Source organism: Suncus etruscus, chromosome 13, assembly GCF_024139225.1.
Source record: "Suncus etruscus isolate mSunEtr1 chromosome 13, mSunEtr1.pri.cur, whole genome shotgun sequence".
Lineage (NCBI taxonomy): Eukaryota > Metazoa > Chordata > Mammalia > Eulipotyphla > Soricidae > Suncus > Suncus etruscus.
In genome coordinates, this window is record NC_064860.1 from 32,163,757 (window position 1) to 32,229,718 (window position 65,962).

The 65,962-nt window shown below is 40.4% G+C and overlaps 2 protein-coding genes and 1 pseudogene across 2 annotated transcripts in view; 1 reads left to right on the forward strand and 2 right to left on the reverse strand.

Moving 5' to 3' along the window:
• CD80 (CD80 molecule) overlaps positions 1–8,811 on the forward strand; it is a 27,064-nt gene extending 18,253 nt beyond the window's left edge. Inside the window, exon 3 of the mRNA XM_049785549.1 lies at positions 8,522–8,811. Coding sequence (XP_049641506.1) covers positions 8,522–8,811 — 290 coding nt within the window. The remainder of the gene's footprint in view (positions 1–8,521) is intronic.
• A 17,546-nt stretch (positions 8,812–26,357) lies between these two features.
• On the reverse strand, positions 26,358–59,755 carry TIMMDC1 (translocase of inner mitochondrial membrane domain containing 1). Its single transcript, XM_049785930.1, has 7 exons — positions 59,512–59,755; positions 55,122–55,287; positions 51,728–51,816; positions 50,685–50,752; positions 42,135–42,213; positions 37,486–37,596; positions 26,358–26,795 (listed from the first exon to the last, which is right to left on the reverse strand). Exons 1-7 carry the CDS (start codon positions 59,709–59,711, stop codon positions 26,645–26,647), a joined length of 864 nt encoding a protein of 287 aa, XP_049641887.1. The 5' UTR covers positions 59,712–59,755; the 3' UTR covers positions 26,358–26,644.
• LOC126026949 (uncharacterized) lies at positions 54,412–54,537 on the reverse strand (annotated as a pseudogene).
• Positions 59,756–65,962: the final 6,207 nt, after the last annotated feature.

The window sequence follows — 65,962 nt, forward strand, 5'->3', positions numbered from 1 at the left end:
TTGTTTGTTTTTTTGGGAGGCACACCTGGTGGTACTCAGGGATTACTTCTGGCTCTGCATTCAGAAATCTCTCCTGGCTTGGGGAAAACATATGAAATGTCGGGGATCGAACCCAGTCCCGTCCTGTGTCAGCTATGTGCAAGGCAAAAACCATACTACTGCACTATCTCTCCACCCTTAGTTTTACAGTGAACCCTAACCTTTTTCTCTAGATGTCTGGATATAGGTATATGTTTATTATTATTATTATTATTATTATTATTATTATGTTCCCCTTTTGTGGTGGGGAGTCACATCCAGCTATGCTCAAAAATTACTTCTGGCTCTGTGCTCAGAAATTATTCCTGGTAATATTCAGGGGATATGGAATGCAGAGGATTAAACTTGGTTCAAGGTACTTACTTTACTGTTGTTCCAACTGAATATATATTTCTTGCACCTTGACAATTTAAGTTCATAACAATCATACTGGACACTGCAATGAATTGAAGTGTCTTCTCCATCATAAGAAAACACATTTGATTTGATTTTTTTTTAATTTTTACTTTTGGGTCACACCCAGCAGTACTCAGGGGTTACTCCTTTTTCTGCACTCAGAAATTGCTCCTGGTAGGTTCAGGAGACCATATGGGATGTTGGAAATCAAACCAGGGTCCATCCTGTGTTGGTCTTAGGTCAGGCAAATGCCCTACCACTGTTATTGCTCCAGCACCTTGATTTGAATTAATTATATGATTTGTTTAAACACCTTGATTACATACATGATTGTGTTTGGGTTTCAGTCATAAAAGGAACACCACCCATCACCAGTGCAACATTCCCATCACCCAAGTCCCAAATCACCCTCCTCCCCACCCAACCCCCGCCTGTACCCTAAACAGGCTCTACATTTCCCTCATACATTCTCAATATTAGGACAGTTCAAAATGTAGTTATTTCTCTAACTAAACTCATCACTCTTTGTGGTGAGCTTCCTGAGGTGAGCTGGAACTTCCAGCTCTTTTCTCTTTTGTGTCTGAAAATTATTATTACAAGGGTGTCTTTCATTTTTCTTAAAACCCATAGATGAGTGAGACCATTCTGCGTTTTTCTCTCTCTCTCTGACTTATTTCACTCAGCATAATAGATTCCATGTACATCCATGTATAGGAAAATTTCATGACTTCATCTCTCCTGACAGCTGCATAATATTCCATTGTGTATATGTACCACAGTTTCTTTAGCCATTCATCTGTTGAAGGGCATCTTGGTTGTTTCCAGAGTCTTGCTATGGTAAATAGAGCTGCAATGAATATAGGTGTAAGGAAGGGGTTTTTGTATTGTATTTTTGTGTTCCTAGGGTATATTCCTAGGAGTGGTATAGCTGGATCGTATGGGAGCTCGATTTCCAGTTTTTGGAGGAATCTCCATATCGCTTTCCATAAAGGTTGAACTAGACAGCATTCCCACCAGCAGTGGATAAGAGTTCCTTTCTCTCCACATCCCCGCCAACACTGTTTATTCTCATTCTTTGTGATGTGTGCCATTCTCTGGGGTGTGAGGTGGTATCTCATCGTTGTTTTGATTTGCATCTCCCTGATGATTAGTGATGTGGAACATTTTTTCATGTGTCTTTTGGCCATGCGTATTTCTTCTTTGTCAAAGTGTCTGTTCATTTCTTCTCCCCATTTTTTGATGGGGTTAGATGTTTTTTTCTTGTAAAGTTCTGTCAGTGCCTTGTATATTTTGGAGATTAGCCCCTTATCTGATGGGTATTGGGTGAATAGTTTCTCCCACTCAGTGGGTGGCTCTTGTATCCTGGGCACTATTTCCTTTGAGGTGCAGAAGCTTCTCAGCTTAATATATTCCCATCTGTTAATCTCTGCTTTCACTTGCTTGGAGAGTGCAGTTTCCTCCTTGAAGATGCCTGTAATGTCCTGGAGTGTTTTGCCTATGTGCTGTTCTATATATCTTATGGTTTTGGGGCTGATATCGAGGTCTTTAATCCATTTGGATTTTACCTTTGTACATGATGTTAGCTGGGGGTCTAAGTTTAATTTTTTGCAAGTGGCTATCCAATTGTGCCAACACCACTTGTTGAAGAGGCTTTCCCTGCTCCATTTAGGATTTCCTGCTCCTTTATCAAAAATTAGATGGTTGTATCTCTGGGGAACATTTTCTGAGTATTCAAGCCTATTCCACTGATCTGAGGACCTATCCTTATTCCAATACCATGCTGTTTTGATAACTGTTGCTTTGTAGTACAGTTTAAAGTTGGGAAAAGTAATTCCTCCCATATTCTTTTTCCCAATGATTGCTTTAGCTATTCGAGGGTGTTTATTGTTCCAAATGAATTTCAAAAGTGTCTGATCCACTTCTTTGAAGAATGTCATGGGTATCTTTAGAGGGATGGCATTAAATCTGTATAATGCCTTGGGGAGTATTGACATTTTGATGATGTTAATCCTGCCAATCCATGAGCAGGGTATGTGTTTCCATTTCCGTGTGTCCTCTCTTATTTCTTGGAGCAGAGGTTTTATAGTTTTCTTTGTATAGGTCCTTCACATATTTAGTCAAGTTGATTCCAAGATATTTGAGTTTGTGTGGTACTATTGTGAATGGGGTTGTTTTCTTAATGTCCATTTCTTCTTTATTACTGTTGGTGTATAGAAAGGCCATTGATTTTTGTGTGTTAATTTTGTAGCCTGCCACCTTGCTATATGAGTCTATTGTTTCTAGAAGCTTTTTGATAGAGTCTTTAGGGTTTTCTAAGTAGAGTATCATGTCATCTGCAAACAGTGAGAGCTTGACTTCTTCCTTTCCTATCTGGATTCCCTTGATATCCTTTTCTTGCCTAATCGCTATAGCAAGTACTTCCAGTGCTATGTTGAATAGGAGTGGTGAGAGAGGACAGCCTTGTCTTGTGCCAGAATTTAGAGGGAAGGCTTTCAGTTTTTCTCCATTGAGGATAATATTTGCCACTGGCTTGTGGTAGATGGCCTTCACTATATTGAGAAAGGTTCCCTCCATTCCCATCTTGCTGAGAGTTTTGATCAAGAATGGGTGTTGGACCCCTATCAAATGCTTTCTCTGCATCTATTGATATGATCATGTGGTTTTTATTTTTCTTGTTATTGATGTTGTGTATTATGTTGATAGATTTACGGATGTTAAACCAGCCTTGCATTCCTGGGATGAAACCTACTTGATCGTAGTGGATGATCTTCTTAATGAGGCATTGAATCCTATTTGCCAGGATTTTGTTGAGGATCTTTGCATCTGCATTCATCAGTGATATTGGTCTGTAATTTTCTTTTTTGGTAGCGTCTCTGTCTGGTTTAGGTATCAAGGTGATGTTGGCTTCATAAAAGCTATTTGGAAGTGTTTCTGTTTGTTCAATTTCATGAAAGAGTCTTGCCAAGATTGGCAGTAGTTCCTCTTGGAAAGTTTGATAGAATTCATTAGTGAATCCATCTGGACCTGGGCTTTTGTTTTTCGGCAGACATTTGATTACTGTTTTAATTTCATCAATGGTGATGGGGGTGTTTTTGATATGCTACATCCTCTTCCTTCAACCGTGGAAGATTATAAGAGTCCAAGAATTTATCCATTTCTTCCAGGTTCTCATTTTTAGTGGCGTAGAGTTTTTCAAAGTAGTTTCTGATTACCCTTTGAATCTCTGTCATATCAGTAGTGATCTCTCCTTTTTCATTCCTGATACGAGTTATCAAGTTTCTCTCTCTCTCTTTCTTTGTTAGGTTTGCCAGTGGTCTATCAATCTTGTTTATTTTTTCAAAGAACCAACTTCTGCTTTCGTTGATCTTTCGGATTGTTTTTTGAGTTTCCACTTCGTTGATTTCTGCTCTCAGCTTTGTTATTTCCTTCTGTCTTCCTGTTCTTGGGTCCTTTTGTTGAGCATTTTCTAGTTCTATTAGCTGTGTCATTAAGCTACTCAGGTAAGCTCCTTCTTCCTTCCTGATGTGTGCTTGCAAAGCTATAAATTTTCCTCTCAGTACTGCTTTTGCTGTGTCCCATAAGTTCTGAGAGTTTGTGTCTTTATTGTCATTTGTTTCCAGGAACCTTTTTATTTCCTCCTTGATTTCATCTCGGACCCACTGGTTATTGAGCATGAGGCTGTTTAACTTCCAGGTGTTAAAGTGTTTCTTCTGAGTCCCTTTGGAGTTCACAAATAATTTCAGAGCCTTGTGGTCAGCGAAGGTAGTCTGCAAAATTTCTATCCTCTTGATCTTATGGAGGTATGTTTTATGTGCCAGCATGTAGTCTATCCTGGAGAATGTCCCATGTACATTGGAGAAGAATGTGTATCCAGGTTTCTGGGGATGGAGTGTCCTATATATATCCACTAGGCCTCTTTCTTCCATTTCTCTCCTCAGGTCTAGTATATTCTTGTTGGGTTTCAGTCTTGTTGACCTGTCCAGTGTTGACAAAGCCGTGTTAAGGTCCCCCACAATTATTGTGTTGTTGTTGATATTATTTTTCAGATTTGTCAGCAGTTGTATTAAATATTTTGCTGGCCCCTCATTCGGTGCATATATGTTTAGGAGAGTGAATTCTTCCTGCTCTACGTACCCCTTGATTAATATAAAATGTCCGTCTTTGTCCCTTACAACCTTCCTGAGTATAAAGTTTGCATTATCTGATATTAGTATGGCCACTCCAGCTTTTTTATGGGTGTTGTTTGCTTGGATAACTTTTCTCCAGCCTTTTATTTTGAGTCTATGTTTGTTCTGACTATTCAGGTGCGTTTCTTGTAGGCAGCAGAAGGTTGGATTGAGTTTTTTTGATCCATTTAGCCACTCTGTGTCTCTTAACTGGTGCATTTAGTCCATTGACGTTGAGAGAAAGAATTGTCCTGGGATTTAACGCCATCTTTATTTCAAAATTTGGTGTGTCTTTTGGGTAGTCTTGTCTTAGATTAGGTCTTTCAGTTTTTCTCTTAAGACTGGTTTTGTGTCTGTGAAGTTTCTGAGCTGTTTTTTGTCTGTGAAACCATGTATTCTTCCATCAAACCGGAAAGTGAGTTTTGCTGGGTATAGTATTCTGGGTGAAGCATTCATTTCATTCAGGTCTTGTCACAATATCCCACCACTGCTTTCTGGCATTGAGCGTTTCTGGTGACAGGTCTGCTGTAAATCTAAAGGATGCTCCCTTGAATGTAATTTCCCTTTTTGATCTTCCTGCTTTCAGAATTCTGTCTCTATCTGTGGGATTCGTCATTGTGACTAGAATGTGTCTTGGGGTATTTTTTCTGTGGTCTCTTTTGGTTGGTACTCTTTGAGCATGCAGGATTTGATCACATATATTCTTTAGCTCTGGAAGTTTCTCTAATGATGTTCTTTTTTTTTTTTTTTTTTGGTTTTTAGGCCACACCCGGTGGTGCAGGGGTTACTCTTGGCTGTCTGCTCAGAAATAGCTCCTGGCAGGCACGGGGGACCTTATGGGACACCAGGATTCGAACCAACCACCTTAGGTCCTGGATCTGCTGCTTGCAAGGCAAACACTGCTGTACTATCTCTCCAGGCCCTTTAATGATGTTCTTGACCATTGATTCTTCCTGGAAATTTTCTTCCTGGGTCTCTGGGACTCCAATGATTCTTAAGTTGTTTTTGTTGAGCTTATCATAGACTTCTGTTTTCATCTGTTAACATTCGTTTACTAAATTTTTCATTTTCTGTTCATTTGCTTTAAGTTTTGTTTTTCAATCTCTCCCGCTGTATGGAGTTGTTATTTATCTCATCTTCCACAGCACCAATTCTATTCTCTGCTTTTGTTAACCTGTTGGAGAGCTTATCCATTTTGTCATTCAATTCATTTACTGAGTTTTTCAGGCCTGTTATTTGACCTGTTATTTCAGTTTGGAGTTTTGTGATTTCTCTCTTCATAATTTCTTGGTTCTTATTAGTGTTCTGTTCAACTTGACCCATGGTTTCTTTAAGTTCTTTGAGCATCTTCCATATTTCTTGTCTAAACTCCTTATCTGAGTGATTGATTAGTTGGTTGGCCATTTTCATTAGAATTGTCATCTTTGTTCTTTATGTCTGATGCTGGCCTGCGTTGTTTCCCCATTGTCACACTTGTATTGTGAGTTTTTCTATGTGTTGTGGTGGTATTCATAGTTTCCCCATTGTCACACTTGTATTGTGGGTTTTTCTACGTGTTGTGGTGGTATTCATTGGCTAAATGATGTACAGGGCCACGCTCCTCTGGCTCCACCCTTTCTGGGTGGGTCGACTTGCCTCCAAGGAAGGGGAGTCCTCCATGGATGAAGCCTCACACAGGATCAAATCTTAGGCTCAAACACGCAGCAGAGAAGACAGTCCGGGGAGAAATGCTGTGCTTCAGTGATCCAGCACAGTTCTTAGTGTGATTTTTTCTTCTTGCTGCAGTGGCATTCTTTCCTTAGAAAGCGTACATGGCATCATAGCGAAGTGGACTAACTGCTCTTCTGGAGCCTCTGGGAGAGTGAATTTTCTGAGCGCTTTTTGGCCCACTCCCAAGAGGTTCAGGAGACAGGACAGGAGACAAACACACACAGACAGTACTCACAGTTTCTCACAGTCGGGCCCCACTGGGCAGGCATAGGTTCGTAGATTTTCCCAGCCTGACATCACAAACAGGGGACCTGCCTTCTACGAAGTACTGCTTATAGCCAGTTTTCTCGTTTGGAAGCAGTTCCTTGGCGTTCCGGCCCTCAACGAACCCCTGGGAGAGAGAATTTTCTGGGCCCTTTTCAGCCCACTCCCAAGAGGTTCAGGAGACAGGACAGGAGACAAACACACAGGCAGCACTCACAGTTTCTCACAATCAGGCCCCACTGGGCGGACGTAGATTCGTAGATTTTCCTTGATTTGATATTTTAAGTATAAAACTTAACCTTGTTATTATTGTTAAACTTGTTATTATATTAACAGCTGCTTTTTTGTTTGTTTGTTTGTTTATTTTTGGGTCACACTTGTCAGTGCTCAGGGGTTACTTCTGGCTGCTTGCAAGGCAAACTCAGAAGTCACTCCTGGCAGGCTTGGGGGACCATATGGAATGCTGGGAATCAAACCTGGGTCTTTCCTGGTGCTGGCATGCAAGGCAAATGCCCTATTGCTGTGCTATCTTCCGGTCAACAGCTGCACTATTAGCAATACTTTTCCATTGTTGTATTCTCATGAAAGTGTATTGAATGCTATCAGGAGAATGTAAGTATATTTTGCAAACAGTATTTGAAGAGCTATTATTATTGTGTTTATATATATTATGAATGCCATATATTCAAAATATTCATTTTTATATTGCATTTGAAACATTTGTATAATAGGCATTTCTTTTTCTTAACTTTATTATTGATTGATTGATTGACTTTTGGGCCACACTCCCCCGGTGGTGCTCAGTGGCCACTCCTTGCTCTACCCTCAGAAATCACTCCTGGCAGGGTGGGGAACCATATGGGATGCTGAGAATCAAACCAGATCCCTCCAGGGTTGCTGCATGCAAGGCAAATTCCTTGCCACTGTGCTATCTCTTCGGCCCCTATAATAGGCATTTCTTTTTTCTTTTTTTTTTGGGGGGGGGGCGGTTTGGGGCCACATCCAGTGACAGTCAGGGATTACTCCTGGCTATGCACTCAGAAATCACTCCTAGCTTGGGGGGACCGTATGGGACCATATGAGATACTGGGAGATCAAACCATGGTCTGTCCTACAGCTGCTTGCAAGGCAAACACCCTACCATTGCGCCACTGCTCTGACTCTTATAATAGGCATTTATTAAAGTTCAATACAAGAAATATGGATATGTAATTTGGCCTTCCAAAAGGAAGAAAATTAATTTGTGAATCATAGTTCTGTTTTATTCTTGGTTGGGTTTTTGTTTGTTTGGGGTAGGGGTTGAGGCAACATGTTTAAAGAAAAAGAGAAAGGAGCAAAGATACTACCACAAGTTCATATAATGGGGGTACAAGAGGAATGCTACCTACTTATACCCTGGAGGGAGATTATTTTTCATTGTAGGTAGGGAGAAACATTGTTCTAAATACAATGGGATCATGAATAGAAGATACTGAAGTAGCTTAAACTTTTATAGAAAAATTATACGCCTGGGTCATTCCCTCATACTTGAACTTCAATCACATATTTATTTCCTAACTATTTCAGATTTTAGTGGCAGCAAAACCTTATTTTATTCATTTCCTTTTCTAGTAACTTTTTTTAAAAAAAAAAATTAAGGAATCTATCAAAAGTAGAAATACGGAGTGCTCAGGCCTGAGAAATACTATGGGAATAAAGTGCCTGCCTTGCATGCAGCTGATTCTAGTTTCATTCCAATACCCCCAGAAATGACTCTGAATACAGTTTGGTATGGAAAAAAAAGTAGAGAATTGATATAATCAACTCAGACCAAAATTAGTTTTTGGATGATAGCCCGTAATAGTCATATTATAGTCATAATAATTACTATATATAATAACTAGTGACAAATGCACATATACCCATAAATGTGTAATGTTAGTACCATATTTGTGTTCTTTCCTTAGCCTATTTTCCTGTCCCCAGCATAACTGACCTTGGAAATTCATTTCCGAATATCAGAAGGATATATTGCTCAACCTCTGGAGGCTTTCCAGAACCTCAACTCTTCTGGCTGGAAAATGGAAAAGAGTTAAATGCTACCAACATTACAGTTTCTCAAGACCCTGAAACTAAGCTCTACACTATTGGGGGTGAATTGGATTTTAATGTGACAAAAAATCACAACTTTCTTTGTCTTGTCAAATATGGAGACTTGAAAGTGTCACAGACTTTCATCTGGGAAAAAAGTGAGTGACCGTTTTTCTGGAGTGAGGGTTGCTACTGTGAAGACTCTAAAGTGAACAATCAGATACATGTAGAACTGTGTGGATCAATTTTGATAGTATTATTATGGCATTTTTGTATTTATGAAAAATTGTAATAGTGTTATTGTGACTTATTAGGATTAGTGAACTCATTTTATTTTCTTTTAAAAACATAACATTTAGACATCCAAATAAATGTCCAATGAGCTTCACAAGCAGATGTTCTCACTTAACCATGCACTTGGGATTCTGGGTCTAGTTTTGGTCCCATTCTCAGGTTCCTAAGAGATCTCATGACAGAGCTGTCACATTTCCTAAATTGAGTGAGGCATAAGGATGGATAGGGAATGGCCTCTTAGAGGAAGCAAGGAGTGAATCAGAACTTGTGAAACTTCTAGACTCCTAGGATAAATAAATAAAGTCTTCTCTGTTAGTTTGTGTTTCCTTCTCATCTGTAGGGATCAGCACATCTCTTCACCTTCCCTGCCCCCCCTCCACCTCATAGATTCATCTATGTAATCTTGCACTTGTTAGAAAACAAAAAGTTTTTTCTAGTCTACCACCTGGTAGTAGTATACTATGATTAAATGTCCATTTAAAAATAGTTACAGGGGCTGGAGCTATACCACAGCGGTAAAACGTTTGCCTTACATGCAACCAACACAGGACAGACCTTGATTCGAATCCCACCATCCCATATGGTCCCCTGAAGCTGCCAGGAGTGACTTCTGAGCTCAGAGCCAGGAGTAACTCCTGAGTGCAGCTGGGTATGACCCCAAAACCAAAAACCAAAAAAAAAAAAAAGGTTATAGTGGCCAAATGTCTATAAATTTAGAGTCTCTCCATTAGAGGGCAGAAGCCAATAGAAAATTTTAAATTAAGATAGTTTCTTCAAGATATGTGGGAAAAGTGCTGGAGAGATGGCACAGAGATGCTTTCCTTATATATCGTTAACATGCATATGGTCCTCCAAGAACTTCTATGAGTAGTCCCTGAGCACCATCAGTTGTGGTCTCCTCTCCCCCCCTAAAAAGGGGAAAAGATTTGGGGAAAAGGAATCAACCGTAAGAAAAATTCTAAATATAAACTAACAAGTATATGAGCAACTAAGGCAATGAGTACAAAGACAAGCTTTTGCACTTTTACTTGAATAACAAACGTGTATCTCTTTAAGGAAATACAAACTGTAGACATTCAGTGGGAAAATAGAGTGAGCTCCCTTTCTGGCATCCAATCAGCAAGTCTAAAGCAGAAAACACTAACCTGGAAATTCAAAATGAAATATACAGATTGAGAAATCTGGTGGCATGGCTTAAATGGGGATGTGATTGCTGCACTGGAGGATCATCAGGGCTAGTCAGAGGAGAAGAAGATGCAATTGTACCAAAGGCATGTTTCTATGGAAAGAACAAGAAAAGAAAGAAGAGAGTTTAAAGAAAATGGAGTCACAACAAATAGAAATCATAGAATATGGCATGTTAGAAGCCCAAAGAGTAGGTTTTGGGAAAGTTAATGAAAAGTTCAAGAAGAGATAGTATGGGACCGGAGAGATGGCATGGAGGTAGTACATTTGCTTTGCTTTGCATGCAGAAGGACAGTGGTTCAAATCCTAGCATCCCATATGGTCACCTGAGCCTGCCAGAAGCAATTTCTGAGTGTAGAGCCAGGAGTAACACCTGAGCGTTGCTGGGTATAACCCAAAAAAGCAAACAAACAAAAAGAAGAAGAAGAAGAAGAAGAAGAAGAAGAAGAAGAAGAAGAAGAAGAAGAAGAAGAAGAAGAAGAAGAAGAAGAAGAAGAAGAAGAAGAAGAAGAAGAAGAAGAAGAAGAAGAAGAAGAAGAAGAAGAAGAAAAGAAGAAGAAGAAGAAAGAAGAAGAAGAAAGAAAGAAGAAGAAGAAGAAAGAAGAAGAAGAAGAAGAAGAAGAAGAAGAAGAAGAAGAAGAAGAAGAAGAAGAGAAGAAGAAGAAGAAAGAAGAAGAAAGAAGAAGAAGAAGAAGAAGAAAGAAGAAGAAGAAGAGAAGAAGAAGAAGAAGAAGAAGAAGAAGAAGAAGAAGAAGAAGAAGAAGAAGAAGAAGAAGAAGAAGAAGAAATAGTACAGTGGATAAGGTGCCTTGCATGGGGTGGGTTAATCCTCTACATCTCATATGGTTCCCAGAACACCACCAGGAGTAATTTTAGAGTGCAGAGTGAGTAAGCCCCAAGCACCATTGGGTGTGTCTTAATGACAAAGACAGCAGGAGAGGAGGAGGAGGAAGCAGAGGAGGAGGAGGAAGAGAAAGGAGGCCCAAATTTATTCACAAAGCTTGAAAACCAAAAAAAGAAAAAAAAAAGAAAAATATAGTAATGTTTCCCTTTTATTTAAGACATTTCAGAGAAACCAGGAAAGGGTGAACTGCTGTCATTCCTATTACACTGTGTGTTCCTGACCCATCACTGTATCATGTGTCTAACCAATTCTTGGAGAGTAAGGCTGCTGCTCCTGATAAGGAGGGAGCAATACCACCAATACCAGCAATACTCAGCAATACCATGACCTTTTCTCCCCATGCCGCATCCTTCCTTGTGCCCCTTACCCCCAACCCCCACCATCTGAGATAGTTCCACAGAATTCAAGTAACATCTGATCTCAATGAATGCAGAGAAGCTTTAGGCAATTATTGTGTTGAGTGCATGTATGTGTGCACACATGATTCTGTGTGTGTTTAGAAAATATACTGAATGTACCATCAGCTGATTACTACTAGCAAAAGAGTAATAGAAATTACAAATGGGACATAAGGGGGAAGGGAAGTATCTCAAGGGGCAGTGGTGTGCTTTATTTGCTGAAAGCCTGGATTCAACTCCTAGCACCATATGGCCCTCTCAAGAACCAATCTAAGAGTAGTCCCCAAGAACAGTCAGGTGTGGCCCCAGAAAACCAATCCAAAATGTCAAAATATGGAAAATGAAGGGCCTTTATTTTGTTTTGATGGCCATATTCAGAGGTGCTCAGTGGCTACATATAGCTTTGAGCTCAAGGGCTCACTCCTGGCAGTGCTCAGGGTACCATTGGTGCTGAGGATCAAACCTAAACCTCCTGTTTGCAAACTATGTCCCCAATCCTTTGAACTATCTCTCCAAGCCCCCACAAGATGGCTCTTAAAATTTCTGGGGCCGGAGATACAGCATGGAGGTAAGGTGTTTGCCTTTCATACAGAAGGTCATCAGTTTGAATCCTGGCATCCCATATGGTCTCCCGAGCCTGCCAGGAGCGATTTCTGAGCGTGAAGTCAGGAGTAACCCCTGAGCGCTGCCGGGTATGACCCAAAAACCAAAAATAAAAAAAAAAAGAAGAAGAAGAAAATTTCTCCTTAGGAGGTGGTGGGAATATCCCTCATTCATGGTCACTATTGTCTTAAATATTAATGCGAAAGATTTCTAATTCACTTTCACCACAATAAAAATGTAAAAAAAAAGATAAATATTACCACACTGAATGTTAATACCATCCCCCTGGGATTTAAAAAAAATATATTTCAAAGACTAAAAATAAAAATTTATCCTTAGGATCATTCTTATGTGAACTTTGCTCAGTAAATGTTTAAGTTCAAAATTTTTTTCACATTTGGTATCTGACATGTGGATATTAGTTAGCTTCAAATGTATGTTTGAGTGAAGGGTTATGCAGGAAAAAGTGATATCAGCTGAGCAAAGGAGAGCTTATCAGGCAAAAAGTAAAACCCACTCTCCACATGCTGTCAGTATGAGACATAGAATTGGCATCAAGCTGTTTGAAACATTAGAGCTGAAGCTCTTTTCTTTTTCTCCACAGTCATATCAGACTCTCAGTCCTGGGACACTACCTTATATACTTTTCTGGGTCTGTTTTTCACCATGTTGCTTATAATCATGGGAGGATACATGACTTACAGTAAGTACTTTTATGTTATTATGATCTTGGATCCTGAAAGCTCAAATTCTATGAGCTTAGTTTAATCTCTCTCCAATGTTTTACTTTATCTTATTCTCTTCTCATTTTTGAAGCAAGTCTATGGAAACCATGTCTCCTTAATTTTCTCAGTATAAGTTCGATTTATTTGCTGGGTGGACATTTCTTGTACAAGTGCTGCATAGCTGAGATAAGGAGCCTCTGTCATTGTGAAGAAAGAAACACCATCCTCTTGACACATTCTAATTTCTAATTTAGTTTTCATGTTTCCCCCTAACTTCAGGTTTTTGTTTGTTGTTTTTGTTTTGTGGGAGAAGGACAAAGAGTTGGACAACACCCAGCATTGCAGTCAGGATTCACTTCTAATGGTTTTAGAGGACCATATAGGGTGCTGGGGATCAAAACCAGGTCAGCTGCATACAAGGCAAGTGCCTTATGTGCTGTACTCTCCCTTTGTCCCTAACTTCACATTTTAATTCATTTTATTTTGGTTGGTAGCGTGCCTAGTGGTGCTTAGTGGCTATTCCAAACTCAGTGCTCAGGTCACTCTTAGAGATGCTTAGAAGACCATGCAATGCTGAGAATCGAACCCCAATAAACTGCATTGAAAGGCATATACTCCATCTGGTCCCCAAACTTTTTTTTGTATTTTCTTAGATATGTTGTTGCTTGCTAATTAGAAAACTTTTCTAATGCAAAGTGACATTCTAATTTTTGTAACTGAAGGAAAATCAGAATGAGAAGATTTGGGGGCTAGAATCTTTTCTTGGAGGAGATAGAAGTCACCAATTGAGAAACTCCATGGCCACAGATGATGTTATAAGGTTTTAATTTTCCAGGATACATTTTGGGATTGGATCAGTAGTGATTGTGTAAAGAAGAGATATCTTTGACTCTTTTTCAGTGAATTTAAGTTTAACAGCCTTGCATATATGATAACTTTTATTTCTGTAATTATATGAAGAACTCTTCGGCCAGAACTGGAGACATAGTCACCAAGAAGGAGTCTACTACATTTCTTGTAGTAGAAATCATGTACATTAAATAAATTTAAAAAATTGTTTGAGGTCTCTGGGTTAGGGGCCACACCCAAGATTGCTCAAAAGCTATTCCTGGCTCTGCATTCCAGAGTGATTTCTGAGGGTGCTCAAGGGACTACATATGATTCCAGAGATTAAACTATGGTTGGTTGCATGCAAGGCAAGAACTTTACTCACTGTACTCTCTGGCTCTAAGAAAAAAAAAAACAACAACAACAAAGAAGAAAAACAAAACAAAACCCAGAAAAATTCACTTCCCAAGACTGGTGAATTCTAGGCATTGGGTTTTGTTTTGGTTGGTTTGGTTTGGTTTTGCTTTTGCTTTTGGAGCTAAATCTAGCAGTGTTCAGGGCTTACTCCTGGCTCTGTATTCAGAAATTACATCTGGTGGTGCTCAGTGGACATATTTGGTGTTGGGAATTGATTGGAATAGATCATGGTCAAGGAAAGAACCTTACTCACTGTACAGCTTTATTGAGGACATTTCTAGTTCTTATTCTGTCCTATTTGCATTTGGGGGCAGCTGTCTCTTTGCTTTAGAGTGCTGTTCTGTGCATTTAGATTATCTGGCACCTTGTCTAGCCTCTGTTCCATAATCCAGTGTGCATAACTTTAGTTATAAAAAAAAAAAAGAAAAGAGAGAGAGAGGGGTAAAATACAATGACTGCCCCTGAGGCAGGAGGATGAGGGTAAGAGGGAGGGAAAAGAGCCTCGGGGATGATGAGAGGGAAACTGTTGACATTAGTGGGGGTAAATGTGCACAGGTGAAGGCATACATTGTATGACTGAAATTCAATAATGAAAAAAACTGTAATATGAACAACCTTGTAACCATAGTGTTTAATTTTAAAAAAAGCATTGCAAATGTTATCTGCATGTATGTGTGTATGAAGTAGGCAGATGGTGTTAGAAACTGAAATTCTGAAAACTTGTTGAATTATTTGGGCACAATGTAAGGAATACTGCCTATAAAATTCTTTATTGTTTGTGCTTGTCTCTAAGGATATGCTGCAAGAAGAAAAGAAAGAATGAGGAATATGGAGAATGTGGAAATGGACAGGCTCAGCCCTATCAACACAGGACCTGCAAATCATCAAATTTAATCTAGAGGTATCTACCTTTAGTATCTTCTTTTTTTGTTTTGTTTTGTTTTGTTTTGTTTTGTTTTTGGGTCACACCTGGCAGTGCTCAGGGGTTACTCCTGGGTCTACGCTCAGAAATTGCTCCTGGCAGGCATGGGGGACCATATGGGATGCTGGGATAAGAACCACCATTCTTCCGCATGAAAACACCTTACCTCCATGCTATCTCTCCGGCCCCCTTTAGTATCTTCTTGTCCACACCATGTGCATGTGCATCATGAGGCCAAAAGTTTTCCTCCTCTCTCAATTCCAAATTAAATACTTTTCCTACATGCCCACCTTCTCAGAGACTTCTTAAGATACTTACCATACTTTGTAAGATACTTAAGATACGCAACAGATGATTGGCATTGTTTTTCTTCCCTATATGAACAATTTGCTTATTGTAACCTCTAGTGGTGCTTGGTGCTAGTGATGATTGGGTTGGTGCTTAAAGAACACCAGAGCCACACCCAGCAGTACTCAGGGATCTACCACTTGAACTATTTCCCTGGAAAAATTCAGATACCTTGATATTTCCCCTCTCCTTTTCTATCAGACATTCAGAATCTAATTCTCTGTGAAACACAACATATATTTCATTTTGAAGTAATGCTCCTGGGCTAATTCCTTATTTTGGTCATTTCTTTTTTCCTGATTCAACCGATGAACACAGATAAGTATCACTCAGCTAAGTCGCATTGTCATTTCTCTCTATGCATTTAATCAGCAGAGTCAACCTATTAACCTAATTAAAGAAAAATTTTATAAAGAATTACCTGTCTAGGGCCCGGAGTGGTGGTGCGAAGCAGTAAGGCATTTGTCTTGCTGGCACTAGCCTAGGACGGATTGTGGTTTGACCCCCCTGCGTCCCATATGGTCCTCCAAGCCAGGAGTGATTTCTGAGCACAAGGCAGGAGTAACCCCTGAGTGTCACCAGATGTGGTACCCCCCCCCAAAAAAAAAACACAAAAGAATTACCTGTCTGTATTTTCACTTTATTTACTCATCTGTGCATAGAGTTCACTTCTGGCTGCTTAGAGATCACTCCCTATGGACTTCAGGAAACCATGGATGGTCCCAGAGATTAAACTCAGGGTGGCTGTGTGTAAGACAAATACATTACCTAAACCACTGTCCCTCTGTCCCATCTTTTTGCTTTTTATGGGGAGAAGCATATCCAGCAATTTTCAGGGGTTACTCCTGGTTCTGCACTCAAAAATTACTCCTAATGCTGCTTGGGGGGAACATAAGGGATTCTGAGAATTGAACTCAAATCCATGTTGGCTACATACAAAGCAATTGCCCTACCCATTTTACTATAAGCCCCCCCATCTTTTCACTTTAAAACTCAGAAGAGGCCGGGCGGTGGCGCTAGAGGTAAGGTGCCTGCCTTGCCTGCGCTAGCCTAGGACGGACCTCGGTTCGATCCCCCGCGTCCCATATGGTCCCCCAAGCCAGGAGCGACTTCTGAGCGCATAGCCAGGAGTAACCCCTGAGCGTCACCGGGTGTGGCCCAAAAACCAAAAAAGAAAAAAAAAACCTCAGAAGAGACCCATGATACTTTAAACTTTCTGCATTCCAGTTGATGTCTTCAGTGGAACCATCCTCAGTTCTCTCCATAGTTCTTTACCTGGCAATTCCCTTAGCTTCATGTGAAACACACTAGACATCAATTAATAGACTCTAACATTTTAGGTTTGAGCTTATTCCACATACAAGAGACTCATTTATTCCTATCTAGAGTGTTCTTTCTGTAACACAGCATAGCTTTTTCAAGTCATACTATTTACAGAGTGATTTTACATATCTTGAAATTACCAGGTCTTTTCATGTAGAAGAAACATTGGAATCCAGTATGTTGATACCAGGTCCAGGGTAGTCATAGGCTTAATACATAGCTCAGTCTTGACTTGTTAAGTTAGGATTACATTACCAAAAGAAATGAGCCTGCTGAGTTGCCCTTAAAAGAAAGATAATAAGGGGCAATAGCGATAGTACAGTTTTAGGGCACTGTACTTGCTGAGTTCAATACCCAACAACACATATGGTTCGTGAAGTACTGCCAGGAGTAATCCCTGAACTGAGAGAGAGAGAGAGAGAGAGAGAGAGAGATGAGAGAGTGCGAAGTGACGAGAAGAGAGAGAGAGAAGTAATAAACAATGGGCACCTCTGAATGTGGCCCTAAAAAGAAAAAAATAGTCTTTAGAATTACATAGTAGACTACATTTTTACAATAACATTTATTTCATTGTAATTTTTTCTTTTTCTTTTTTTTTGGTTTTTGGGCCACACCCGGCAATGCACAGGGGTTACTCTGGCTATGTGCTCAGAAGTTGCTCCTGACTTGGGGGACCATATGGGGACCACACGGGGGATCGAACCACGGTCCGTCCAAGGCTAGCGCAGGCAAGGCAGGCACCTTACCTTTAGCGCCACTGCCCGGCCCCTTCATTGTAGTTTTTGTTGTTGCTTTTTGTTTGCTTGCTTTTTGGTTTGGGGGCCATACCTAGCAGCCTTAGACCTTACTCCTGAGTCTCCTTACTCCTTGCTTGTAGCAGTGAACAAGGGACCATATGAGGGTCGATCTCGAGTCAGCTCCATGTAAGGAAAGTGCCGTACCCACTGTACTATCATAGTTTGTAAACATTTGTATGAGCAAGATTTTTTTGTATCTCCTAGCTGAAATCATAATACAGCAGGTAGGGCATTTGTATTGCATGAAGCCAATGTGGCTTCTATACCCAGCATCCCATATGGCCTCCCAAGAACTGCCAGAAGTAATTCCTGAGTGCAGTCATGAGTAACCTCTGAGCATCTCTGAGTATAGCCCAGAAAAACAAACCCCCACCAATAGAAGATATTTCTCTCTCCATCTTATAAGCAAGAAACTTGAGTGTTCCAGACCTGGATATGTATACAGTCAGATAAGGGGCAAAATTGGGCCTCAACTGGAGAGCACCGTGAACAAGTTCCTTCCATAACACAGTTCCCCCACAGCAGTCTCAGTTTCCTAATCCATTTTCTATTTCAGTTTCTTGCTTACTCCTCAGAATGACCTTCCCAAGGGGGTTCCCTAAGCTCTAATGTTTCCTAGAATTTCCCTAACTTCCCTTCTATCTTAAGTCATCTGCTCCATTAGTCAGTGAATAGTTCATGATGAAGTTTTCAATCCAGTCCTACATAAAACCCTCTGTGACTTTCTTGTCCATTTCAAGTGGTCTGTCTCCAAACTGCAACAGCAATGTTATCTACAGCATACACACTTCTCTTTGGCTTATTTTCGTGGTTTTTTTTTTTTTTGGTTTGTTTTGTTTTTGGGTCACACTCGGCAGCGCTCAGGGGTTACTCCTGGCCCTCTGCTCAGAAATCTCTCCTGGCAGGCTCGGGGGACCATATGGGATGCTGGGATTTGAACCACCATCCTTCTGCATGCAAGGCGAACCCTACCTCCATGCTATCTCTCTGGCCCCTGGCTTATTTTCTTTTATTAGGCAATTTGGTAATAAGTGTTAATGTTTATGGTATTGCTGTACAAAATTATTGTATCCATTATTCAACGTGTCCAATAACTTTCAATACTGTCCTTGTCACCTACAGTCAACCTCTTCATTAACCCCTACTGACTTCTTGGTACTCTATTTTGTAATCCAAGGTTCCCTGGGCTTATTTTCATAGCCATGTTCTATTTTCTGACCATTCATTTATTGAGGGGCATCTAGGCTGTTTCCAAAGTCTGGCTATTGTAAACAACGCCGCAATGAATATAGGTGTGAGAAGGGGTTTTTTGGTATTTGGGCCACACTCAGTGATGCTCAGAGGTTGCTCCTGGCTATGCGCTCAGAAATTGGGGGACCATATGGGATCAAACCCAGGTCCATCTTGGGTCAGCCGCGTGCAAGGCAAATGCCCTACTGCTGCATTATTGCTCTGGCCACACATTTTGGATTTTTAATTACTTTTTAGTCATTGTCTATTCACAAATCTCTTACTGTTGGCAAATCTTTCATGTCCGCCCACATTTCAATGCTTGATCCATGACATAGTGTTATGAAAATTTAAAGTATCCTCTCTCCTCTCTTTACCATGCTTTTGTTTGTTTCCTCAGGTTCTTCATCCTCCTGAGACTGGATGTTCTCAAGATTTTATTTTGCATTCTGCACATCATGAATCTGTTCATTGAAAAGCTTCGTTTCAGTGTGTTTTAGAAAGTAACTAGAAAAATATGGTGGAGACAGAAACAGCTATAAGTAGTTTGTTATAAATTGGATGGCATGGAGGTGAGGCATTTGCCTTGCATGCAGGTCAGTGGTTTGAATCCCGGCATCCCATATGGTCCCCTGAGCCTGCCAGGAGCGATTTCTGAGTGTAGAGCCAGGAGTAGCCCATGAGCTCTGCTGGGTGTGACCCAAAAACAAAAACAAAAAAAATGAGGAATGGAAATATCATTGGTGTTGAGGCAGCTTTCCATTTTTCAGCATGATCTCCTTTGTTGCTATTCTCCTAACAGATTCAGGAGAAAGTAGAACTCTCCAATTTAACTGAAGAGAGACTTAGATTCATGTTCTACTAGTTCATATTGGACTGATAATATCCTTGTATTACTTAGTTTGTGGGGCACAACCAGCAATGCTCAGGAGTTACTCTTGGCTTTGCACATGGGAATCTCTCCTAACAGTGCTCGAGGAGCTATATGAGAAGCCAGGGACTGAACCTGGGTTGGTTGCATGCTTTATACTTAATGAGCTAAAACTCATTGTAAAATATTTGAGAGTACTCATTTAAAATGAGATGTTTTTATTGTAAATATTTACAAAGCTGTCTTTACAAAAAGACTGACATTCAGGAAATAGTATTTTCCTTAACTTTATTTAACACTGCGATATACAAATTTGTTCATAATAAAGTTGTTTGGGGCATTCAGTGTTCCAGCTATAATCCTACCACTAGTGTGTCCTCCTCTCCACCATTGTTGCCAATTTCTAAACTACAACCGGAGCCTGCACCCTTAGTAGGCACAAAGTAATTTATTTTATATTGTTTTGTTACAACAAAATGGTAAATGAAACTAGCAAAAATTAGTTCAGTAAAAGAAAATTCATGAAAGTTGTTATATCTCACAATTGTGAGAGAGAGAGAGAAGAAAAATTTCTTTCAGTCACGAGGCGGGAGGGAAGGGCGGCAAGGAAATTTGAAACATTGGTGGTAGAAAATGTACACTGGTGAAGGATATTAAACACTGTATGATTGAAACTCAATAATGAACAACTTTGTAACTCTGTAAAACAACTGTGTAAACATAGTATTTTAATAAAGTAATAAAAATTAAAACAAAAGTTTTTCTCTAACATGTAATATATACAGGTTTTGAGATGCTCAGAATTCATAATTCAATTTCAAATAATTTTATAAAACTTCTGAAATCACTTGTGAAGCTAAAGATAGGTGTAGAAATACTTATATACTTTTCTTTGTATATATTTGGAGGTTAAAAGATCAAAAAAAAAAAGAAAGAAAACAATACCAGAGGATAGTTAAGAATTATAAACAATTATAAAAATAGGAATTTCTGTATATACTGTTCATAATACTTAAATATGAATAAAAGTAAAAAAAACACTTTAGAAATAAGCAACAAGGGCCCGGAGAGATAGCACAGCAGTGTTTGCCTTGCAAGCAGCCAATCCAGGACCAAAGGTGGTTGGTTCGAATCCCGGTGTCCCATATGGTCCCCCGTGCCTGCCAGGAGCTATTTCTGAGCAGACAGCCAGGAGTAACCCCTGAGCACTGCCGGGTGTGGCCCAAAAACCAAAAAAAAAAAAAAAAAAAGAAAGAAGCAACAGTATAGCAGGTAAGGAACATGCTTTGCACAGAGCCAACCTATGTTGGCACCACATATGGTCTCTGTAAGCACCACCAGGAGTGATTCATTAGCATAGAGAAAAGAGTAAGCCCTGAATAGTACTGGTGTGGCCTCCCAAAACACCTCATAAAATATAAAACAAAAACATTGTAGCATTGATTATAAGCTAGGTCAAATTTAAGGTAGATAATTCATAGATAAGATATATTAAATAGTTCTTACATATGAGAAGTGTTAGCACTATTATTTCCCCCCAAAATTGTATTTTAGTTTTATTATTGATATCTTGTGATGTGAAGTTATTTTATTTTATTTATTTTATTTTTATTTTTATTTTTGGTTTGTGGGTCACAGCCAGCAGTGCTCACGGGTTACTCCTGGCTCTACACTCAGAAATCACTCCTGGCAGGCATGGTGGACCATATGGGATGCCAGGATTTGAACCATTGTTCATCCTGGATCAGCTGCTTGCAAGGCAAACACCCTACCAGTCTGCCATTTCTCCAGCTCTGAATAAAGTTATTTTAAAAGAAACCACTGAGCCTTATCATTTCTAGTTGAAAGATTTAGAAAGTTGTGGGTATGAATATAATAATTCACTAATTATTATTGTGTTCATTTTTTTTAGCAATTTATAGTTTTGCCTTTTTGTAATGCCACCTCAACCATACTCTATTATACACTCAGTAATAACATAAATAACATAGGTAAGAAAAACATACCTAAACCATACTGAAAAATAAGAAACTGGGAAGCATCTCACCAACTTGAAGCTGTTCTAAAAAGCCATAGTGATCAAAACAGTGTGGTACTGGAACATGGATGGAACTAGAAGGTATCATTAAATGAAATCAGAAGGATAAACACAGGATACTTTTATGAAGCATTTAGAATAGTTGCACAAAGAAATGCAATGGTTTAGGGGGAGGGAAAAAAAATAAATGCTATGGTTTATAGCGGATTGTCCGAAAAACTTTTGACCCCAGAGTATAATGAAGAGAATAAAAAAATAGAATGGAGGGAGAGAAAGACAGATATGAACAACAGATATGGTTAAGGGCAGAGGTCAAAGGGAATTCAGGTACCTGGTAATGTTAATGAAGGACAGATCTGAAATCATAGCACAAAGTTTAACAACCAAATTTTAAAAAGGTGCCTCTTGGGGCCGGAGAGATAGCATGGAGGTAAGGTGTTTGCCTTACATGCAGAAGGACGGCATCCCAGGCATCCCATATGGTCCCCTGAGCCTGCCAGGAGCGATTTCTGAGCATAGAGCCAGGAGGAACCCCTAAGTGCTGCCAGGTGTGACCCAAAAAACAAAACAAAACAAAACAAAAACAAAAACAAAAAAAAAACAAAAAAAGTGCCTGGAAGGGATTGATCTGGATGGACTCTGGAAACATTGGTGGAGGGAGGTTGACACTGCTGGTAGGATTGATGCTGAAACATTATATGCCTAAAATTCAACTATGAATAACTTTGTAAATCATGGTACTTTCCTGAAAGGAAATGGTGGCTTGAATACAAAGACAGCTCACAGAAATTATTCACCCAATACTCAACTGATAAAGAGTTAATATCTAAGATATATAAAGCACTGGTAGAGCTTAACAAGAAAAAACATTCAACTCCCATCAAAAAATGGGAAGAAGGGGCTGGAGTATGGCGCAAGGGGTAAGGCGTCTGCCTTGCCAGTGCTAGCCTAGGACAGACCCAGGTTCGGTTCCCCAGTGACCCATATGGTCTCCCAAGTCAGTAGCGATTTCTGAGCACACAGCCTGGAGTACCTGGTAATCCCTGAGCTCCACTGGGTGTGGCCTCAAAACCAAAAATAAATAAACAAATAAATAAATCTTTGTTTAAAAAAATGGGAATTGGGGCCGGAGAGATAGCATGGAAGTAAGGTATTTGCCTTTCATGGAGAGGGACGGTGGTTCGAATCCCGGCATCCCGTATGATCCCCTGTGCCTGCCAGGGGCAATTTCTGAGCATAGAGACAGGAGGAACCCCTGAGCACTGTGCTGGTGTGACCGAAAAACAAAAAGCAAACAAACAAACAAAATTTTTTTAAAAATGCGAATAGATGAACATAAACTTTTCAAAAAAGAAATATGGGCAGTCAAAATGTAAATGAAAACTGTTTCACATCATTAATCATCAGGTAGATGCAAATCAAAACAACATGATATCCCCTCACATCATAGAGACTGACACAGATCAAAAATAACAAGAACAAGAACAACAAAAAAGAATAACAAGAACAGGGGCCGGAGAAATAGCATGGAGTTAAGGTGTTTGCCTTGTATGCAGAAGGACTGTGGTTCAAATCCCGGCGTCCCATATGGTCCCCCGAGTCCTCCAGGAGCGATTTCTGAGCATAGAGCCAGTAGTAACCCCTGAGCGCTGCCGAATGTAACCCAAAAAACAAACAAACAAACAAAAGAATAACAAGAACAGGGGCCGAAGTGATAACACAAGGTAGGGTGTTTGCCTTGCACGCGGCCAACCTGGAACAGACCCAGGTCTGATCCCATATGGTCCCATGAACCTGCCAGGAATGACTTCTGAGCGAAGAGCCAGGAGTAACCCAAGCGCTGCTGGTGTGGCCCAAAAACAACAACAACAAAAAGAATAACAAGAACAACCAGTGCTGGCATAGATGCTGGGGTAAAGGCTCTCTCATTCCTTGCTGGTAGGAATGTCAACTGGTCTAGTTTTTTGGAAAGACAATATGGACTTTCCTCAAAAGACTAGAAATTGAGCTTCCATTCCACCCAGCAATACTGCTCCTGGAAATATATCCTAGGAGCCCCAAAACACAATGTACAAAAGCCCCTTTGCATCCCTATGTGCATTGCAGCACTATTCACAATAGGCAAATGCTATTGGAAAACAACCCAAATGCCCAAGAACAGATGAGTGATAAACTGTGGTACACCTACACAATGGAATACTATGGCAGCTGTTAGGATAAATAAAGTCATAAAATTTGCTTAAACATGGATAAATATGTAGAGTATTATGCTGAGCGAAATGAATCAGAGAGGGATAGACATAGAATGTTTGCACTCAGTTCTGGGATATTAAAAAAATAGATGGTATAATAATATGGTAATAATAGAGATGAGGCCAGGAAGTCTGGTCTATGGTAGGAGGCTTGCCACAAAGAGCACAGTAGTGCAGTTAGGGCAAAGAAGGAACAATGATAGTTGGACAAGAACTGGGTGCTGAAAGGAAGTAAATGGAATGCATGATACTCCTTCAGTAGCAATACTGCAAATAAGTGTCTAAAAACAAGCAAAAGAAAGAGAGAAATGTCTGTCATAGAGGCAGGCAGGTAGGAGGCAGAGAGGGAAACTGGGGACATTGGTGGTGACAAATGTACACTGGTCAAAGGATGGGTATTGAACATAGTATGACTGAAACTCAATCCTGAACATTCTTTAACTGTGTATTTCATGGTCATTCAATTATTATTTTTATTTTAGGGGCCAGAGTGAGAGCACGGTGGAAGGGCATTTATTTGCCTTGTGCACGGCTGACCCGGGACGGACCCAGGTTTGATCCCCGGCATGCCTTATGGTCCCATGAGACTGCCAGGAGCAATTCCTGAGCTGAAAGCCAGAAGTAACCTTTGAACACTGCCAGGTGAGGGCCCCCCCCCAAAAATTAAATTAATTAAACTATTTATTAAAACTTGTTAATTAAAATATTGATAATAGAAACGAATTAAAAAACTTTAAATAAGTTCAATATAAAAAATAAAACTAGGGGCCGGAGAGATAGCATGAAAGTAAGGCGTTTGCCTTTCATGCAGAAGGATGGTGGTTCGAATCCCGGCATCCCATATGGTCCCCTGTGCCTGCCAGGGGCAATTTCTGAGCTTAGAGCCAGGAGTTGCTCCTGAGCGCTGCCGGGTGTGACCCAAAAACCAAAAATAAATAAATAAATAAAACTAATTAAATATGAAAAAATAGAAAGACATGCCTTATAGAGAGTGTGGTAGTTTGTAAATCAGGGTGAAAAGAGCACTCATTCTTACTGGAGGGCATTATGTTAAGGTAGAAGGAGAATGAGAAATAGCTGTTGATCTTTTTCATTTATGGTGAAGAGAAAAACAAGATGAGCAATGGAAGTTATCAAATAATCAAAAAAGGATTACAGTATTGAGAAGCCAAGGAAGAAGGGGATGGGGGGTAGTGGGGCAGGATGAGATATACTGGATCTAACATAAGGATGTGGGTTTAGGGTGTTTGGCACTTTAGTGAAGGAATGCAGTAACTAACTCTATACCTTAAAGCCAATACATGAACACTATTTTAAACACATGGCCCATGTTTTATAGAAAGGAGGCCTGGGTTTGAGGGCTGAAGCGGTGGCGCAAGCGATAGGGCGTCTGTCTTGCATGTGCAAAACTAGGGCAGACTGTTGTTCGATCTTCTGGCATCCCATATGGTTCCCAAGCCAGGAGCAATTTCTGAGCGCAGAGCCAAAAGTAATCCCTGAGCATCACCAGGTGTGGCCCAAAAACCAAGACCCCACCCCCCAAGAAGAAAAAGGAGGCCTGGGTTTGATCTCAGACACTATATCGGTCCCTGAGATCCTGTCAAGAGTGACCCCAACACACCAACAGAAACAACAAAAAAAGAAAACTGAAACTTAAAGGGAAATGTCTGCTACATTTCATATGGCTGCAAAGCCATATGGCTGAGATTCCAAGTCATTTGGCCTGTCTGTAGAGCCTGTGGTTTCAGTCAGTGCACTATGCAATCTCACAAATTTTGTTCCTCTGTATGTGTGTGGCGGGGGGAACCCTGTATTTTCAGAGTAGGAACTAAAAGGCTTCCTAAATACAAAGTACTGCTTGTTGTTTTCCTCTTAGTACACTGGAGTTACTTCCTCCCTGCCCACTCGGTAAAAGGTATTCTCTGCAGAACAGCTGCTACAAGCTCCTGGAGTGTAGATGACTTCTATTCTAAGCAAATCTTGCTTACACCAGTAAATAGTTTGTCAGTACTGTGAAGGGGAAAAACAAGAGACTATCACTATCTCTTTAATAAGATGTGGCTACTTCATGTTTGTTAAATCTAAATTTTATTACAAAAGGTGTAGAATTATTTTTGATCTGTAGTAAAACTAAACCAAATACTACTGTACATTTAGCCCCACCCCATCCCATTACCCCCAGACTATTACCAGGATCAAAAAACAAATGTTGCAAAGACTATTTGTCTTATCTAATTCTTTCCTTTTTTCCTCTAGTTTTTCCTAAAATACCCTGTACAAGAATCTTTGTATCCTTGATATAGTTAGAACACAGGGCTGGAGAAATAGTACAATACCTAGGCATCACAAAGCCTTGTGAGCACCACTGGGTATAGCCCTACAGAACCCCCAGGATCATTGGGTGTGGTTGTGGAAGTCTTGAGCACGACCACCTGTCCCCAACACTACAAGGCTCAAGCAACATCTAATCTTCAGGCTCTAGCACTGAACTAGCTGCATCACTGGCAGCAGCACTTAAGCTGCCCTCAAGAAAGTTGCAAGGATTAAAAAAAATAAAAACAATCTGTAGAATTCTACTTTAATCTTTTAGGAAATTTTATATTTACTTTTGCAAAATTCAGGAAAAAGTACATTTATCCATCAGTATAGATATAAGAAACATAACAGACCAATACATGTAACTATGTATTTAAATGTATTAGAGTACAACAGTCCAAATCCTGGTGTGAAATCAAAATGAAAAAGAACATTTAAATCACTTCCCATCTAGGGCCAGCATTCAGATTTGTCATCCAGCAAGGATGTGGATATGGCAGCACAGTTCCTGAAACTCTCCCAAGAGCTTTCCAAGGCCCAGGACCCTTTTAGTCTTTGTCTTGTTTATCAGTTGATGAAGGATTTCTAGGAAGGTTTAGCAAGGCTTCAATTTTCTCAGCATCTTCTTTGGATTTATTTTTCTGTAAATCACTTTCGATTTCTCCAGGGAGGAGCTCTGTAAACTGTAATCTTGCTTTCCTGCAATCAAATGAGAAAAAGAATGTATCATGTACTACTCTTTTGCTTTAGTTTTTAAAGACATTTAAAAATATATATTATTTGTCTCCTTTCCTGCTGATCTTCTAATTCTTCCTGTCAATGTCACTTGTACTTTGAATTACAGTGACTTTCTTCTTTCTCCAAACCAGCTTCCACTCACAAGTCAACTAAAATACTCACATCACTAAAATGGACACTGCTCTGACGGCAGCTTCCACCTATAAAACAGTTAGTAGTATGTTATGTACAGAATCTGGAGCCCTTATTCCCCCACAATCAACTAAGAAGTGGACCTTACAATCTGGCTGCATCTTGCCCTCAGAAAAAGGTTGAGCCCCCCTGTAGATCTCTTTGCTTTTAGACTTTGAGGAACTGGACAAAGGTTGAAGCAAAGGTACTCTAGTTATGTTAAAATCAGATAGGACAGCACTATTGATGAATGTTGTAAAGAGATAAAATCAATTTTCAAATATATATCAATTCTAGAAAGATCAACTCTAGATAAAGTCGTTTTAGGGCCCGGAGAGATAGCACAGTGGCATTTGCCTTGCAAGCAGCCGATTCAGGACCTAAGGTGGTTGGTTCGAATCCTGGTGTCCCATATGGTCCCCCTGTGCCTGCCAGGAGCTATTTTTGAGCAGACAGCCAGGAGTAACCCCTGAGCATCACCAGGTGTGGCCCAAAAACCAAAAAAAAAAAAAAAAAAAGTCATTTTAGACTATTCCTTTAGATAATCAGAATCAACTATTAATGAATATAAACAACCTACACATTTTGACACTATTTTCTTTTGCCAAAGTATTATCTTTTGGGGGTGGAGGTGGGGTAAGGGAGGCCACACCTGGTGATTGCTGAAGTTACTACTGGCTCTGCAGTCAGAAATCACTCCTGGTTCTCAGAGGACCATACAGAATACTGGAAATTGAGCCCAGGTCAGCCACAAGCAAGGCTAGAGCTCTCTACCTGTTGTTTTATCACTCCACCACCTGTCAAAATATTATTTGGTACTATAACTCATCAACTGTTTTGACCCATTCTTGATGTTTTCTATCTTTAAATAACTGATCACTTAATTTTTTCTCATTTTATTTTTTCCAATATTCATTTAGTTCTCTATTGATTTTTAAATTTTCTATTAAATTTTTTTACTTAAAGCTTTATGATTTATCATAGTTCAGTTTTTAGACATACAATACTTCAGCATCAATCCCACCACCAATTCCAACATCCCTTTACCATTTCCTGAGTCTATCCCATACCTCCCCTTCTCCACCCTTTCTCCCTCACCCCCAAGCTGACCATCATAACAGGCACCTTTGTTTCTTGTTAAAATTTGGGTCTCGGGGCTGGAGAGATAGAATGAAGATAAGGTGTTTGCCTTGCATGCAGATCGGTAGTTTGAATCCCAACATCCCATATGGTCCCCTGAGCCTGCCAGGAGCTCTAAGCATAGAGCCAGGAGTAACCCCTGAGCACTGCCAGGTGTAACCCCAAAACAAAACAAAACAAAGCAAATTGGGGGTCTCATAATTTCAATGTTATTGACTCTGTGGTTTGTGATTTTTGGGGGGAGGGTTTGGGTCACACCCAGCAGTGCTCAGGGGTTACTTCTGGCTCTACACTCAGAAATCGCTACTGGCAGGCTCAGGGGATCATATGGGATGCTGGGATTCGAACCACCATCCTTCTGCATGCAAGGCAAATGTCCTACCTCTATGCTATTTCTTCAGCACTCTATTTTGTTTGTTTGTTTTTGTTTTTTGGGGCACACCCGGCAGCACTCAGGGGTTCCTCCTGGCTCTATGCTCAGAAATCGCTCCTGGCAGGCTCAGGGGATCATATGGGATGCCGGGTTTCGAACCACCATCCATCTGCATGCAAGGCAAACACACTACCTTCATGCTATCTCTCTGGCCCCCAGTTTTTTTTGGTTTTTGGGTTTGTGATATATTTTCAATACTGAGATATAAATATTTGTTCATATTTTTATAAATATTAATTCTTCCATAATTTCTATATAAGATTCAAGTCATCTTTACTTTCCACGCCCAACTTCTTAATATTTCCTTTGATTTTAAAGTATCTTAGGACTTCTAAGAGTAGAAATAATTTAGTGTTTCCATCCCTTTAATTCCCTGTAATATCAAATTTTATGTTGACATTCCAAATTTTAAGTGCATATCCTAGGACCCAATTAACTGCATATTCCATTGCCCTTTTACCATGAAGCAGAGGAAAGAATAAAACAAATAATGAGCGTTGTGGTTTATTTAAGAATAGTTAATAACATTGAGACTTGAAGTTAAAGACAATATCTAAGGTCATAGAACTAACAGTCTAACTGGAATTTAAATCTTATTTTCTACATTTCATAGGCTCCAAAATCAATGTTTTTTTGTCCTATCAAGTCACTGAACAAAAGCCTATAGATATCAATAATCTCTCTCTCTCTCTCTCTCTCTCTCTCTCTCTCTCTCTCTCTCTCTCTCTCTCATTTAATTACTAAAGCAGCAGCATTAGCAAAAACAAAAGCAAAAGATGTTAACTTTGGGGCCGGAGAGATAGCATGGAGGTAAGGCATTTGCCTTTCATGAAGGAGGTCATTGGTTTGAATCCCGGTGTCCCATATGGTCCCCCGTGCCTGCCTGGAGCCAGGAATAACCCCTGAGCACTGCTGGGTGTGACCCAAAAACCAAAAAAAAAAAAAAAAAAAAAAAAAAAGATGTTAACTTTGGTATCCAGAAAGCTGAATTCGTGTCCATTATGTTGATCTTACTAAGAATTAACACAAATTTTGCCATTATTTTGATTACTGTACTCTAGGAGATAACTAGATAAAAGAGGGGAAAAGTTACACTCTCCTGGCCAGCTTTGCTCCATGGCTGTGCACATCTCTAGTCAATGAACCCCAGCACAACATGTAAAAAATATCACATTATGGGGCCGGGCGGTGGCACTAGAGGTAAGGTGCCTGCCTTGCCTGCGCTAGCCTTGGATGGACCACAGTTCGATCCCCCGTTGTCCCATATGGTCCCCCAAGCCTGGAGCAACTTCTGAGCGCATAGCCAGGAGTAACCCCTGAGCGTTACTGGGTGTGGCCCAAAAACAAACAAACAAACAAAAAAAAACCATTATAAGCATGACAATGGGAAACAACTCAGGCCAACACCATGCATAGAGAATAAAGATGGCAGCTCTGATGAGCCGAACAGTGCTGACCACTTATTTAACCTCTCAAATAAGGAGTTTAGAGAAGCAATATGGAGGATTCTTAACTCAAAGAAAGCATGGAGTGAGCTGAGCGAACCACAAATAAGAATCAAGAGGATATGAAAATAGAAATGAAAAAAAACTCCAAACTGAAATAAGAAGACTGGAAGAGCCTAAAAAGGATTGGTAATAAGTCCTCTTGAAAGGTTTGAAAGAATTTATTAGAGAATCTATCTGGGTCTGGGCTTTTGTTTTGGAGAAGACTTTTGATTACCATTTTAATTTCCTTCAGAGGGATGGATCTGTCTAGATATGCAAAAATCCAAGAATTTATCCATTTCTTTCAGGCTCTCAATGTATAGTGGCATAGAGTTTCTCAAAGTAGTCTCTGATTATTTCAAGCGATCTCCTCCTTTTCATTTCTAATTAGGTTTATTATGTTTCTCTCTCTTTCTTTGTGAATTTGCTAGTAGTTTATTGATATTGTTTATTTTTTCAAGAACTAAGTTTTTCTTTTGATCTTTTGGATTTTTTTTGGATATACAGTTCATTAATTTATGCTCTCAGCTTTTGTTATATTCTTCTGCCTACCTATTTTTGGTTCATTTTGTTGATCACTTCCTAATTTTATAATCTGTGCCATTAAGTTCTTTATGTAGTCTCTTCTTACTTCTTTTTTTTAACTTTTTTTTATTTAAACATCTTGATTAAACATCTATGATTGTGATTAGGTTTCAGTCATGTAAAGAACACCTTCCTTCACCAGTGCAGCATTCCCACCACCAATGTCCCAAATCTCCCTCCATTCCACCCCACCCCACCTGTACTCCAGACAGGCTTTCCAGTTCCCTCATTCATTCACATGGTTATGGTAGTTCTCAATGTAGTTATTTCTATAACTGCACTCACCACTCTTCATGGTGAGCTTCATGAAGTGAGCTGGAAGTTCCAGCCCTCCTCTCATTGTCTCAGGATTGTTGCAAAAATGACTTTTATTTTTCTTAAAATCCATAGATGAGTAAGACTATTCTGCATCTATCTCTCTCCCTCTGACTTATTTCACTCAGCATGATAGATTCCATGTATATCCATGTATAGGAAAATTTCATGACTTCATCTCTCCTGATGGCTGCATAATATTCCATTGTGTATATGTACCACAGTTTCTTTAGCCATTCATCTGTTGAAGGACATCTTGGTTGTTTGGAGAGCCTAGTTATTGTGAATAGTGCTGCAATAAATATAGGGTGTGAGTAAGGGGTTTTTGTATTGTATTCTTGTGTTCCTAGGGTATATCCCCAGGAGTGGAATAGCTGGGTTGAATGGGAGCTCAATTTCCAGTTTTTGGATGAATCTCCATATCGCTTTCCATAGAAGTTGGACTGGATGAAATTCCCACCAGCAGTGGATAAGAGTTCCTTTCTCTCCACATCCCCGCCAGCACTGATTGTTCTCGTTTTTTGTAATGTGTACCAATGTCTGTGGTGTGAGATGGTATCTCATTGTTGTTTTGATTTGCATCTCCCTGATGATTAGTGATGAGGAGCATTTTTTCATGTGCCTTTTGGCCATTTGTATTTCTTCTTTGTCAAAGTGTCTGTTCATTTCTTCTCCCCATTTTTTGATAGGATTAGATGTTTTTTTCTTGTAAAGTTCTGTCAGTGCCCTGTATATTTTGGAGATTAGCCCCTTATCTGATGGGTATTAGGTAAATAGTTTCTCTCACTTGGTGGATGGCTCTTGTATCCTGGGCACTATTACTTTTGAGGTGCAGAAGCTTCTCAGCTTAATGTATTCCCATCTGTTTATCTTTGCTTCCACTTGATTGGGAAGTGCAGTTTCCTCCTTGAAGATGCCTTTACTCTCAATGTCATGGAGTGTTTTACCTATGTGTTGTTCTATACACCTTATGGTATCAGGTCTGATATCAAGGTCTTTAATCCATTTGGATTTTACCTTCGTACATGGTGTTAACTGGGGGTCTATGTTCACTTTTTTGCAAGTGGCTAACCAGTTCTGCCAGCACCACTTGTTGAAGAGGTTTTTCCCTGCTCCACTTAGGATTTCTTGCTCCTTTGTCAAAAATTAGGTAATTGTATGTCTGGGGGACAATGTCTGAGAACTCAAGCCTATTCCACTGATCTGAGGGTCTGACTTTATTCCAATACCATGCTGTTTTGATAACTATTGCTTTGTAGTACAGTTTAAAGTTGGGGAAAGTAATGCCTCCCATACTCCTTTTCCCTAGGAGTGCTTTAGATATTCGAGGGTGTTTATTGTTCCAGATGAACTTCACAAGTGTTTGATCCACTACTTTGAAGAATGTCATGGGTGTCTTTAGAGGGATCACATTAAATCTGTACAATGCTTTGGGGAGTATTGCCATTTTAATGATGTTAATCCTGCCAATCCATGAGCAGGGTATGTGTTTCCATTTCTGTGTGTCCTCTCTTATTTCTTGGAGCAGGGCTTTATAGTTTTCTTTGTATAGATCCTTCATGTTTTTGGTCAAGTTGACTCCAAGGTATTTGAGTTTGTGTGGCACTAATGTGAATGGGATTGCCTTCTTAACATCCATCTCTTCCCTGTCATCATTGGTGTATAAAAAGGCCATTGATTTCTGTGTGTTAATTTTGTAGCCTGCCACCTTGCCTATATGCATCTATTGTTTCTAGAAGCTTTTTGGTAGAGTCTTTAGGACTTTCTAAGTAGAGTATCATGTCATCTGCAAACAGTGAGAGCTTGACTTCTTCCTTTCCTATCTGGATTCCCTTGATATCTTTTTCTTGCCTGATCGCTATAGCAAGTACTTCCAGTACTATGTTGAAGAGGAGTGGTGAGAGCTGACAGCCTTGTCTTGTACCAGAATTTAGTGGAATGGCTTTTAGTTTTTCTCCATGGAGAATAATATTTGCCATTGGTACAACTAGATTGAGAAAGGTTCCTTTCATTCGATCTTGCTGAGAATTTTGATTAAGAATGGGTGTTGGACCTTATCAAATGCTTTCTCTGTGTCTATTGATATGATCATGTGATTTTTATTTTTCTTCTTGTTGATGTTGTGTATGATGTTGATAGATTTATAGATGTTAAACCATCCTTGCATTCCTGGGATGAAACCTACTTGGTCATAGTGTATGATCTTCTTGATGACGCATTGGATCCTATTTGCCAGGATTTTGTTGAAGATCTTTGCATCTGCATTCATCAGGGATATTGATCTGTAATTTTCTTTTTTGGCAGCATCTCTGTCTGGTTTTGGTATCAAGGTAATGTTGGCTTCATAAAAGCTGTTTGGGAATGTTCCCGGGTTTTTGTTTTTGTTTTTGTTTTCAATTTCATGGAAGAGCCTGGCTAGGATTGGTAGTAACTCCTCTTGAAAGGTTTGAAAGAATTCATTAGTAAATCCATCTGGGCCTGGGATTTTCTTTTTAGGCAGATGTTTGATTATAGTTTCAGTTTTCTCCATAGTGATGGGAATGTTTAGATATGCTACATCCTCCTTACTTAACCGTGGAAGGTTATAAGTGTCCAGAAATTTATCCATTTCTTCTAGGTTTTCATGTTTAGTAGCATAAAGTTTCTCAAAGTAGTCTCTGATTACCCTTTGGATCTCTGAAATATGTCGTGATCTACCCCTTTTCATTTCTAATATGGGTTATCAGGTTTCTCTCTCTCTCTCTCTCTCTCTCTCTCTTTCTTTCTTTGTGAATTTTGCCAATGGTCTATCAATCTTGTTTAATTTTTCAAAGAACCAACTTCTGCTTTTGTTGATCTTTCAGATTGTTTTTGGGTTTCCACTTCAGTTTTGTTATTTCCTCTCTCTATTTTTGGTTCCTTTTGTTGGTCATTTTCTAATTTTGTGAGCTGCGTCATTTAGTTATTCAGGTATGCCCCTTCTTCCTTCCTGATGCGTACTTGCAAAGCTATAAATTTTCCTCTCAGAACCGCTTTTGCTGTGTCCCATAGATTCTGGTAGTTTGTGTCTTCATTATCATTTGTTTCTAGGAAAGTTTTGATTTCCTTTTTGATTTCATCCCGGACCCACTAGTTGTTCAGTAGCAGGCTGTTTAATTTCCAATTGTTTTTTTTCTGTGTCCCTTTGTAGTTCACATCTAATTTCAGAGCCTTGTGGTCAACAAAGGTAGCCTGAAAGATTTCTATCCTCTTGATTTTATGAAGGTATGTTTTATGTGTCAGCACGTGGTCTATCCTGGAGAATGACCCATGTACACTGAAGAAGAATGTGTATCCAGGTTTTTTGGGGTGGAACATCCTATATATGTCTACTATTCCTTTTTCTTCCATTTCTCTTTTCAGGGCCAGTATGTTTTTGTTGGGTTTCAGTCTGGTTGACCTATCAAGTGTTGACAGGGCCGTGTTGAGGTTTCCCACAATTATTGTATTATTATTGATGTCTTCTTTGAGATTTGTCAATAATTGTATTAGATAATTTGCTGGTCTCTCTTTTAGTGCATATATGTTTAAAAGTCTGATTTCTTCCTGTTGCACATATCCCTTGATTAGTACAAAGTGTCCATCTTTGTCCCTTACCACTTTTCTGAGTATAAGGTTGGTGTCATCAGATATTAATATGGCCACCCCAGCTTTTTTAAAGGTGCTGTTTGCTTGGATGATTTTCCTCCAGCCTTTGATTTTGAGTCTATGTTTGTTATGATTATTTAGGTGTGTTTCTTGTAGGCAACAGAAGGTTGGATTCATCTTTTTGATCCATTTTGCCACTCTGTGTCTTTTAATTGGTGAATTTAGTCCATTGACATTGAGGGAGATGATTGTCATAGGATTTAATATCATCTTTGTAGATAAGTTTGCTGTGTTTGTTGGTCTCTCTTGTCTTAAAGTAAACCTTTCACTTTTTCTTTAAGGCTGGTTTTTAATCTGTGAGGTTTCTGAGCTGTTGTTTATCCATGAAGCTATGTATCCTTCCTTCAAACCTGAACGTGAGTCAGGCTGGGTGCAGTATTCTTGGCAAGGCATTCATTTCATTCAGTCTTGTCACAATATCCCACCGCTGTCTTCTGGCCTTGAGAGTTTCTTGTGACATGTCTGCTGTAAGTCTTAAGGATACTCCTTTGAATGTAATTTCCCTTTTTGATCTTGCTGCTTTCAGTATTCTATCTCTATCTGTGGGATTTGTCATTGTAAAGAGGATGTGTCTTGGGATGTTTTTCTTCAAGTCTCTTTTAGCTGGTACCCTTCGGGCATGCAGGATTTGATTGCATGTATTCTTTTTTTTTTTTTTTTTTTTTTTTTAGTGTTTGGGCCACACCCGGCATTGCTCAGGGGTTACTCCTGGCTGTCTGCTCAGAAATAGCTCCTGGCAGGCTCGGGGAACCGGATTTAAACCAACCACCGTTGGTCCTGGATCGGCTGCTTGCAAGGCAAACGTCGCTGTGCTATCTCTCTGGGCCCTGCATGTATTCTTTAACTCTGGGAGTATCTCTTTGATGATGTCTCTGACAGTTGATTCTTCCTGGGGATCTCCTACCTGGGCCTCTGGAACTCCAATGATTCTTATGTTGTTTCTGTTGAGTTTATCAAAGATTTCTATTTTCATCTGTTCACATTCCTTGAGTACTTTTTCCATTGCCTGATCTTTTGTCTTAAGGTTCTTTTCCAGTTTCTTCTGTTGTGTTGAGTTTTTCTGCAGCTCATCTTCTAGTACTCCGATTCTGTCCTCAGCTGCTCTTTCCCTCCTGACGAGGCCATCCATTGAGGTTTTCAGTTGAGCTACCGTGTTTTTCAGATCTGTTATTTCAGTTTGGAGTTTTCTGATTTCTATCTTTGTATTCTGTTCAGATCGATCTATGCTTTCTCTGAGTTCTACAAACATCTTCCATATTGCTATTTTAAGTTCCTTATCCAAGAAGCTAATCAGATGCTTGGAATTTTTTAGGTCATCCGAGCTATCATCTTCATTCTCTGTGTATGGTGTTTACCTGCAAGGTTTCCCCATTGTCATGCTTTAGTGTGATTTTTTTCTGCGTGTTGTGGTGGGGTTCATTGGTTAAAAAGAGTGTGTGACGGCAAAGCGGAGCGGCCGCGCTCTTCTGCAGCCTCTAGATGACAGTTTTTTTGGGTGGTGTGCTTCCTAGCCCTCTAAGGAGAGCTTCAAGTATTCAGGGAAGACAGACAAGCAAAGCAAAGAGTTCCCTTTAAGCCGGCAGGCTTCCAAGGCACAACAGGAGGGCAAAGCCAGCCAAGAACTCTCTGTAGTAGGCAGGTTCACTGGCAGGAACGCTGATGAAATCCAGTCTCAGGCGGCTGGAAACACCATGGCCCAAGATGGCTCCTGTGCCCTTCTGACTCCTGGCAGAAACCAGCAGGAATCAGTGTGTGTGTATGTCCCGACCCACCTCTGAAGCAGGCAGGATCCTCTTCTTACTTCTTAAGGTATGCTTGTAAAGCTATAAATTTTCCTCTTAGTACCACTTTTGCTGTGTCCCACAAATTCTGATAATTTGTGTCGTTTGCATTTATTTTCAGGAATCTTTTGATTTCAGCTTTGATATCACCTCTTCTCTGTCCCTGTGGGTTTTGGTGGGGGGTCATTTGTTTGTTTGGGGGCCATACCCAGCGGCACTCAGGTGTTAGTCCTGGTCCTGCACTCAGAAATTGTTCCTGGCAGGCTCAGGGGACCATATGAGATGCTGGGAACCAAAACCAGGTCTGACCAATGCCTTGCCACTATGCTATTGCTTAAGACCCAGTGTGTCCCTTTGTAGTTCACTTCTAATTTCAGTGCATTGTGACCTAAGAAACTGAAACCCAACTACAAACATTTTTGTGACCATGGTGCTTAAATAAAGATATTAATACAAAAAGTTACTCCTTCCTTAGTGATATCAAGTTCATGAACATTCATTTTATCTACCTAATTCTCCTATCTATATAAGAAAATTTGAATTTTAAATGTGAAGACTTAATATGCCCGATATTGTCCACCGATATATAAATGGGAATATGTCCTTTCATATGAAACCATGCAAAGTATACACATTACTATATATTCTCTTTAGATAATTTACTCTGTAGTCAAAGAAAGCAACAAGTGATATTCATTACAATTTAACAGAAAAAGTTTTCAAAAGGAAGGAAATCAAAGTAGTGTCTTTCATTTTCCTCTATTTTTAATTTAAAATATTAAAAGACCCAGCATGGTACAAGTTGAAGTACTCATTTAAAATAAAGCTTCGGCCGGAGCAATAGCACAGTAGTATGGCATTTGTGTTGCATGTGGCCAACCTGGGATGGACCTGGGTTCGATTCCTGGCATCCCCCATGGTCCCCCAAACCTGCCAGGAGCAATCTCTGAGCACAAAGCCACGAGTGCACAGAGTGCTGCTGGGTGTGGCCCCAAAACTAAAATAAATAAATAAATATTTAAAAATATCAACTATTCAGCAAATGCAGATACCCTAGCAGGCATCTGACTTACCACTCCTGCAACTTCAGCTCATGGAGTGCTTTTTGATCCTTCTGTTTTCTTTCCTGAACAGTCTCACCATAATACATTTGAAGAGCCATCAACAGGCTTCCAACTGGAGCGCTGAAAGGAAGCAGAGGAAAACTTTAGGCCATAAAGGGGAATCAGACCATGCAACATTCCATGGCTCGTGCAAAGATCTAAGTAATCACAACTAAGCAACTATTCACCGACAGCTACAGGAACATGTGATAACTAAAGAATCCTTTCTTTTTTTTTTTTTTGTTTTTGGGCCACACCCGGTAATGCTCAGGGGTTACTCCTGGCTATGTGCTCAGAAGTTGCTCCTGGCTTGGGGGACCATATGGGACACCGGGGGATCGAACCGCGGTCCGTCCAAGGCTAGTGCAGGCAAGGTAGGCACCTTACCTTTAGCGCCACCGCCCGGCCCCAAGAATCCTTTCTGAATAAAGAAAAATACATTTGTGTGAAGAGAGCTCAACAGGCTGAGTACATGCTTTGCATAAAGGTTTAATTCCTGGCACTGCATGGTGTCCTGAACATCACCAGGAGTGGTCCCTGAACAGAGAGCCAGAAGTAGCCTCTGAGCATTGTCAGATGTGGTCTAAATAAACATAAACAACTAGAAAAATACCAAGGAAATATATAAAGGCAATATAGTAATTACTGCAACTTCTTCAAAACTAATTAATATTTACAAAAATTAATTGGTACAGCAAGTTTATAAATTGGCTGAGTTTTTTTAATTACTATGAGTGAGAATTAAACTATGAGACAATATATTAAAGATAAATTTTAGTAGCTTGCTTTATACTTCAAAGTTCCTGAAAACTTACATGAATACTGTGAACAGTAGCAGATCCTAAAGGTTTTTGGTTAGACTATAAGTTATTTGGTCTACCGCCCCCTTCACAGGTTTAAAAAAAAATCAATCAGTTAGCCCGTGGAAACAGTAAGTACTTCCTCCCCACTCCTCAACAACACAGAAGGTTCTTCATACTCCTCATCAGAATGTCTACAGAGGGGTGATATCGCACACTCTAAAGAACACTAGATTAGAGGTAGGACACTATTGGCTTTGGGGCTGGTGGTTATCAAACAACCTAAAACTCAAGAATCTGGAGCAATCATCGCATCTATAAAGTCACTAGTTATCCATTGAGAAACTGATTTAGATAACAATCCTAAAGGTTAATAAATAGAAATTTATTCTCAAAGAGAGTGATTTTTTTTTAAAACTTGCATAAAAATTAATTCCGGCCACCAAGATAGCATGGAGGTAGGGCATTTGCCTTACATGCAGAAGTCATGAAATTTTTCTATACATGGATGTACATGGAATCTATTATGCTGAGTGAAATAAGTCAGAGAGAGAGAGAAAGACGCAGAATGGTCTCACTCATCTATGGGTTTTAAGAAAAATGAAAGACATTCTTGCAATAATAATTTTCAGACACAAAACAGAGAAGGGCTGGAAGTTACAGCTCACCTCATGAAGCTCACCACAAACAAGGATGAGTTTAGTTATAGAAATAACTACATTTCGAACTATCCTAATAATGAGAATGTATGAAGGAAATAGAAAGTCTGTCTAGAGTACAGGCAGGGGTTGGGTTGGGAGCAGGGAGACTTGGGACATTGGTGATGGGAATGTTGCACTGGTTATGTGTGGTGTTCTTTACATGACTGAAACCCAAACAACACAATCATGTATCTAATCAAGGTGTTTAAATAAAAAATATATTAAAAAAAACAAAGTAATAAAACCAACAACAAAACAAAACAAAAAAAATGATATTGAGGAGATCCAAATTAAGGATTATTCTATACTGAGGGATTATTCCAAATTTTAAATTGAGGATTTTATTTTGATGGTTTTATGGTAAAAAAGAAAGAAAAATATCATTTTTATGTGGATTAATACAAGTTATATTAATGGTATGTAAGGATAGTTCAGTTGTATGTGGGTGTGTGTGAGAAAGATACAAAAGTACTAATGAGAAAAATGAAGTTTTTCATTTGGGGACAAAATAAATTTTATTTAACCACCAAAAAAAAAAAAAAAAAAAAAAAAAAAAAAAAATTAATTCCGGCCACCAAGATAGCATGGAGGTAGGGCATTTGCCTTACATGCAGAAAGATGGTGGTTTGAATCCTGGCATCCCATATGGTCCCCTGAGCCTGCCAAGAGCAATTTCTGAAGTAGAGCCAGGAGTATACTCTGAGGCACAGCTGGGTGTGTCCCAAAAACCAAAAAAAAAAAAAAATTCAATTCCCTAGCCCACAACTTATTAAATAATCTCATTTGAAAAATAACTTTGTTAAATGGAAATTTCTATCATCAACTACTTAGACAACAATGAGGCAGATATAATAAATATAATGCAACTTTGAAAAAAATAGTACCTGCCATATGCAGTAAAATGGATAAACCTAACATGTACAAGGCTAAGCAAAATGAGAATTAATTGATTCCACTCATGAAAATATACTTAATACTAATAAATTGTACACTTAAAAATGGTTAAGATGGTCAAAAACTGTGTTTCTCATCACAATGAGAAATAGAAGCTGTTAACTTCAACAATTTCTCCCTGAAAACCAAAGTTTATTATCAAAATGACAAAATATATCAACAATGGACTATGTTAACATTTATACATTTTTTTCATTTAAAAAATAAATCCAGTACTGTACTTCCCTGAAAAGGGGCTGGGAAAAAAGAAACATTTAAGTGGACAAAAACTGAGCCAGCTGGGAAACAGCACTTCACACCAACAGTCACAAGGTTTTTGTCAGCAACTTAGATTCCTTCCCAGGGACTTACAGATAAAAACCAGCCTGGCCAAAATTTTGACTTTGCGAAAATCTGACAACAAATCCATCCTAGTCTTTCTGATCTTCCAGTGTATAGAACAGTGATATAATAAATGGTAAGTATTTTAAACACTGTAATAATTTTCACACAGCAATAAAAATAAAGAATATGCAATACTATAAAATATAAATAATAAAAATAAACATCACTTTCAATGGGTGGCATGTTCTTGAAGTGATGTGAGAAATACTATTCAATATGTTGTATTATTAACAAACACATTTAATATTAGTCCAATTTAAAATATTTAACTGGAGCTGGAGCGGTGGCACAGGGCATAAGGAGTAAGATGTAAGGCACTTTGCGCGCTCTAGCCTAAGATGGATCACGGTTCAATCCCCTGAACTGAGTGCCTAGCCTGGAGTAATCCCTGGGCGTCACCAGATGTGGCCGAAACACAAAAAAATAAAATATTTAACTAAAAAAATAAATTAAATATTTAACTATTGGCCAGAGCAATAGCACAGTGGACAGGGCATTTGCCTTGCATGTGGAAGACCTAGGTTTGCTGCCTGGCATCCCATATGGTCCCCCAAACCTGTCAGGGTTAGTTTCTGAGCACAGAGCCAAGAGTAACCCCTGAGTGCTTCCGATGAGGCCTAAACACTCCCCCACCCCACCCCACCCAAAAAAAAAAACCACAGCAGTAGGGAACTTGCCTTGCACATGGCAGAGCCAGGATAGACCTGGTTCGATCTTTGGCGTCCCATATGGTATCCCTAGCAGGAGCAATTTCTGAGCACATAGCCAGGAGTAACCCCTGAGTGTCACTGGGTGTGGCCCCAAAAACAACAAAATCCCAAACAAACAAACAAAAAAAAACACCATATTTTTTGCTCTATTGGATGCACCTGATGGGGCCGAAGTGATAGCATAGCAGGTAGGATGTTTGCCTTGCACGAGGCAGACCTGGATTCAATCCCCAGCATCCCATATAGTTCCCCAAACCTGCCAGGAGTGATTTCTGAACACAGAGCCAGGAGTAACCCATGAGAATATTTTGGGTGTGACCCAAAAACCAAAAAAATCAAATAATAATACATTTTAAAAAATATGTGTTTGCCAAAAAAAAAAAGGGGGGGGCCCGGAAAGATAGCACAGTGGCGATCCAGGACCAAAGGTGGTTGGTTCGAATCCCGGTGTCCCATATGGTCCCCCATGCCTGCCAGGAGCTATTTCTGAGCAGACAGCCAGGAGTAACCCCTGAGCAATGCCGGGTGTGGCCCAAAAACCAAAAACAAAAAAAAAACAAAAAACAAAAATATGTGTTTGTTTCTTTTCCATTTTTCATGATTCTTTATTTAAATTATGAATAGTTTCAGATTCTGGTGATATTTTTAGTTTTTAGCCAGTTAAAATGAAGTAAAATCAGTAACAGGGTCAGAATTCAAAATGGATAATTTAAGCCATTGCTAATACAGATTAGAAACACGTATGTAGACTAAGAGTTAAACTTATTCCTTAGGGAAAAATTAGAACTTTAGTAGGCAAGGCCTTAATGCATTTCAATGCTATGTTAATTTAGAACAGGGGTCTCAAACTCCCAGCCCGCGGCCGCAAACGGCCCTCCATACAACATTTTGTGGCCCTGCCCTAGAGGAATCTTTTTTTGTTTTGTTTTGTTTTAGTTGTTTGGGTCACACCCCCCAATGTTCAAGGCTTACTACTGACTTTGCACTCAAGGATCATTCCGACTTTGCCTCCTGCAGCCCCCAGATAAATTGAGTTTGAGACCCCTGAATCAAGCCATATTAATACTTACCCAAGCAATCCTCCAATTATACCACCAGCAACCAGGCCACGCAAGCCCAGGTTTATTCTGAAAAGGCTTCCTGTGACAGCTATTATAAACAAAGACACAAAACCAAGAATATTAAATTCTTTACCAATACTAGAATTACATCTTTAAAATTTCCTTCCACAGGAATAAGTTATGTAATCTTTTTCTTTAAAAACTAATTATAGGGCTTTGAGTGGTATTAGGGTCTCACATATGGAAGGCAAGTGTTCTACCTTAGCCCCAAATAAGCTGTTGTGATCATAACATTAATATACCAGAGACCAGAGAGCTAGTACAAGGATTAAGGTGTTCGACTTACACAATCAACCTATGTTTGATTCCTAGTACCGCCAAAAATGACCCCTGAGCATACAGCCATTAGTAAGACCTGAGCAGGTATGGACAACAAAACAAAAATTACATACACATATACACACACACACACACACACACACACACACACACACACACACACACACACACACACATCTAGCTTTTTTGAGTCTGTAAAGTTAGCAGCATTTCACCCATGCTAGTTTCAGAAGATTATGCTCCTTTTACAAACCAATTATTCAGTGTTTACTATGAAGACAAATTTTTCTCATTCAAAATGTTTCATTTTGGGCCCGGAGAGCTAGCACAGCGGCGTTTGCCTTGCAAGCAGCCGATCCAGGACCAAAGGTGGTTGGTTCGAATCCCGGTGTCCCATATGGTCCCCCGTGCCTGCCGGGACCTATTTCTGAGCAGGCAGCCAGGAGTAACCCCTGAGCACCGCCGGGTGTGGCCCAAAACCCCCCAAAAAAAGTTTCATTTTTTTTTACTAAAATGTTTCATTGTTTCATTTTTACACACACCTAAAATTCACCCCCCCACGCACGCGTGCGCGCATACACACACACACACACACACACACACACACACACACACATCTAGCTTTTTTGAGTCTGTAAGTTAGCAGCACTTCACCCATGCTAGTTTCAGAAGATTATGCTCCTTTTACAAACCAATTATTCAGTGTTTACTATGAAGACAATTTTTTCTCATTCAAAATGTTTCTTTTTCCTTTTTTTACTAAAATGTTTCATTTTTTTAGACACACACACACACATTACATAAAATTTCCACGATTTCTTAAGTGTTTCAAGTGTTCCTTTATTTATTCCCCCTTCCCTTTCTGCTATTTCTGCCTTGGGAAGGTGAGAGATAGAGACACACTGGCTGTTGTGCTTAGCTGTAGGGCTTACACTTAGGTGTAGTTCTGGTATACACTACATGTGCCTCAGAGATTACAAGTAGCAGTGCCCTGGGCTGGTGCTGGGAACAATGGACTCTGTCAACTGAGTCAACCCTGGGACCCGAGTTTCTTCCTTATTCAGGAAGAAATGAGAAAAAAAGGCATTTCTTCCTGAATGCCTTATTTTCCTGAATGCTTTATTATTCTTACAGTGCCACCTTGTGGTAAGTACCTGTCTCCTCATTTCTTATACCCAGATTTTTTTAATTGTTATATTTCTTTCTTTCTTCTTCCTTCCTCCCGTCCTTCCTCCTTCTCTCTTTATCTCTTTCTTTCTCCTTCCTTCCTTCTTTCTTTCTCTCTCTCTCCCTCTCTCCCTCCCTCCCTCCTTCTTTCCCTCTCTCCGCTTTCCCTCTCTCCCTCTTTCTCTTTCTCTCTCTCTTTTTCTTTCTTTCTTTCTTTTCTTTCTTTCTTTCTTTCTTTCTTTCTTTCTTCTTTCTTTCTTTCTTTCTTCTTCTTTCTTTCTTTCTTTCTTTCTTTCTTTCTTTCTTTCTTTCTTTCTTTCTTTCTTTCTTTCTTTTCTTTTCTTTTCTTTCTTGGCACTGTACTTTGTAACAGTTATCAGTTCTTTCAGCACCCAGTTCTTGTCCAGAATGACCACTTTCCCCTGTCATTGCATGGTAATCCCTTCCCTGTCCTAGTTCCATTCTCCCTACTACTAAAGACCAGTTCTCCTTTCTGCCCTTCATTTTTATTGTCTTTGGGTATCATTTTCCCATATTTTATTATATTCTGAAGATGAGTGCAAGCATTCTATGTCTGTCCCTCTCCTTACTCATTTTACTCAGCATGATAATTCTTTTTTGTTTTGTTTTGTTTGGGGGGCCACACCTGGTGGTGCTCAGGGCTTACTTCTGGCTCTGCACTCACAAATCGCTCCTGGCAGGCTCAGGGGACCATATGTGGTGGCGGGAATTGAACCCGGGTCCATCCTGGGTTGACCGCGTGCAAGGCATAGGCCCTACCACTGTGCTATTTCTCTGGTCCCTCAGCATGATATACTTCAGATCAATCTATGTATCAACAAATTTCATTACTTCATATTTTCTAAGGTCTATTTTTTCTTTCCCTCTGTACATACTGGCTATCTTAGGTGGTAACATTTTAAAAAGCACAGTATTTGTGGTTTATTTGATACTGAAGTATTACATATTCATAGTTTCAATTTCCTAAACATGAACCAAAAAAAAATCCACCTTTATTTCTAAGACCCAGAAACAATACTAGATTTGATATTATTTTTCTAGTTTTCTTTCTCAAACAAAACATTTTCAATACCTCTATTAGAACAAGGACTGGAAATGGGCCCAACTGTGGAGTTCATGCCTTGCAATGCATGAGGGTCTGAATCTGACCGCTGGCACAAGTACAAAACAAAAGCAAAATCTATTTAAAAAGCCTAATCCAGGTCACTAGACAATACCAAATTCTGGGATAGCTGCCACCATTTACTGTTTGTTGACCTGACCCTGCAGGAAAAGGAAAAGAATGCTCCACAGAATCAGTGACCTTTCTGATAGGTGAGACAGGTGAGAAAGACCATGCTGATATCAGAAACTGAGCTCTAGAAGGCACTGAATTTTCCGTGCTCTGCTCCCAAAAATAAGGCCTCCCAGCAAAACTGCTAGGGCTTCCACACTGCCCTAAAACTTTGTCTCATGGTTCTGGAGTTAGAGGTGCAAGTAGCCAGGTTGAAACATCATATGGTTCAATTGTTCTTACTGGAATTCAGCAGAAGTTTTTGTTTAGTTATTTTTGTTTGGGGACCACACCTGGCTGTGCTCAGGGCTTGCTTCCTGTACTCAGGGAATGCTCCTGGCAGGGCTTATGGGACCAAATATAGTGCCAAGAATCAAACCCAGGTGGGTCATGTGGAAGGTAAGCACCTGATCCTCAGTACTATCACTCCAGTCCCTCTACAGAAGTTCTTCAATTGTGCTAAGAGCCCTTGGTCAATTTCCAGCACCTTCAAGTGGTTGTAAGTATGCTGTTGAATTGCTGCGTCTAGTTTGCGGGCCCTTCTGTGTATGTTTTTTCTCTGTTTGTTTGTTTGTTTTGGGACCACTCCAGGAAATGCTCCTGGGTCTATGCTCAGAGGTTACTCCTTGCAGTGCTCAAGGTACCATATGTGGTGCCAGGGATCAAACCCAGTGCATAGTACAGTCTTATTTGCTGTACTACCACTCCAGTCCAGGGAAAATACTTTAATGGGTATTTTTTTTCTTTGTTTTATTTTGAATTTTGGATATTAATTTAATCACTTAAGCTTTGGCCCTTACCTTAATGTTTTAACTTCAATAAAGTTCAATATTGATAACTGGTTCAAACAAAAATTTGTATCACAGGCTGGAGCAATAGTACAGTGAGTAATTGTCTGCCTTGCATGAGTCCAACCTGGATTTCAGGCCCAGCATCTCATAAGTCTCCCAAATACCACCAAGAGTGATTCTTTTTTTTTTTTTTTTTTTTGGTTTTTGGGCCACACCCGTTTGACGCTCAGGGGTTACCCCTGGCTATGTGCTCAGAAATCGCCCCTGGCTTGGGGGGACCATATGGGACGCCAGGGGATCGAACCGCGGTCCGTTCCTTGGCTAGCGCTTGTAAGGCAGACACCTTACCTCTAGCGCCACCTTCCCGGCCCCACAGGAGTGATTCTTGAGTCATGAGCCAGGAGTAACCCCTGGCAACAGCGAGGTATGGCCCACAAAGAAACAAACAAATTATATATGATTTCCCAGGAGTAATTCCTGAGCACTGCAGGGTGTGGTCCCAAAACAAGACAAACAAGACAAACAACAACAAAACACAAGACATGAAGAGAGGAAAGGGCTAGAGCAATAGTACAATGGGTAGGGAATTTGCCTTGCATGTAGATGAACCAGGTTCGATCTCTGGCATCCCATGAGGCTCCTAAACCCCACCAGGAGTAAGCCCGAGTAATGCTTGGTTTGGTTCAAATAAATAAAATTAAAAAAATTTTAAAAAGAGGGCCCGGACTTGGGAGGTCTCTCTCCCTTCCCAGAGCAAGATTTTAGCCGGCATGGACGGCCAGCTGGCAGGCCCCTCATGGGCCAGCGGCCTTTAAGTCCAGCCCAGGGTCAGGGGGGCCCGCAATTGGGTCACAGACCTCCCTCTCCCCCATTCCTCCGGATCTCCAGGTGGGTTTCTGGGAGGAGCTGACGGGGCACCCTGGGTTTTCCCCACCCCCAGGCCGGGCCGGGACACTGACCTAGGGTTGGGCTTAGGGGGTGGAGCTGGATCTGGTGGGTGGCAGAGAGCGGCTCAGCTATACTCAGTTTGTCACTGGTAATCTCATACCAGTCTACATTTTGCAAACCGCGCGGGGGCTAGTGCCCCCGCGCGAACATTTGCTCCTTCCAACCTTCAGTACCCCCGATTTACCCTTCTTAACTTCAGTAACACATAGTTCTTATCTCTAACCTAAGACATACAGTATATCTAACAAATCCCAGAACTATTTAGAAGGACACAAATTGAACACATATCTTTTGAATATTTTATGGGTATTTTCTTTAACTGATGTAACTCGGTATATATTCTTCTACCATGATGTTTCTATTCACTTTTCATCTTATCTTTTCTTTGTAAGCTGTTAAGTAAGGATTGTTGGTGGAACTGTCCCTCAGTTTGATGCCTATGATTGAACTATGTCATGGAAATTTCTGGTCTTGTCCCTATTGCCTTCAGATGCACCAATAATGCCCCATGGCATTGATCCTTGTTTGCATAGACACATTAAAATGGGAAAACACCATACATACAGATAAGTTCTTATCTAATAAATCTCAGTACAATGTACCTTACACCCTGAACATTGATATAATGAACTGGCACAGGCTTCAGAAGAATGGGCATCCTCCATACACGCCGGAACCAGGCAAGCTATCTACGAAACATCCAAGGTCCTTTAGAGCAACAGCGGGAAGCAGTCCTCTACCAGGAAAGACACTACCAAGGGTCTGACATCGACCTCTTATAAAGAGACTTCCGTTTCCACCGAGAAGACTTGACAGCAACAATAACCTGCTCTACAGGACATGGTTCTCTCTAGTGCCCCTTAAGTGGGAGGTGAAACGAGAGGATGCTATGCACCATCCTGACTGCAATATGGGACATGCAGACTCCAGGATCTTTAATACAGAAGCATGATACCAACAACAGAGACTATGTGAGGAATGGAGGTGTATTGCCACTACAGAGGATGACTTGAATTGAACAAACTAATTTGCCTGGAGCCTAGAGTCAATCCTGTGCCAGGAAACTTCAGGGTTAGGGTCTCCTTGTATTTAGACCATAATTTGTCTTTCCATGTCCCTTATGTTTTGGTGGGCCTATGCAAACAAATGCCACTTGAATACCATTTTTTACTATGTTCCCTTGACTCCAACCCTTAAGAAAAACAAGCCACTAAAACTTTTGAGGTTAACTTAAACTAGTTAGTATGTACATGGAACTAGAGAAATGTACTTTGCCCTCAATGTTTAAGGAGCTACATAAGTATAATGTCTTTAGATTATATTGTGTGCTGCTAAGAAATAGTATGTACTACAACTGGGGATCTGAGGGACAAGTAATTGTACTGTACATGGGTTCAGTTTTGTTTTTCTAAATGCTCTTTGGCTGAAAGTTCAAGGCTGGGACATCATCGATGGGACTACCGAGAATTCTGTTTATGGGTGATTGGGCTTCCACTGTAACTTTACCCTGTCCTCTTCTTTACATCTTTGTTGTCATAATTAAAATAATAATAAAAATAAATAAATAAAAAAAAAATAAAAATAAAAAAAAAAGTATATATAAAAAAAAAAAAAAAAAAAAGAGGGCCCGGAGAGATAGCACAGCGGTGTTTGCCTTGCAAGCAGCCGATCCAGGACCAAAGGTGTTTGGTTCGAATCCCGGTGTCCCATATGGTCCCCCATGCCTGCCAGGAGCTATTTCTGAGCAGACAGCCAGGAGTAACCTCTGAGCACCGGGTGTGACCCAAAAACCAAAAAAAAAAAAAAAAAAAGAGACCAATAAATATAAAGAAGGAATACACTGCACTTGGGAAACAAGTAGATGCATAATTCTAAAACAAGCAGTGCATAAGAGCCATATCCACACAGGCATTATGGAAGGGATGAAAGAATCTGAAGCAGAAAGCAAGTATAATTATATATATATAGATAGATTATAGATATATATATTATTTTTGGTTTTGTTTTTTGGGCCATACCCAGTGACACTCAGATCTATACTCTCAGAAACCAGTCCTGGCTTGGGGGACCATATGGGTTACTGGAGATAGAACCGAGGTCCTTCATGGGTCAGCCACATGCAAGGAAAATGCCCTACTACTGCGCTATCACTCCGGCCCCTATATTTATATTTTTGTAAAGAAATGATGTAACAATGGAGCTGGAGCAAGCCATGATTAGAAGCAGGGAAAACCTGATAGTAGCAGTGGAAATAAAGTGATGAAAGTTCATGTATGCTTAAAGAATATAACTGATAGCATGGGAGGTTTAGAAAGAGGGGGATAAAGGATAGAACTTTACTATTACCTTATTTCAAGTTTATTGGTTTTGGGTTTTTTTTGTGGGGGCCCTATCCAGTGCTATTCAAAGGTTACTCCTTGCTTTGGGAGATGAGATGGGAGGGGGAGTTGGCCCTACCCAGTGCTATTCAAGGTTACTCCTGGTTTTGTGCTCAGAATCATGCCTGGCAGTGCTCAGGGGATTATAATGAAGTATCAGGGATGGAATTAGGGTCAGATACATGTAAGGCAAGTGTGTTAATACCTGTACTATATTTTTGGCTCTTTTTTTATTTTAATGGCATTAAAAAAAACACATAAGAGCAGGACCAAGTATGGAAGTGAGAAGAATTTCATTCAGTTATAGACATTTGAGACTACAGAATACTTTTGTAAAAAAAAAAAAAAAAGGTTTACAACAGGGGATCAGAGTGATAGCACGTGAATAGGGCATTTGCCTTGTGAGCAGTAAAAAATAAGCACAGTGCCAGGACTGGGTGTTGCCCCCAAAATCAAAATAAAAACTTATTTTTTTTTTTGTAGTTTTTGGGTCATATCCGGCAGTGCTCAGAGGTTACTCCTGGCTCCATGCTCAGAAATTGCTCCTGACAGGCACGGGGGACCATATGGGACGCTGGGATTCGAACCGATGACCTCCTGCATGAAAGGCAAATGCCTTACCTCCATGCTATCTCTCCAGCCCCCAAAATAAAAACTTTTACAAGATAAAATGGGCAAGTTCCAATTGCTCTGATGCTATTTATGCCTATTTTAAAATTTATAATTTTAATGTTTTAATTAAAATGTAAATTCAAATCATGCATATCTGTGCTTACCTTAGTGTGTGTATTCATATATAGATAGCTATACCCACAAAGGCACAAATGATGCAAAGTGGGCTGTTAGCAACACCTCCAGCCACAACTCCCCTCACCTAGTTGTAGCCCTAGTTCCCAACCTTTGAAGAATGTTCTAGCGGCCCAATGGTCCTCAAACTACAGCCCGTGGGCCACATATTGTATTTATTCCCATTTTGTTTCTTCACTTCTAAATAAGATATATGCAGTATGCATAGAAATTTATTCATAATTTGGCCCTCCAAATCTGAAGTCTGAAGGACAGTGAACTGGCCCCCTGTTTAAAAAGTTTGAGGACCCCTGTAACTAGCCTAAGACCCTTTACTCTGATATTCCCTGTCTAAACAATGTTGTTTCTTCTCATTCTTCAGGTATCAGCCTAAATGCCCCTCTCTCCGAAAGGCCTTCTTTGAACTCCTCTGATCACCATCATCAAAGTAGACTATTATTCCACAGGTCTGTTACTTGACCTCACAAATTATTTCTTCCCGTTTATATGCAACATAAAAATACTCCATGAAATTTGGGCTGGAATGACAGTAAGGCAGTCAGGGTGCTAGCCTTGCTTGCTTGCTTATGCCTGACCTGGGTTTGATCCCTGGCATTCTATATGGTCCCCTTCGTACCACCAGGAATGATTCCTAAGCAGAGAGCCAGCAATGAGCACTGAGCACCTCCAGTTGTGAGCAAAATAAATAATCTTTTCCATTTGTTCACCAATTGTAGCAAGATCCAACATAATGCTCTCCATATATTTTGAATGAATGTTGAGAAACCATCCAAAGATTTCTGTGGCCATTATGTATTTGAAAAGATTGAAACAAACAAGAACAAAAATAACTTACCTCCTGCAATGACAAAATGGCTTAGGGCATTTTTATTTCTGTATACAGTTAGACCAGTATTCACTGTACTGTGAAGAAAGGAAGTAAACATACATTAAAGCAAATTCCAGTCAGATGTGATACTTAAGTGCAGAGCCAGGAGTAAATCATGAGCACAGCTGGACATGTCCACCCCACCACACACACACACACACACACACACACACACACACACACACATTGTTTATCGAGGTACTGATTTATAAGATTATTCATTTTAGGGGAACAATTTCACATATCTTTAAAATCACACTACTATGCCCTCCATCATCCAAGTACCAACATATCTTTATTACATGCCTTCCCTACAGCTTAGATTCCCCATTATTCTCTACTTACCTCAGTTTCAGGTCTGAGTCCCAAGATTCATTTATTTGGCTTTTTCTGTTGCCTTACTTTAATCCTCTAAATCCTACAAATGACTGAGCTCACTAGACATTTTCCTTTTATGTTTGACTCATTTCATGAGTCCCACTACTGAGTTTCAGCAATGTTATCACAAAATACAAGAATGAATCTTTTCTTAAACCTGAGTAGTATTTCATGGCATATATGTGCCTAACACAATTTTATCCACTCATTTACTCAAAAGTTTATTGTGACATTAATTGGTAGAACTTCCTCTATGAAAACAAAGATAAAACTAAAACAGCCTATTACAAAGGGAGAAAAGTTGAAAAGTTCTTGAGGAAAAGGTACTACAGTCACTTTCTTTTTTTTTTTTTTTTTTTTGGTGGTTTTTAGGTCACACCCGGCAGTGCTCAGGGGTTACTTCTGGCTCTATGCTCAGAAATTGCTCCTGGCAGGCTCGGGGGACCATATGGGATGCCGAGATTCAAACCGATGACCTTCTGCATGAAAGGCAAACGCCTTACCTCCATGCTATCTCCCCGGCCCCCAGTCACTTTCTTATGAATGTCTAGTTCTTATAATCCCTCTTGTTTGAAAGGTAATGGTCTTAAAAAAAAGTCCAAAGTCTATGTGGTAATTTAGAGAGAACTTACTTGAAAACAGTGACAAACACAGTGGTTCTCCACCCCCAGCGCCAGCCATAGCGAATGAAGCCTCGTGTGGCAGCTCGATGTGCAGATTGCTAAAGTTAAGAAAAAAACTGTGAGGTTCCAAAACACCTTGATACTTCCATAATTATAAAATTCTGCTGGAAGAATGGCAGCTATGCATTCGGGAGGGTCACCAAAACAGAAAGCCTCTAGACACAGCACTGGTTCCATATTAAAGCTTAAGCAAAAGTGCCATTATCTATTCTACTAGGTGCTATAAAAAGAAACTAAGAATTCATCATATAACCATCAATTAAACACAAAGAGCTTATATTATGTACAAAAACCATGACAAGTATAACCTCTATATTAAAATTTTTTATACTTATAAAATTTGAGAGAAATGAACATAAGAATTAAGTGGTAAAGGATAAAGAGTAAGAGTTATACAGAAGAGTAAAAATTGTACATACATATAAAATATATTTTTATATATTTATATATAGTATATATATTTATATATATACACATAGAGAAAGAACTTTCTACTTGAAATTTACCTAACAAATTATCTCATTTGGGCTGGAGTGGTAGCACAGTGGTAGAGCGTTTGCCAAAAAGATAATACAGTGGGTAGGACACTTGCCTTGCTTACAACTAACCTAGGTTCAATCCTTGACATCTTATATGATCCCCCAAGCCCATCAGGTGTAATCACTGAGCACTGAGCCCCTGAGGACCAAAAGGTGTGGCCCAAAAACCAAAAAGTGAATTAAAAAAAAAATCAATGGATGTCTAAGACAGAATAATTGTTATCCTGATTAGAAGATCACTGAGCTATGATAGGCAAATTGAATACCAGATGCAGTATTACGTTTTGGACCAGAGACAAAAAGACTATGCTTATATACTTTAAAAATAATTAAGGGGCCAGAGTGGTGGCACAAGCAGTAGGCCGTTTGCCTTGCATGTGCTAACCTAGGACAGACCATGGTTTGATCCCCCGGCATCCCACATGGTGCCTCAAGCCATGAGCAATTTCTGAGTGCATAGCCAGGAATAACCCCTGAGCATCATTGGGTGTGGCCCAAAAACTAAAAATAAAATAAAATTAAAAAAATTAAGTTTTTAATTACTGAATAGCGGAAGAGCTAGCAAACTTACATCAAGTATACCATTGTGCTATGTCAGTGCTTATTTCCTCATCTAGATAATTAGTTTTCATACATGATTGTCCTTGCTTTTAAGACATGCATGTGAAAGTATTCATCACAGGAAATCACAAGGAAAGCATTATTCACAAGAAATTCACAAATAATAGCATGCATTAAACAGAGCAAAAATGATAAAGCAAGGGTGGTAGAATGTTAATCTTTGAAGAAGGTAGAAGAAGGATATACAAAAATTCTTTGTACAACTTTGTCGATTTTTCTTTAACTTGACAAAAAAACACTCTCAGTTGTTACTTCTTTACTAATACAACAGAATTGAAGAATAGATTTAAGATATAACAAATGAGTTAGCACCACATTATAAACTGTAATTTTACTTTTTGTTTTTGTTTTTGTTTTTTTTTTTTGTGGTTTTTGGGTCACACCCGGCAGCGCTCAGGGGTTATTCCTGGCTCCATGCTCAGAAATTGCTCCTGGCAGGCACGGGGGACCATATGGGACACCGGGATTCGAACTGATGACCTCCTGCATGAAAGGCAAACACCTTACCTCCATGCTATCTCTCCGGGCCCTTGTTTTTGTTTTTTGCGTCACATCTGGTGGTGCTCAGGGATTACTCCTGGCTCTGTGCTCTGAAATTATTCCGGGCAGATTCAGGGGACCATATGGGATGCCAGGGACCAAACCCACCCGGGTCAGTCACATACAAGGAAAATGTCCTAACCTCTCTGCTATCATTCCAGCCCTTACACTGTAATGTTATGTTACTTATTTGTTTTAATGTGAGCTATAATATTTCTAGGAAAGTTTTGTAAATGAGGTATAGATTCAACAGCTAAGGCTTGAATAGTTAGCAGAGCACTAAAACATACATTTCAGGTCTGGAGCGACAGCACAGCAGGTAGAGCGTTTGTCTTGCATATGGCTGACCCAGGTTCTATCCCTGGCATCCAATATGGTTCCCCAAGTTTGCCAGGAGTAATTTCTGAGTGCTAAGTAGAACATATGAGTGACTGCTTCACATGAGAGAGTCAGATTAAACAACCAGCACTGCATAGTACCTAAACATTGCTGGGTGTGGCCCCAAAACCAAACAACCAAAAAAAAAAAAAAAACTAATTTCAAAATGTAATCAATTTAGTGATTTTTGTTGATGTTTGTTTTTTGCTCCACAACCTTAGGTCTCACACTTAATAGTGCTGATAGTGCTCTGAGGATCATTTGTGGAGCCAAGATCAAACCAAGGTTGACTGTATGCAAAATATGACTTATCTCCTTGTACTATCTCTCTGCCCCTGCTGATGCTTCTTTTTTTTTTTTTTTTTTTTTTTTTTGGTTTTTGGGCCCCACCTGGTGATGTTCAGGGTTTACTCCTGTCTATGTGCTCAGAAATCGCTCCGTGCTTGGGGGAACATATGGGGGGATCGAACTGCAGTCCAACCTGGGTCAGCCACGTGTAAGGCAAACATCCTATCACTGCGGCATCGCTCTGGCCCCCAATGCTTCATTTTTTTTAAGTGTCTGGAAACAAATCCCTGAGGCCAGGTAAGGGGATGAAGGTCCCTCTGTCATATGTTGCTTTAGCAGCCTTTTGGGCTGTGTCTGTCATGGGTTGCTCAGATCTGAATTTGATTCACTGCAAATTGCTGATCTTTTCTGAAGTCAAGAAAAGTAGCTGAGATGCCATATATATGCACTTTGACTTTAGTACTTCCATTATTACTGTTTCTGAATTTCTTATTTTTGAGTCATACCTGGCAATGTTCAGAGCTTATACTTGGTTCTATGCTCTTGTGGAGCTCAGGGGACAGGATGTGGTGTCAGGATTCAAAGCCAGGTGGCTTTGAATGTGCTTTGTGCACAGCGATCATCTTACCCACTGTACTATCTCTCGCTTTAGTACTTCCCTTATTACTTTTTCTGGGGGGAGGATCACACACGGCAGTGCTCAGGGGTTCCTCCTGGATCTATGTTCAGAAATCGCTTCTGGCAGGCTCAGGGGATCAAATGGGATGCCGGGATTCGAACCACCGACCTTTTGCATGCAAGGCAAACACCTTATCTCCATGCTATCTCTCCGGCCCCAGTACTTCCATTATTAAATATAGATTTTTGTTTCTTTGCTCTAATCTCTTAAGCCCTCCCACCCAATCTAAACAAATGATGACATGTAAATGAATTACTAATTAAGATGCCCCAAAATGCTATTAAAACATAGTACATACCACAGCATCAAACCGGTTGTGATAAACTTCTGCTTGGCTCTGCTCAATGTAGCGCTGTTTCGCATGTATAAAAGCTGGTATTCCCCCATAAGCCCATCCAATGATGCCTGCTGAAACTGCTGCCCTATAAATATTCTCAAGTTCCTTTGACATTCTTTGCTGTTCACTAAAACATCAAAAAAAAAAAAAAAGACAAAGCTGTTTTGAATTAAAGATAACATTCTCCAAAGGACAGAATGATCTCAAATACCACCACATTTTTATTACGAGCAGAACTGAGTAAATCCTCTGATTAACTCAATCATGCAGTTAGTTATATTACATATGTTTAAAACCCAGTCAAAAGGAATATCCTGTGAGAAATTAGGCTAGTGATTACTCATAGGAAGACGTGTCTGGGAAGAACAGCAGGGGGGTAGTTCCTGGATGCTGGTAATAGTTTCTTTGTTTGTTTAAACACACAGCTACTTAATTTGCGAAAATTCACTGATGAGCACATTAACACACATTTTCCTGGGATACAGATTATACCACTAGTGGCTATCACAATTCTGAACATAGCACTCAATACATACTGTTGTTTTTTGTGTGTGTGAGTTAGATGCACAAATCAGTATACTAATTTTATTTTTATTTTAAGTATTTTGGTTTTTTTGGAGGAGTATGTTCTCAGGGTTTCCTCCTGAGTCTGTGTTCAATGGTCACTTCTGATAGTATAGGGGTGAAAAGGAGCAATCATATGAGTTGTAAGGGCTGGAGCAATAGCACAATGGTAAGGTGTTTGCCTTGCACGCAGCCAACACAGGATGGACCCTGGTTTGGATCCCAGCATCCCATATGGTCCCCCGAGCCTGCCAGGAGCGACTTCTGAGCGCAGAGCCAGGTGTAACCCCTGAGCGCTGCTGGGTGTGACCCAACAACAACAACAACAACAACAACAAAATCATATGAGGTGTAGAGGGACCCATGGAGGTGAACTATGCACAAGGCAAGCACGTTATCACCTGTACTATCTCTACGCTCACTTGAAATTTAAGTTTTCAGGTGAACAAGTTTATAAGATTTTAGGACAATATGCCCAATTCCTGCATATAAAGAAAAATCTAGGTGTCAGGATGGACCCCCTGTACCACATGATCTGCCCCCACCCCAAGCACTGCTCCTCCTAACCTCCCAAATTAAAGCTCTTTCTTAAAGCTTTTTCGGAGGGGAGGAGAACCACTCTGGTGTACTTGGGGACTATTCCTAACTTTGTACTCAGGGTCACTCCTGGCAGTGCTTGGGGACCATGAAGTTCTGGGGATCAAACCAGAGTCTTTTGCATACATCAGATTGTTGAATTGCCACTTCAGCCCCTATTTATTATTCTGGTAAGCCAGTGATGAAACCTCATACATGGGAAGCAAGTGCTCTACTACTGAGTTACATCTCTGGCTTCTGAATCAACATTTTTGTTTGTTTTGATTTGGGAGGGCTATACCCAGTGGCGCTCAGGAGACAACTCCATATAAGATGCTGGGAACTCAGGTTAGCCACATACAAGGAAAGCCTAATATAGTCTCTCTGGCCCTGATTCAACTTTTTTTTTTTTTTTGGTTTTTCAGGCTACGCCCGTTTGAGGCTCAGGGGTTACTCCTGGCAAGCGCTCAGAAATTGCCCCTGGCTTGGGGGGATCATATGGGACGCCAGGGGATCGAACCTCGGTCCTTCCTTGGCTAGTGCTTGCAAGGCAAACACCTTACCTCTAGCGCCACCTCGCCGGCCCCCTGATTCAACTTTTATGTCATACTGAGGTTGGCCTGAACTGTAGATAGCATCAAGTGAGAAATCTCACTACCCAAAGACTACTTACTAATAAAAACAAAAAGAGCGGGGGAGATAGTATAGGAAGTAAGGTACTTGCATCTCTTCTCCCTATCTCATTGAGATTCCTGGCACCACATATGGTCCCCTGAGCATTGCCAGGGTTTATTCCTAAGCACCACAGGGTATGGCCCAAATAAAAAACAAGGTACAGCTACTATCCCATTAAACGTATTATTCTCAAAAGGCACAAGAAACTGAATATCCTAATAGAGATTCCAAAGATGTTCTCTAAAAACTGGTCTTTTCTTTTGAGGGGAGAGGAACACCAGGTGGCATGGAGTGTTTCTGGCAGGGCTCAGGGACCATATTAAGTACCAGGGATAGAAAATGGAAGGCAAACACCTACACTTAGTATGATATTGCTCTGGCTCCTGGACATTGCTCTTGAAAGCTAAATTTCTAAGTATTGAGACTCTATAAAAAATGGACTGCCTAGAAAAATAAACAAGTAAATGTAAATTACATTACTAACTTGCTTTCTTCCAACAAAGTACAAGCATTATCTGAAATCAGAATCAATGAATGTTTCTAGTTTTTGCATGCACCAGAGAAGTGTCTAAATAAAAGCTCTTAGGAAACTAATTATTATGCTTACATCAATAAAAAAAATTGCTGTAATTTGAACTTTATATTTTTTCTAGTGATTAAGATCAAGTTACAATGTTAGAGACGGGCCCGGAGAGATAGCACAGCGGCGTTTGCCTCGCAAGCAGCCGATCTAGGACCAAAGGTGGTTGGTTCGAATCCCGGTGTCCCATATGGTCCCCCGTGCCTGCCAGGAGCTATTTCTGAGCAGACAGCCAGGAGTAACCCCTGAGCACCGCCGGGTGTGGCCCAAAAACCAAAAAAAAAAAAAAAAAAAATGTTAGAGACGTGGCTCAGTGGTAGAGCACACACCTCACATATGAGAGGCCCTAGATTTGATCCCTGGCAGGGATTTAAAAAAAAAAAAACAAAACCAAAAAAACCTTAAAAAGTGGCCAATCGGGGCCCGGAGAGATAGCACAGCGGCGTTTGCCTTGCAAGCAGCCAATCCAGAACCAAAGGTGGTTGGTTCGAATCCCGGTGTCCCATATGGTCCCCATGCCTGCCAGGAGCTATTTCTGAGCAGACAGCCAGGAGTAAACCCTGAGCACCACTGGGTGTGACCCAAAAACCAAAAAAAAAAAAAAAAAGTGGCCAATCAAGGCTGCAGCAATAATATGGGAAGTTTGCCTTACACACAACTGACCCGTGTTCAATCCCCAGCATCCTGCATGGTTCCACTGCCCGCATGAAATCCATGTTATTAACTAATGTTAAATTTAAACAATATATACAAAAACAACCCTGAACAAGCCAGTGAAACATGTTTTATTAATTTTTTTTAATCTTCTGAAAATTTCATTATGGGTGATATTTATTACCATTTTATCAGTAATGGACACAGAAGTTTAGAATTGACATGACTGGCCAGAAAGAAATGATGAAGAAACTGGTAGAGTGGTGGGATGCACATGGGAGGGATAACATGAGGTTCTGGTTCTAATTCTGTCGTTCACTGAGAGAACCTGTAGCCCAGAACCAATCTCTTGAAAGTTTGGGCTTTCTCATTCACTTTAAAAATGGGTACAAGAAAATCATACTCAATTATCTTCCACTTTTCTTTCAGCTACAACATCTATAGTTTATCCGAACAGCCTGTTCCATTATATACAACATAAGATCTTTCACAAGTATCTCAAAAAAAAAAAATGCGGATCAACAAGAAAGGCTGCTTCATCATCTTTAAAATGAAGATAAACTCTAAATAAGATGTATTTATAATTCATACATTTAGAATTGTTTAAAATTATAAATGTATAAATAAGGATGCCCCAACCATCTCAACAGTGTAACAAATCTTCCACATAATTCATCCACAAAATTAAAGCACTATATAGTAAAGTACCACACTTGAAAAGACAAAGTTTTTACCAGTATATCAATGAATGAAATGAATGAATGGAAAGACTTGGGAGTTTATTCTTTAACATTATTTAGACAAAAACATACTTGTAAGGCAGACTAATATGTCCTTTGTTTTTGTTTTGTTTTGTTTTGAATGAAATAATGAGCCAGTAGCTTTTTATCAGAATAAAACCTTTACATTTCTGCAATCTCTCCAATCTCTCTATCTACATTTCTGGAGTGGGGAATCGAGCTCCTGGTTAAATTATATGACATAGAGAAATTCTGGGATGAAATTTTGCAAATGTGTTATACATACAAGGTCAATTTTTTTTCCTTGGTTCAATTATTCTAAGCTATTTACACCCCCCCCCCCAAATCCCTAAAAGTTTTTATTTCATGGAAACTAGTCTGTCAAACGACAAAATCACCAAATGGCAATGTCAGGGAACAAAGATTAGGGACTCCAAAAAAGTCAGTCCTTTAAAAAATAAACCCCAACACCTCCAGGAGGGGACCCAAAGCCCCAAGATGATCCCGGTTGCAGGACACCCCTTGCACAGTCCCTCCACCCCAGACCCTGAGCACTTTTTACTCTTTGACAAACAGCTGCCGCAGACGGTCCCATCCTGATTCCGGGAATTGGGGTTCGGGGACGTAGAAAGGAAGCGTCTGGTCCTTGGCCAGGGACTCCGAATCGGCCACCGCTTCTGCAGCCAGAACACGAGGGAAGGGCCCAAAAGCCTTGGAGAAAAAGCTTCTAGACGGGGGCTGCCGGGCCTCCATGGCCCTCATTGAACACTAGGGCGCCCCTGCCTCCCACCGCTCGGCCCCCGCCTCAAGGTCTTCTATGCGCTGCACTGGGACAAGAATCGCAGTGATATTGACAAGTGGGCAATTTCGGCCGACTCGGCCTGTCAATCCACAGAATCACCAATGACAACGGGAGGAAGTCCCGCCCCCGCAAGGCAAGGTCAAGAGGCGAGATCAAAACAGAAATACTTCCGGTCTTGGAGAGGTCAAGCCCTCCCAGGAAGTGCGTCATCACGCACAGACACGCTCCAGTTTGGCTGTCTTCCCGCGCTCTTCGCAGACCAGATGTTGGGCAGATGTCAGTAGGCTCAAAACGAGCCCGCGCTCAATTTGCTTTTAGCGAGTTGATTGGTTTTGGGCTTCCAGGCTACCGCCTGCGACACTCAGGGCTTAATTTAGGATTTCGTGTTACGGGATCCTTCGGGATCCTTTCTGGCGGGGTTCAGGGATCAGACGTGGTGCTGAGAATCGAACCTGGGTCTTGCCGTATGCAAGACAAGATAGACTATTCAATACTATTTCTCCAGCCCATTTTCACATATTTAAACCATTTGAAATCTTACATAGAATGATGCTGTAAAAGTGAGGTGCATAAATGGGTAGGGTAGATTTGTTGGCGCCCTTACACCAGTGCTTCTCAAATATTTTCTGTCATGCCCCCCCCCAGAAGAAGAAAACATTTTTCGCGCGACTGTAAATTGTTCTTTATTAAAAAAATTTTTTAACCTGCAAAACAAAAATATATAAAATAATCTGAACTGATTTATTTATTTATTTATTTATTTATTTATTTATTTATTTATTTTGGTTTTTGAGTCACACCCGGCAGTGCCCAGGGGTTACCCCTGGCTCTACGCTCAGAAATTGCTCCTGACAGGCTCAGGGGTCCATATGGGATGCCGGCATTCGAACCACCGTCCTTGTGCATGAAAGGCAAACGCCTTACCTCCATGCTCTCTGGCCCCTGAGCTGATGTGTGTGTGTGTGTGTGTGTGTGTGTGTGTGTGTGTGTGTGTGTGTGTGTGTGTGTGTGTGTGTGTGTGTGTGTGTGTGTTTTGGGGTCACACCCGATGTGTGTGTGTGTGTGTGTGTGTGTGTGTGTGTGTGTGTGTGTGTGTGTGTGTGTGTGTGTGTGTGTGTGTGTGTGTGTGTGTGTGGTTTTGGGGTCACACCCGGCAGTGCTCAGGGGTTATTCCTGGCTCCAGGCTCAGAAATTGCTCCTGGCAACCACCGTCCTTGTACATGAAAGGCAAACGCCTTACCTCCATGCTCTCTGGCCCCTGAGCTGATGTGTGTGTGTGTGTGTGTGTGTGTGTGTGTGTGTGTGTGTGTGTGTGTGTGTGTGGTTTTGGGGTCACACCCGGCAGTGCTCAGGGGTTATTCCTGGCTCCAGGCTCAGAAATTGCTCCTGGCAGGCACGGGGAACCACCCCGCTGAGCTGATTTTTTTAATCAGAGGTGATGTCTGGATATTCATGGCTACAATGAGCACATTTTGCCATGCATAGCCTTTTAAAGCCGGGGTTTGAAACAGGACACAGCAACTCTCAGCTCCAGAGACATACAGAGACATAAACACAGGGCTTAGCTTGTTATGAGTGTTTGCTGTGGTCAAACGCACCCCCCTCTACGGAGCCCCACTATTTGAGAACCACTGCCTTACACCGACATTATCATAATGTGTCTTGAAGAATCAAATGACAAATCAACTCACAGTTTTTCACAAGATGCAAGTTTACTCCTTTTAAATTATTTTTTCTTCAAATAGAATACAACTTCTGAATTTTTATCAGCAGTATTTTCCCATCACTCCAGCCTCTGCCAACATATACTTGAAATTACCTTTTATTGCCAGGAAGATGGCAGAGGGTTTTAGGGTGTTTCCACCCAATGACATACATCCAGGTGACCTTAGTACCCTTGTTGGGTGTATCCTTGGTGTCCCTGGCACTCTTTTTTATCAGTCCTCAAGCAACATGTGCCCTAGCACTGAACCACAAAGGAATCATCAGGGAATCTTCAAACCCCCCCACCCCCCGCAAAACAAATTTTAGTTAAAATGCACATTGAAAGTTCTAAAATAAATTTTTGTGGTTTTAATCTTTGCACACAACCAAAGTTCATTCTCTTTTCTAATTATTTTTGGTAGAAAAATGTTTATTACAGGACTTGTAAATTATAACGCATACCTATGGTCATAACAAAGGCATAGGAGTCAAGAGAGAGTTGGGAAAGGGCCTCCAGTTTTGCTTTGAGACTGAAGATGGAAGCCTAAAGTTACTTGGGGTTTAAAGAGAAAGCCTATTTTCCCTTTGCCAGTTACTGTGAGCAGTCCCATTTTTTATTGTTCCCAACCTACATTTTTTTTTTTTTTTTTGGTTTTTGGGCCACACCCGGTGACGCTCAGGGGTTACTCCTGGCTGTGAGCTTAGAAGTCACTCCTGGCTTGGGGGACCATATGGGATGCCGGGGATCGAACCTCGGTCCGTCCAAAGCTAGCGCAGGCAAGGCAGGCACCTTACCTCTAGCGCCACCGCCCGTCCCCCCAACCTACATTTTTTAAATGTTCCTGTAATTCCCCAAGAATTACATTCTGCTTCTGCTTAGACTCACTAGGAATTAATTTGGATTCACTAATAGTGCCTAAGGTAATCACCAAAGCCAAAAGACAACAGCAAAACCACTCTGTAGGATTTTGTTTTGTTTTTGGGTCACACCCAGCAGCACACAGGGGTTACTCCTGGCTCAACGCTCAGAAATCGCTCCTGGCAGGCTCAGGGGACCCTATGAGATGCCGGGATTCGAACCACCGTCCTTCTGCATGCAAGGCAAATGCCCTACCTACATGCTATCTCTCCAGGCTCTCTAGGATTCTTTTTTTTTTTTTTGGTTTTTGGGCCACACCCGTTTGACGCTCAGGGGTGACTCCTGGCTATGTGCTCAGAAATCGCCCCTGGCTTGGGGGGACCATATGGGACGCCGGGGGATCGAACCGCGGTCCTTCCTTGGCTAGCGCTTGCAAGGCAGACACCTTACCTCCAGCGCCACCTACCCGGCCCCTAGGATTCTTATATTCTTTGTAACACTTTTTTTTTTGGCTTTTGGGCCACACCTGGGTAGAGCGTTTGCCTTGCACATGGCCAACCCAGGTTTGATCCCTGACATCCCATATAATACCCCAGTGCAGAGCTAAGAGAAACCCCTGAGCTCCAGTGGGTGTGTCCCCCAATGGCATTTGCATTTCAAAAAGAAAGTCCAACTGGCAGGACTTAACACTACAGCACAGTGCTATAGTTGTGCTGTACTAATTTTTAAAAATAATTGAATCACCATGAGATAGTTACAAAGTTGAGGGGCCGGAGAGATAGCATGGAGGTAAGGCGTTTGCCTTTCATGCAGAAGGTCATCGGTTCGAATCCCGGCGTCCCATATGGTTCCCCGTGCCTGCCAGGAGCAATTTCTGAGCATGGAGCCAGGAGTAACCCCTGAGCACTGCCGGGTGTGACCTAAAAACCACAAAAAAAAAAAAAAAAAAAAAAAAGTTGTTTATGATTTGGTTTCAGCATGCAATGTCCAATACCTGGTGTTCCTTCAGAGCACATATTTCCTGCCACCAATGTCCTGAATTTTATTCCCCCTTCCCTGCTGCCTCTAAGGTAGACCCCCCTCTCTCCCTCCCTCCCTCCTCCCTTTTTGTTTCCTTTTTTTATTTTAGACAGTGGTTTGGAATGTTACTACAGAAGAGGTATCATGTATTCATGTATATCAATTCTTTTCCAATACTTACCTCTCCTTTATTCCTTTCCGTTTGGGGGAGGAGGGGCACAGCTCGAGGCTCAGGTTACTTACTTCTGGCTCTGTGCTCAGAAATCACTCTTGGCAGGCTTAGGGGACCTTATGGGATGCCAGGGATCAAATGCAGGTCGGCTGTGTACAAGGCAAATACCCTATCCGCTGTCCTATTGCTCCTACGCCTATTCTTTTCTAAATATAATTCAAAATTGCAATCCTTAATCCCCCCAGCTTTACAAAACTTGCTGTCTTGAGACACATAATAATAAAATAATAATAATAATAATAATAATAATAATAATACAAAGGTATAACTTGGAATTTGAAAACTGGAATTCTAGATAACCCTAGAGTGGTAAATAACTAGAATGAGCTAATAGCCGAATAGTGACAGTACAGAAAAATATCTTCTGTGTTTAAAAAAGGATTAGATCCAGCCCCCATCAAAGTACATACTACATTACATCACAATTTTCAATTTGCTGGTATGGCTTATATATTAACTTTGAAGTCAGAGACCACAAATATTTGTTTATCTCTGGATCTCCAAGCCCTTGCAAAGTTGTCTGGAAAGCAGGTTGTTAAATTCAGATCTCCTGACTCATGGCTTTGATGCTGGCACCAGATAGCTGCAGAAACATCAGTGAGCACTAGGATAAATTCCCAAAGCCAAGAAAATGAATGCGAGTTTTGTCTAATCTACATAAAGAAGATTATGTAGATGACCTCATAAGATAACCTCAGGATCATTCAGAGAAGAGAGATCTCTTCAAATTGGCAGATGACAGTGGTGGGCAGCTAGTGATGAAGCCATCTGTGTACTCAAATGACCACTCACCACCCTGTAGGTATAAATGAAGTTAGGGTAACAGAAATCCATAGCTGTCATTTATTTTAGGCAGCTGGGACTTTATTTGTAATTTCCCATTGTTACTTATAAGAAGTCCCCTGCCTTTGGTTATTGCTCAGCTATTGCTGCTATTCCATCTCATTTCCCTCAAGTCATTTCTCTCTCCTCTCCTACTACTGCTTTTCTGAACCCGAGTTACTTTCTTTTACCATTAGGAATAGTTTCCCTCTTCTGCGGTCTGGTCTTTTTTAAGTGAGAGCAACACGAAGCCAAAGGTGATGAAAGGGGCCCGGAGAGATAGCATAGCGGTGTTTGCCTTGCAAGCAGCCGATCCAGGACCAAAGGTGGTTGGTTCGAATCCCGGTGTCCCATATGGTCCCTCGTGCCTGCCAGGAGCTATTTCTGAGCAGACAGCCAGGAGTAACCCCTGAGCAACGCCGGGTGTGGCCCAAAAAAAAAAACAAAAAACAAAAAAAAAAAAAAAAAGGTGATGAAAGGTTTACATGGCCCACTATCTCACTTATAGCTATCTCTTCTCAGATGTACCATTACCAATAGAATAAAGGACTTCAGTGTTGTCATTGTACTGTGTCTGAAACAATACTCAACCATGCTTGCTTTGATGTCATCTTTGTTTAAAAATTCAGGTTTCTTCCACCACGGCTGGTTTAGTCCCAACAATCAAAATGTTCCTTTTCTCTGCCAAATTGACTAGATATGGTTGTAGAGGGAAAATTAGGAGCAGAAGCAGGAAACTAGGCAGAACTTCTAAGTGCCCGTTGAAGGAGCAGGTCACAGATGAATAGGCTATAAATCAGAAACTTAGGACCAGAAGAGCCAGACCTATCAGGTTGCTTGAGCAGAAACAGAATGGGGCTACAAAAACAATGTATATTTGGAACTTAAGAGAGAACTTATCACTTTCTACCAACCATTATGTATGTTAGCAACCATTGTGTATGTTAGAATAGAAAATTGCTCCCATAGACTTGGTGTATCTTGTACCTAAGCTGTGTGAACTGCATTTATGTCTCAACCCATTCTAGTGTTAAGCCAGGTAAAATACACATGTAAATAAAATTTGGCTCTCACTGTGATCTCTCAAGTGCCTGCTATATTTTATTTTTGGTCAAATTTCTGTAACATGTTTGCTATGTGTATTACATTATATGTGGCAATTTGTATGGGCAGAGATTTACCCCTCATTTATTCTTCTCTCAAATCATAATTCTATTTTAGTTCCATTAAATCTACTAATACAGCAGGTAGAAATTTCTTCTTCCGCTAAATGTCAAGTTCTATCTTTATGAATAGTGGGCCCATAATAAGGCTTCATGTTGCCTTAATCACCTTCTAAATATGCTTTTTACATTTTGTATCATTTCAACACTGAGTCCCTTGATGCCAGGAAGCCTATTATAAACATTTTCTTATGTCCCATAGGTTGTACATGAAGATGCTTAAGAAATAACTTGATAGTAGAATTATCTTAAGTGAAGTCATCTTTGGATGTCTGGAAAGACAAGTCTTTATGATTCTATTTATGCTCCATACTGTACAAAGTAAAGGAGGGAGGCCCAGAAACTATCCTC

What these genes read in the sequence shown, in the direction of transcription:
- TIMMDC1 (XM_049785930.1), bottom strand. Translation starts at nt 59,711, where the DNA reads ATGAGGGCCATGGAGGCCCGGCAGCCCCCGTCTAGAAGCTTTTTCTCC. An exon ending in CGGCAGCTGTTTGTCAAAGA is followed by an intron (nt 55,288 to 59,511) that starts GTAAAAAGTGCT and finishes TTGATGTTTTAG; the next exon opens with TGAACAGCAAAGAATGTCAA. An exon ending in ACAACCGGTTTGATGCTGTG is followed by an intron (nt 51,817 to 55,121) that starts GTATGTACTATG and finishes TCTTAACTTTAG; the next exon opens with CAATCTGCACATCGAGCTGC.